We start from the raw sequence: 72,089 nt of genomic DNA on the forward strand, positions 1-72,089 counted from the left end.
ATCATTACCACACTTGTCACTTGCCACCCCCACTGCTTGTTATTTGTCACTTTCCATCACTTATCATCTCATTTATCTCATTTTTCTACTCATGACCTTGGTTATTAATATAAGATAAAGATGCATCACAACACGATAGTGACTTCTACAATAATTGATTGTTGCCAAGCTTCGATTCTAATAGACGCGTTGCTAAATAACAAGTTCTTTGTTTAGTAAGTTATTCTTCATTTAGTTGCCCATATGTTGTTGATGCCAACATTAGTTGGAGAAAAAGTCAAGATGCAACACATTTCCCTTATTAAACTGCCAAAAGTAGAATGTCTTCCCATGTCTTATGGACTTTGGTCTAGTTCAAATGCTAATCCATGGAAATGACCTCCCATTTCCACTTTGGAATCGAAATAATTGGAGTGTTTGGGCAAAGGATCACTATTTATTTGACACGTACACAACGCCCCAGGCTCCATAGTAAAAGGACCTGACGATTCTTTTTTGATTTATCCGAATCTGTCCACTTTTTTTTTCAGAGAGAATCTCTCACATTTTTGGCTTCTGCATAATTTCATAGACAAGTACGCAAAGTGATCAAACATCTTCCTTCATTCGTTTCCTCCAACTTTGTCGGATTATTGGGAAATATTCAAACTTTATAATTATTATTTAAATAAAGTATCCGACTTGGTCAGATTACTGATAAAGTATCTAATTTTATCAGATTATCGGGAAATTTTTAAGCATTTTCATGGTTTAAATAATGTATCATTTCACAGCATCGTTTCTCGGAAGTTACAAGGGTTTGAACTGTTTTAAATAATGTATCATTTCACAGCATCATTTTTCGGAAGTTACAAGCGTTTGAATTGTTTATTTAAACAAGGCCGTATAGCTAGCGTTCCCTGCTGCTTAATTTAATTATTGAATTTTGAAATGTATGAATTAACTATTGTATTTGAACAAGGGATATTTTGTAGATATTCTTGCTTAGTTTAAGTATCATTAAATTAGAGTAAGAAACAAATAAGGCATACATGAATGAATGACTAAAGAATTTTTTAATAGCCATAAAACATTGCTAATGCCCTGAGACTTAGTACTTGAACGTTGAAACCAAAATTATAGAACCATACTTCCAAACAAAAGAATGTTTCTACCAAAAGTGGTAAAAAAAATATTGATATCTAATGTTGAAACCAAAATTCTAGAACCATACTTCGAAACCAAAAAATGTTTGTACCAAAAGTAGTAAAAAAAATATTGTTATCTTACATTGGAAATATGCTAACTAAAACTGCTAACATATACATATATATAATCTCTCATCAAATTCTATTTTTACACAATATTACATTTGTACAAATACATATGAATATGCTCAAGATAAACATCACAAATATATATGAATATACTAAACATGAACAAAAAGTATATGTTCTACACAAGTTTCTCAAAATGAAATGTATTATTTATTCTTTGATAGCTTATTTTTTATATGTTGTAATTTGTTATTTTATATGATGTAATATGTTATTTGATAGTATATATGACAATTTTATAATTATATCATTCTAGAAATTGAAATTTAATATAAATTCTAAAACGCAAAACAATTAAATAAAAACTCAAAGATACAAAATAATTAAAAAAAACTAAAACTAAAAATATAAGGCATTTTAAAATTTTGATTTAAAAAAAATAATTTCCAATTTAATTATGAATGGTTAATGTTTACCATTTTGTATTATTGGCCAAAAAATTTTCCAAAAAAAACCAAAACTTATGATTCAAAAATACTTGTGTGCAATTTGTAATTTTATATTTTAAATTTTAACTATCGGAGTAATTAATACCTTACCAATCCAACATGTCGAAATGACTTGGACGGGGCAATTTGATAAAAGTTATATTGCCCACTCTAATTTATGAAAGGCACAAGATGCATTTAAATGTCAATGTGACGGGTTTGGAATTTTACTATAAAAATAAAACCCAAATCTAATAGAGGATTTTCTTGTAAGTAGAGTTGTTGTGATAGGTGTCGAATCATGTGAAATATGTAATGCTTTCATCCCAAAACTTTATACATGTCATTACACTTCACTGTAGAAATGCAAATGCAAGCATTGTGTCACATTGTTCAGCCTGTTAGGTGCGAAAACATGCATAGGGGCTCCTGGAGTTTCAATTTAACTTTCCATCAAAATCCCACCCCAAAATCCCGGTACTCCATACATCTCATTATCTGGTGCGTTTGGGATTTTGAATTTCTGAAGGCTATTACTGTTTGCATTATTTTCTTCTGAACTCCATGGCAGTTTGAACTAGGGAATGCCGAAGTTATTAGTAGAACAAATTGGCCTTGTTTTGGCTTTCTCCATGCTCAGAATCATTTTAGTTTCTTTGTACAGAGGGTGAAGGCAAAGGTGTTGGATAATGGATTTTTCCACAAAATTATTTTAGTTTTTCTATATGGATGGTGGAGGTAAAGCTGTGGATATTGATGCAGTGCAGAGTCTTCTCGAGCGAGCATGTTTCTTTGGGATTGTCATAACAAGGTGGATTTGATAGAGAACGAGCATGTTGCTTTGGGATTGTCATAATAGGGTGGATTTGATAAAGCCCGTGGATTTGATTCAGCTTGTTTTGGAAATTATGGCGACCGTATTTGAAAAAAAAAAATTATCGCTCTGAACATTTTCCTTATGTTAATCTGTCTGGTGCAAAGATTGCCCAGCTTGACCTGCATTTAGCATGGTGATGCATTTTTCACAACAAGAAGGATATGGAAGATGAGGCCTTGCCTTGCTAAAGCCAAATTTTCCCGCTATCTTGCTGCATTTTGCCTTGTTAATAGATCGTACTCCCTCTATCAAATTCCTCTATCAAATTGTGTCAGTTGATCTTAATAATAGATTAATAAAACAAACATTGTGTTGAGGATAATGCTTAAAATAAAGTTATGTAATTGCTGACAAATTATCTAGTAAATTTTGTGTTCTGAGTTATCAGAATTAGGGTAGCAAAGGCAACAAATTTATAGATATGGTCAGTGAGCATTCAACAAATTATTAGGGACAATAGATTAGTCAGATAATGGATAATGAAATTAGAAATATGTGGGATATATAATAATGTATTCATTTCTCCTATGAAGATATGAGATTCCAATGAGAGTTCAGTGCATGGATTGAGAATCAGACTTCACTTTTTTTTTGTTCATTAGTTTTGTGTATGTTTTCATATGCATGCTCTTGTTAGATTTAACATGGTATCAAAGCCAGGTTAAGAGAGTTGATTTATATGTAAAGTGTGTGTTGTTGGCAGGAGGTTTCAAAAGTTTGTGAAAGCCATTTGCAAGAGTTTTCATAATTTCGTGAGGCGTGTGCAGATTCAAGTTATTGGTGGGAGTACTCAGCAGTTAGCAGTAATGGCCAACAATATGAATATTTCTCAGCCACAAATACCAATGTTTAAAGGTGAGAACTTTGGTTTTTGGAGCATTAAGATGAAAACATTGTTTCTCTCACAAGATTTGTGGGATTTCGTAGAGAATGGATATACAGAACCAGATGCTCACACACTTGCCTGCTGGACTCAAGACCAAAGAAACCAGCTAAAGGAAAATCGTAAGAAAGATTCAAAGGCTCTCTTCCTAATCCAGCAAGCAGTGCATGATTCTATTTTTCCAAGACTAGTTGGAGTAACAAAATCAAAGGAGGCATGGGATGCTTTGCAGCAAGCATATCAAGGAAGTGATAAGGTAAAAATTGTTAAGTTGCAGTCATTAAGAAGAGAATTTGAAACCTTGTGCATGCAAAACTCTGAATTTATTCAAGATTTTCTCACTAGAGTTATGGGTATAGTGAATGAAATTAGGTCTTATGGAGAAGATTTAAAAGATCAAAAAATTGTTGAGAAGATTTTAAGAAGTTTGCCTGCAAAATTTGATGGGGTTGTTGTTGCTATTGAGGAGTCTAAAGATCTAACTCAGTTGTTTGTGAATGAGCTAATGGGGTCTCTTCAATCTCATGAGCAAAGAATCAATAGATCTTGTGAAAAATCTATTGGGCAAGCTTTTCAAGCAAGAGGAAATTTTTTCAAAAACAAAAGTGGTTCCTCTTATGAGGAAAGCCAAAACACTTTTGGAAGAGAAACAGGAAGAGGACAAACATATAGAAGAGGCAGAGGTCGAGGAAGATTCTTTTCTGCATACAACAAAGGAAGAGGTAATGATGATAGTGATGGAGGTAAAAGATTTAATAAATCCCAAGTTCAGTGTTTTTATTGTAAAAGATTTGGCCATTGTGAAAGAAATTGTTGGAAAAAACAAACACAACAAGTTAATTTTTTTAAAGAAAAAAAAGAGGTTGGCACTTTATTCTTGGCTTCTAATTCAACTAATAATGTTTCCAAAGAGGTGTGGCTTATGGATAGTGGTTGCAACAATCACATGACAGGAAACAAAGATGGCTTTGTAGAAATAGATGAATCTACAAAATCTGATGTACTACTGGGAGATGACAAGCCAGTTGAAGCTAAAGGTAAGGGAACAATTGCTGTGAAGACAAAACAAGGAAAACCAAAGCACATTAATGATGTTTTATATGTTCCTGGTCTAGCACATAATTTGTTGAGTGTGGGGCAGCTCCTTGAAAAGGGATATTTAATTGTTTTCAAGGACAAGCAATTCATAATCTATGATAAAAATAATCACAGTAAAATTATTGCTAAGACTAATATGCTGCAAAACAGAATTTTTGCTTTCAATCTCCCTTTTGAAGCAAGTACAACATTAAATGTTTCTTATGATGATAGTTCCTGGCTATGGGACATAAGGTATGGACATTTGAATATGAAAGGCTTGAAATTGTTATATAACAAGCAAATGGTCAAAGGGTTACCACTTATTGGATCTACTAATAAAGTCTGTGAAGGGTGTATTCTTTGTAAGCAACATACAGATTCATTTCCAGTAGGAAAATCATGGAGAGCAAGTAAACCATTGGAACTAGTGCATGCAGATATATGTGGTCCTATGCAAACCTTGTCTCTCAACAAAAATAAGTATTTCATTATTTTTGTGGAGCAGATTATATTGCAGCAGCAACAACAACATGTGAATGTTAAATCTAGCAAGAGCATGCATATGAAAACATACAAAAAACTAATGAACAAAAAAAGAAGAGAAGTTTGATTCTCAATCCATGAGCTGAACTCTCATTGGAATCTCATATCTTCATAGGAGCAATGAATACATTATTATATAGCCCACATATTTCTAATTTCATTATCCATTATCTGACTAATCTACTGTCCCTAATAATTTGCTAAATGCTCACTGACTACATCGGTATATTTCATTAAAGAAAAATTTGATGCATTTGTCATATTTCAACAATTTAAAGCTCTTGCGGAAAATCAAAGTGGTTATTGTCTAAAAACATTACGCACAGATAGAGGGGGAGAATTCACTTCTAATAAGTTTGATTCTTATTGTAAAATGAATGGCATTCAAAGGCAATTGATAGCTAGTTATACTCCACAATAGAATGGCATTGCTGAATGTAAGAATAGAACAATTGTTGAGATGGCTAGGAGCATGATGAAAGAAAAAAACCTTCCAAATATTTTTTGGGCTGAAGCTGTAGCTACATATGTTTATCTCCTTAATAGATGCCCAACAAGAAGTGTGCAAAATATTACCCCTTATGAAGCATGGTGTGGAAGAAAACCCAATATTTCTCATTTAAGAGTCTTTGGTTGCATTGCATATGCTCATGTTCCTGCTGAAAAGAGAAGAAAGCTTGATGATAAAAGTGCGAAATGCATTTTATTGGATATTGTGAGGAAACCAAAGGTTATAGATTGTACAATCCAGAAACTGAAAAATTAATGATTAGTCGTGATGTCTTATTTGATGAGAAAGAAGAATGGCAGTGGAATCGTGATGTGCAACAACACACTCCAAGTATTGTTGTACAAGAAGATGAATCTTTTGTTTCTACAAATCCATCCAGTAATCAAAATAATTCAGAGGCCACATCCACTCCATCATCTTCTACTACTTCAATCCCTGCATCAAGTCCAAATCCTCCTCCAAAAAGGACAAAATCTTTAAATGAAATTTATGGTTATACTAATTTTGCTTTGATGTCTCATATTGAAGCAGAACCAAGATGTTTTGAAGATGAAATAAAAGAGTTAGTTTGGTGCAAAGCAATGGATGAAGAGATGGCAGCAATTAAAAAGAATGCAACATGGGAGCTTGTGGATCCTCCTACTGAAAAGAAGTCATTGGGGTGAAATGGTTGTATAAAACCAAGTATGCAGCTGATGGATCAATACAAAGGCACAAAGCAAGGTTAGTAGCAAGGGGATATGCTCACCAACCAGGTTTAACATGAGCGATATGAAGAAGCAGAAAATGAACACAAAGTCTACAAACTGAAAAAGGCTCTTTATGGGCTTAAACAAGCTCCAAGAGCATGGTACAACAGAATTGACACTTATTTTTTGAAAAAGGGGTTTAATAGAAGTGAAAATGAACACACATTATATATCAAGTCAAATGGTAATGATATAATAATTGTTGTTAGTGGAAGAGTTCAGGGAGGCTATGATGACTTAATTTGAAATCACTGATTTGGGTTTGCTCCATTATTTTCTTGGCATAGAAGTGACATAAATGAATGATGGAATTTTTATTTCACAAGAAAATATGTTTCAAATCTTCTTAAAAAATGGAAAATGGGAAATTGTAAACCCATGAGCACACCCATGAATAAAAAATTTTGTGGTCTCTTCGACTATAACGCCACTATTACATAAAAGTTGTTAATGTACACAGAATTTTTTAAAGATTATTTTAAGATTTTGCTAACATTTCCTTTGCTGTTAGAATGGTACAATGATTGAGAATCTTTTGATCATTCATGTCTTCTTCTGAATATTAGGCTGAGGGTTACAGATTCTAAGACCAGTTGTCAGCAATGGATTGGATAGCTTTGATAAAATTCTGAAATCAGAAAGGAGATAAGTATGTCTAAAGCGATTAATTTATTGTCGATGGATGAATTTTCCTGATTTTCCTTTCGTCCAACTTGGGATGATGAAGGGCCTGGAATTTAATTTACTGTAGCACATTTTTTTTCTTCAAAACCGTATTTGTCAGGTCAACAGGATGGCGAACACTATTCATCCATCATCCAGCTGTATGGCACAGTAAGTGGTGTGTATCTGCCCATTATTCAAATTTTGTGGCCTATACACCATGTACCACAGAATTCAATTATAACCTATTTTTTCTTCCACTCACATCTCTGCCAAAAGCACCATGGCTAGGGCCTTCGCCAACTCACTTCCCGCTTTCTTCCATCTATCACATTTTTAACCTTTAAATGAATTTTAAATATGTCTCTTTGTAATTGGCTGATCATTATCCGATAAGCAGATAGTTTTCCAAAAAAATTATCTACATAATCTAATTTTACAACCAGCCATCAAGTTAGCTTCAACTTCTATCCAATAAATACATTCTAAGAGAAAAACTAACATAACATGAATCAAGAAAGAAAAAAAATGATGAAGATATTTAATAGACATAATAAGATGTTTACTAAACAAAGATAAACATAAATCTTTAGTAAAAGCGGTCCAAATTATTTAAATGGTGAAATAATGGAGCAACCGGCCATGTTACAATGAATCAACCATGTGCTCGTTATGAATGTCATTTTCCCCCTTTAATAAATGTGTAAGTGTATGACTGCTATATCCTATTTATAAGTTCACATCAAATTTTGATCTCTTTTCTTGATCTTGGATTTCAGCGCATTTTTAATTCGGGGTTATATCACTTTTTTTGCATCCGTGCATTTGTTGTTTCATTCTCAGTGGGTTGTTTTCGAAATTTCAAATTAGTCAGTCATTCTCCACCTCCCTCCTTGCGCTGCAGAAAGAAGAAGTGTAATATCCCTATCGTAAATACTCAATGTAAAATCAAAGAGTTATGAATTACTAATTTTAAAAGTTACGAATCAGTTACAAAAACTATTTCTTGATATTCGTAAAACGGAACGAGGGTGAAAGGAAGAGGGGAATGCAATTTGTGGGCACGCTGGGGGCCGGGGGGGTTCATGTTGGCCTGTCGCATGAGTAAAGTGTAATGAGAGGAGACCGAACTGTGCTATACATGAGCGAGCTTGACATCGGTTTGAAGTTTTTCCAAGGGTTTCATGGCTGTCAAACGGAGCAAGCTCATGCACAGACCCTAAGGAATGTGGTGTTGGGCACCTGCAAGTTTAGTGCTCAGATGGCTTCGGAAGGCGGGATTGTGGATTCTATTTACACGGACTCGCCTCAGACGTTGGAGTCTGCCATTAAAGAAGCTCAGAAATTGGCCGGAAGGGGTTGAAAGAAGGAGATTTACAGTGAACTCAGTTGTGCATGTAGTGTCAGAGGTTCGAATCTCACATTAACCATGGGGTCTGAGTTTGATGGAGTGTTTCTATTCACAATGCCTTTGGATTTCTCATTGGTCTGTCTGCATTTTGGATAGCTTGTTGGTAGTACAACTAGAAAAGATAAGTTAATCTCTTGCATAGAAAGATAAGGCCAATAATGTTCATGTTCTTTACAGTAAATTCCTTATTTTTGTGCACAAAATATTGCAAGGTATTGCAAAGTTCTTATGCATTAAAATATTGCAGAGATATAAGATATTTGTTGCTTAGTTTATGCACAGCAAAAGCTAAGTAGTTTTGAGATTTTCTTGAGTGTTAAAAGCTAAGTAGCTTTATTATTTCTTTGAGATAAATTACACAAGATTCTTGCTAAGTACCCAGGATATCCTCTTGAGAAGAGATGTAGGAGACATCTAAAGTTCTTGAGGAGATTTTATTTTATATTTTCTTAGTAAAGAAAATATAATAGTACATGTAGATAAAGATTATATATCCCTCTTGGTAAAGAAAATAGGGTTTTTACTTGAATAACCTAAAGAGGGTTTTTACTTAAATAGCCTTAGTATGGGTAATTTAATATATTACTACATGTAGATTAAGGTTATATATATTCCTCTTGTAAAGAAAACATATTACCGCATGTAGGTAAATATTGATTACTATATATATATATTTTCTCGATAGAGGAAAATATATTACTACATGTAGTTAAAGGTTGTTATTACTATATATAGGAAAAGATGGTTATTATATATATTTGCAACATTAAAAGATAAGTAACATTTATTGTCTTTATATAACATGCATATGTGTTTATGTAAGAAAAGATAGGATGAATTCTCTTTTCTTAAAAAGGGATTTCGTAGTCATTTTCCTGGAAGTGAATATAGATTAAAGAGGGTAATTTGTGAAATATTCTCATGGGTAGAGAGTTCTCTTGAAAAACAATACTTAGTTATGAGAAAATATAATAACCTATGCATAGATAAAATGCACAGAGATAAGTCATAGGAACCTTCTTTGGAAAGAATATATCTTTTTATGCATGAAAGATAAGTTAATGGTGTTAATCCCTCTGTAAGAGTTTGTAAAAGTTACATGTTTTGGTGAGTAAAAAGGTAAAGGATTTGTGTGTTGCATATTGGATAGTTTGATTTAATTGCATGGTTAATGCATAAAGGGTTACCATTATTGTTATCTTAGTTCTTATGCCCTAAGGAAAGGTTGAATATGATACTTTCTTGAGAACAAATGCACAAGAACTTTTTTATGATACTTTCATGGAAACAAATGCATAATAACTTTGTACATAAATGATAGAGAACAATGTTGGGTTCTTGAAAAAATTAAAGAACACATATGCAAAAGCATACAAACATTAGTTTATTACATGTATGAAGATATAACTATTGTGTTATATATTTTAAAGAGAAACATGGATTTGTAGAACTATTGGGTTAGATCTTTTAAAGAGAAATATGCATTAGTGTGAATAAGAATTGTGGAAAGTAAAACAAGTATTTACTTGAATATATGTACTAGTTAATTATTATGACATGCTTGATAATTATTTGTGCACAACGTTGTTAGAAGAAGCATGTTGTGATATTATATTTACAACTCATGCATAGGGGTAGATGTTAAAAGGTCACCTTTAGAGACTGATTATTAATTGATTAATATTGTATCTAATCTTGTTGCCAAAGCTTGTTGACGACAACAATGACAAGAAACGATGGCGGTTTGTGCCAAAGAAAAATGATGTTTAACATTGTGGTAGGTAAAGAACTAATGGTCCATGCTCATGAGTACGAGTTGCGGGATCGTACATTGATAGAACAATCATGCCACAAGGATGTAGAGAGTGGTGATATGTAGGTAAAGGGTTTCATGGAAAATGTAATAGCTTTTAGCTAGTTATGTGACATTTTAATGATATTTCATTGTAATATTTTATAACAATGGATAAGGGATGGAATCCCTTATAAGCCATTGAGTGGGGTGAAAACCCTCATGAGCGTCTAATAATAAAATTTAATGTTTGTTGGTTTTTACCCTACGGGGTTTCCAGGGTATATCGATGTTCAATGATGTGATTGCTTATTGTGTCAGATTGATGGTGTTGAATCCTTGATGATGTTGATTCCTTATTTGATGTGATAATCATAATGTCAAGTATGTGATTAATTAATATGGTTAAGGAAATCATGAAATGGATGCAAGGTTCATGAGACAATTTATGTTAATATACTACAACAGTGGTTGTCAATGGTTATGCAACTTACTGTCCTCTATTGCAATTTACTTTATGTACTAATGAACATTATATCTAATGGTTAATGAGGAATGTGGAGTAGTGATTTTGAATAATTACTTGTGGGTAATTTGTGTAAAAAATTCTAACTCCCTGCTTTTACATGTGAGGTTACTGGGGTACGTTACAAGTGGTATCAGAGCTAAAGGTTGCAGCACTGGTGCCTTTGGGAATTGGTAAGCAGAAAAGAAATTGAGGTATGCCACCAGTGGGCATTAACTCAGGTATGAGTTTAACAATCTACATATTGATTTATGTAGTACACTACTTTTGACATGATATGTGTGATTCATGTTTATAACTGCTTTGAGTAGTAAGTAATAAAGTTTGCTGCAAAACTATGTTCATGACATTGGATTCTTGATGAGGATAAAAGACAATAAAACTTTTGTCACACTTAAGAACAATATTGAACACTCATTACACTTATGAACAATATTGAACACTCATTAAGGAAAGTGACAATCAACTACCAACTTTTGCTTTGCAAATATGGCAATAATAATGATACATTTAATGAACATGATTGAAGTTACAATGAACTAATTTTAATGAGTCAATGCATGAATGTAAAATACGGGGAATTTCCTTGAATATGATGATATAGTGTTTTAAAAGACATTGTAAGAACCCCTTTAGACTTTGAAAATAAACAATGAGTCGAGTAATGAGACTTGACTGTAATAACTAATTTTTTATTAAGTCTTGTCATGGATGCATTAAGATGGTTGGTAGTTGTGATTGGTTAGTGTTGTATGACTAACTAATAGAACTTATATGCATTAATTGAATTTGATTTAAGATTATTACAATTCGTAAACAAGTGATTATGGTAGTTACTTCATGTATCAGTCTGTTGATGACAATACACTATGGGAAATTGGAAATGTTTAGATTGTTAACTCAACTATTGTTGACATTTACACATTAATGAATATTTGCATATACTTTTATGCATGACAATATTGTATGCATGAAAACTAAAATGATTTGGAAAGTGAATACTTGTTAAATGATGCATATTTATAACTAACGTTGTTGATGGGATTAAGTCGTGGTAGCTTAATGGCAATAAGAAAACTCATCACGTAAAATGTTGCAATGAGAATTGCAATCATAAATGAGAAATTATAATGTTATATGATATGCATGATTGTGTTACTTGGAAAATCAAAATGAATATGACATGTATGTTTCTTATCAATCTAGATATTGTGGACCCATGTTAAGTGTAAATGCATGGTGTACATGGATGTTTCTTTTGTTAATCGTAATGTGCATATGTTTTACTATGTAAATTACTGTGGGTAAGAGTGATAAAAGAGAAATTTAACATGTCAAACAGTCGTGGATAGATGTGAAAGGCTAGAATGCCTTGGGTTGATGGCTGTTACCTGCCCGGAGGGGTTGATGGTACTTGCCTGCCTGGATTTCCTCTCCCTAGAGATAAATGATCTCAGTAAGGGAAAAGAGTTTGCCAAGATGGTGAAGAGGGTAAAAAGCCTGAGGCAACTTTATTGATTTGGAGCCTGTTGGAGGAGGCCCAAAATTCCTCATAGACAGGACGCTGTCAGAGGAATAGGCAGGATGCTGCCAAGAGGAATCTTATATTGGACCCTATGTGGTCATTGGAATTCTTGAGCTGGTTGGCCAGTGGAATTCCATACTAGACTTGGTATTGCCTTTGTCAAATAACTGTCTGGATGTGAAAATGACTCGATCTGGTTGTGGAAACCAGTTCCCATGGGTTGGGAGGAGCATTATTTTTCCACTATGGTTTTTGTAGGAGGACAAATTAATTAATTAGTTATGTGTTGTGTCAAAAAAAATGAATTTTATATATAATTGTGAAAAAAAAAATGTCATGCACATTTTAACACAAAAGGATTTTAGTGCTCAGTAAGGAGTTATTGGAATTTTAGTTCCTTTATTGTATTACCAATCTTGTAAACATCTTAGTAGGGGCTAAGACAATTTTCACTTGATGCAGTGATTGACTGTTTTGATGATTAGAGAGCTAGGTGCTCTTTTGGTACTTTTAGAAGTACTTTGTGGATGTCTTTAGTGAGAGTTAATACAGTGTGCTTGTGGAGCAGTGATTTATCATTTTGATGATTAGTGTTAGTGCTCTTTAAGTACTTGTAAAAGTACTGTGATTTAAATATCATCTAACATTGCACAATTGATTGATAGTTAAAAGTATTTCATTTGACTCAGAATATTGTGACTAATGCGATTGAATTTGTTAGTCATACATTACAGGTTACTTACCATGGAGGGTTGATGGGTTGTCCAACCACTATTAAAATGCTTACGTGAAAGTGCTCATGATTTTCAAGAGTAGATGGTAAGTAATGGTAAGTTGACATAGAGATTTGTTTTTGTATATTATGAATTTGAATAAGGGCTAAGCGATGGAAATTAGAACTTGCATATTTTTGCAGTTATAAATGCTTATGACTATTGATTTTTTCTTATGTTATAACATTACAATTTTTGTTTATTGTCATTCCTTGGAATGAAATCTTTGATTTTAAAGAGGAAGGGTCACTTTTTGTGTAGTTTAGATGGTTATATCATGAGTAAAATATAAAGTTCCAACGAGAAATGAACACCGAGGATGGTGTTCTTGTTAAGGGGGGGAGTATGTAATATCCCTATCATAAATACTCAATGTAAAATCAAACAGTTATGAATTAGTAATTTTAAAAGCTATGAATCAGTTACAAAAACTAATTCCTGATATTCGTAAAACGGAATGAGGATGAAAGGAAGAGGGGAACGCAATCTGTGGACACGCTGGGGGCCGGGGGGTTTCATGTTGGCCTGGTGCACAAGTACAGTTTGATGAGAGAAGACCGAACTATGCTATACATGAGTGAGCTTGACATCAGTTTGAAGTTTTTCCAAGGGTTTCATGGTTGTCAAACGGAGCAAGCTCATGCACGGACCCTAAGGGATGTGGTGTTGGGCGCCTACAAGTTTAGTGCTCAGATGGCTCTGGAAGGCAGGATCATGGATTCTATTTACGCAGACTCACCTCAGACGTTGGAGGCCGCCATTAAAGAAGCTTAGAAATTGGTCGGAAGGGGTTGAAAGAAGGAGATTTACAGTGAACTCAGTTGTGCATGTAGCATCAGAGGTTCAAATCCCACAGTAACCATGGGGTCTAAGTTTGATGGAGTGTTTCCGTTCACAATGCCTTTGGATTTCTCGTTGGTCTGTCTGCATTTTGGATAGCTTGTTGGTGGTACAACTGAAAAAGATAAGTTAATCTCTTGCATAGAAAGATATGGCCAATAATGTTCATGTTCTTTAAAGTAAATTCCTTATTTTTGTGCACAAAGTATTGCAAGGTATTGCAAAGTTCTTATGCATTAAAATATTGCAGAGATATAAGTCCTCTTGAAAATATTTGTTGCTTAGTTTATGCACAGTAAAAGCTAAGTAGTTTTGTGATTTTCTTGAGAGTGTTAAAAGCTAAGTAGCTTTATTATTTCTTTGGGATAAATTACACAAGATTCTTGCTAAGTACCCAAGATATCCTCTTGAGAAGAGATGTATGAGACATCTAAAGTTCTTGAGGAGATTGTTGTTTTATATTTTCTTGGCAAAGAAAATATATTAGTACATGTAGATAAAGATTATATATTCCTCTTGGTAAAGAAAATAGGGTTTTTACTTGAATAACCTAAAGAGGGTTTTTACTTAAATAACCTTAGTATGGGTAATTTAATATATTACTACATGTAGATTAAGGTTATATATTCCTCTTGTAAAGAAAATATATTACCACATGTAGGTAAATATTGATTATTATATATATATTTTCTTAGTACAAGAAAATATATTACTACAAGTAGTTAAAGGTTGTTATTATTATATATAGGAAAAGATGGTTACTATATATATTTGCAACATTAAAAGATAAGTAACATTTATTGTCTTTATATAACATGCATATGTGTTTATGTAAGAAAATATAGGATGAATTCTCTTTTCTTAGAAAGGGATTTCGTAGTCATTTTCCTGGAAGTGAATATAGATTAAAGAGGGTAATTGTGAAATATTCTCATGGGTAGAGAGTTCTCTTGAAAAACAATACTTAGTTATGAGAAAATATAATAACCTATGCATAGATAAAATGCACAGAGATAAGTCATAGGAACCTTCTTGGAAAGATTATATCTTTTTATGCATGAAAGATAAGTTAATGGTGTTAATCCCTTTGTAAGATTTTTCAAAAGTTACATGTTTTGGTGAGTAAAAAGGTAAAGGATTTGTGTGTTGCATATTGGATAGTTTGATTTAATTGCATGGTTAATGCATAAAGGGTTACCATTATTATTATCTTAGTTCTTATGCCCTAAGGAAAGGTTGAATATGATACTTTCTTGAAAACAAATGCATGAGAACTTTTTTATGATACTTTCATGGAAACAAATGCATAATAACTTTGTACATAAATGATAGAGAACAATGTTGGGTTCTTGAAAAAATAAAAGAACACATATGCAAAATCATACAAACATTAGTTTATTACATGTATGAAGATATAACTATTGTGTTATATATTTTAAAGAGAAACATGGATATGTAGAACTATTGGGTTAGATATTTTAAAGAGAAATATGCATTGGTGTGAATAAGAATTTTGAAAAGTAAAACAAGTATTTACTTGAATATATGTACTAGTTAATTATTATGACATGTTTGATAATTATTTGTGCACAACGTGTTAGAAGAAGCATGTTGTCATATTATATTTACAACTCATGCACAGAAGTAGATGTTAAAAGGTCACCTTTAGAGACTGATTATTGATTGATTAATATTGTATCTAATCTTGTTGCCAAAGCTTGATGACGACAACAATGACAGGAAACGATGGTGGTTTGTGCCAAAGAAAAATGATGTTTAACATTGTGGTAGGTAAAGAACTAATGGTCCATGCTCATGAGTATGAGTTGCGGGATTGTACATTGATAGAACAATCATGCCACAAGGATGTAGAGAGTGGTGATATGTAGGTAAAGGGTTTCATGGAAAATGTAATAGCTTTTAGCTAGTTATGTGACATTTTAATGATATTTCATTGTAATATTTTATAACAATGGATAAGGGATGGAATCCCTTATAAGCCATTGAGTGAGGGGTGAAAACCCTCACGAGCATTTAATAATAAAATTAAACGTTTGCTAGTTTTCACCCTACGGGGTTTCCAAGGTATATCGGTGTTCAATGATGTGATTGCTTATTGTGTCAGTTTGATGGTGTTGAATCCTTGATGATGTTGATTCCTTATTTGATGTGATAATCATAATGTCAAGTATGTGATTAATTAATATGGTTAAGGAAATCATGAAATGGATGCAAGGTTCATGAGACAATTTATGTTAATATACTACAATAGTGGTTGTCAATGGTTATGCAACTTACTGTCCTCTATTGCAATTTACTTGATGTACTAATGAACATTATATCTATGGTTAATGAGGAATGTGGAGTAGTGATTTTGAATAATTACTTGTGGATAATTTGGGTAAAAAAATTTAACTCCCTACTTTTACATGTGAAGTTACCGGGGTACGTTACAAGAAGTTTGAAATTTTTTTTGAATATAGGGCACATCGCAATGAACGTCAGAGACAGTTGCATAAATTATGATTTTTTATAAGCGTAGTCTAACAAGGTGGAGGAGTTGCCCGGAAAGTTATGGAAATTCCAATTGCATAAATTATGATTTTTATAGGCATAGTCTAACGAGGCGGAGGAGTTGCCTGAAAAGTTATGGAAATTCCTCTCATATTTAGAGAAAATCCGGTAAAGATTTTTGTAAATCCAAATTAGGTGTCCTAGACGTTTTTGATGGTGCTAAATCCATTTCCACCATCAAAAACATGTTTCAAACACTACCTCTTGTCTACAAGATTTTTTGAATTTTTTTTGTCCAATGTTTCAAACACTACCTCTACAAGATTTTTTGAATTTTTTTTATCTAGATTCCGACCAGAAATGGCCGTCTGGGAAATTCCTCTGCCTCGTTAAACGACTCCATTTTTATAAGGCTGCCCAAATGGTGTATCAACATTTTTTAATACAAGTCACATCACAATGAACGTTAAATTATGATTTTTATATGGCTACCCAAATAGTGTATCACTATGGGTGTGCCAGTATGAAATCATTACAAAATAAGAAATTAACCAATAAAATGAGAAATTAACCAATAGATAGACACAAATATATATATATATATATATATATATATATATATATATATATATAGATTTTTTATAAAGTTAATTTTAAACCAAAAAAAAAATATTTTTTAGTAAAAAATTACTAATTGAGCAGTCAATATTTTTTTGAATATGTTATAGAGTCGTTTCTCAAACATTATATGTTATATAAGACGAATAATTAGGGTTTGTGATTCGACATTGATAGATACAACGATTATGTCATGTTACCATCATAGTTATGCCAAAAATCATAGTTATGCCAAAAACATTCCAAGGGTAAAAAATAAAAATATTTCAAAAAATTAAAAAAAAAATTATTTTATAAAATTAATTTAAAAAAAAAAATTAATTTTTAGTAAAACTAGCATTTGCACCAGATGTTGCAAAGGAGACGCCGTAAGGCATAAATTGAAGAACACAAATACAACAAAAGAATACTTTGATAAAGAATAAAAATATATTGAACGCTCAAATCAATGCCCCATTAACTAGAACCACTTAGTAGACATATTTATCAACATTAGGATTATACACAATGATCAAGAAATTTCCCATATACAAACAGCACCTTCCACAACAACCTTTTGTCACATCCACATTTTAAAAAATGCCTTGGAACGTGATTGGAATCTCCCATATTGCCTTTTTCATTATGCAAATAAATCTTCCACGGACAAAAATTTACAGCTAATTTGTTATAAGCGGGATTATGTTTTATTTATTTCCTTTACAATCTATCACTTTTAAATTTTAAACATGGTTCTCTGGTTTTAGGTCGCAAATTATGTGATAAAAATGTGCTCATCATTTTCATTATACCTATATTTTTTTCCATTTTGTAAGTATTTAGCACTAGCAAGCAATTGAATTTGCAACAAAAACGATCAAGAATAGCGGTTTTGTGAAAATTATTTATTATTTTTATTAGATTATTTTACAGAAAGTATGACCAACAATTAGGTTACAGAAAGTATTCCCAACAATTATTTTCTCTCTCATAAAGTGAAATTTAATGCAATCATCATCTCCATCAAATGAATTGTCCGAAGGTGGAATTTGGCCCTAGTTGCCAATTTTAACACTTTTGATCTTTCAATGGTCTTAAGTTCCAAATTTCACTCCACTAAAACCTGAACCCTTAGTAATGATGAGAAAGTTTTAAGTGGGGGAGAAAGCATAGTATGAATTCTATAGAAAGTTTGGAATGATCCCTCATCACATTTTAATTGGCATGGAAAGAACATTAAACTAAGGAGATAACTCCCTGTACTTTCATGGAATTGTTTTCAAAGTTTCAATTTTAATTTGAGAGCCACTCTTATAATCAATCACGTGCATTCTAAACTTTTCATTTAAACAAGACACAACTTTTCATTTAAACAAGACAATTTATACTTTTCATTTAAAGAAGACACTTTATTGTTTTCAAAGTTTCAATTTTAATTTGAGAGCCACTCTTATAATCAATCACATGCATTCTAAACTTTTCATTTAAAAAAGACACAACTTTTCATTTAAAGAAGACAATTTATACTTTTCATTTAAAAAAGACACTTTATACTTTTGTCAGTGAGTGTTGAACTTTTATCATAGTGAATTTAAAACATTTAATGGAGTATGAAACTTTTTAAAAGAACATATTTAATTTTTGTGCCAAAAAAAATGTGTGCAAGTTCCTCCCATAGCTAAAGTGAAGTTTTAACTCTGATAAAAATGAAAATTTACCTCAACTAGGTGAATTAGAAGATTTTTTGAAGTTGATGTAGAATATCTTTTTTTATATTGAAAATTTTAATTAAAAAAAAAAAAAAAAAAAAAAAAAAAAAAAAAAAAAAAACAAAACAAAACTTGTTAAACTGAATATTAGTTAAAACAACCACTCAAACCAATATTTTCATCATTATTCAAAAGAAAAGATTACACAAAAAAAAAAAAAAAATATTGAAAAAAATAATTAAATAAAAAATAAATTGCTTTTAAAGAACAAAAAGCCTATGTCTATTTTGTACATCTCTCATTTTTTCTTATATTTTTTTCCCTCTTTTGGGCATATTTGATGGTTAGATAGTAGAATTCTCAAATTCTTACTCATTGAAATATTAGGTAACTTTAAAAGTTTATAACTGCAAAATATTATGAATAAAATTGAGTTGGTTCACTGCATGAAGGAAAAAAACACATTAACAATTAGCCATCACTTATTATTAAGACCTATAAATAACAAGACCTATGAACCTTGACAAGTATAACATAGCTTGTTTGGTAGAAATGAGAATAAAATGTTGATGTGAATTGGCATAGTATTACTACATATAGAGGTCAGAACTAAAATAGAAACAAAAAAATGCAGATGTGAAACTCAAAATAATAGAATCAAAGCAGAGAAAAAAAAAAAAAAAAAAAAGTTAGAGGCACCTTACATCCAACTGCACTGCCTCTACAAATCCAAGTTGTCTTGAGTTCTCCAATATTACCTTGATTACCTTGTTGAAGTGATAAAAGTTACACAGGAAAAAGGGTAAACTCTGTTTGTATATAACAAGTGAAAAATCATAACTGTCAAAGTCAGTCAAAGTCACTGATAAGAGTTATTGAACTCTTCTTAAGGACCTAAATATAGAATATTATCAAAAAATAATGAGCTTACATGGTAGCTCATAGACTACTATATTGTATCTCTATATTCTACATTTATCCAGCTTGAGTTTTAGGGAAATGAAGATTTTTCTCCATTCTATTGTAAACCCAATATGACCAATGTCCAAAGCTCTAGTTAAGATATCTATTGGATGGAGTACTCTGAAACAAGTTTTGCAAATGCAAAAAATTTGTTGCTGAGTAGTTTGGATGGAGTGTCATACTCAGCAATTTGTCCTGATTCAAAACAAATACAAAGTAAGTAAAAAATGAAATGTGTCCAAAAAAATAGTAACTGTAACAAAACACTAGAAAATAAACAACTTATAAATGTTATACCATCCTTTAATAGGAGAACCATATCACTCTCAATAACAGATGGAATCCGATGTGCTATAGTAATGACTGTGCAGGTAGAAAATTGGTGGCGAATTATTTGCTGAATAAACCCATCAGTTGCAGTGTCAACTGAGGCAGTTGCCTCGTCAAGGACCAGTATCCGACTTTGTTTTAGTAGTGCCCGTCCCAAACAGACAAGCTGGCATTGACCCACACTCCAGTTTCCTCCATTCTCAGACACTGTACAAGAGATCATTCCATTAAATTCGATTCTCAATTTTCATTCTAAAAAAAAGGGGTCCTAGAGACCAGGTAGGTCTCAAGGACACCAAAAAATAAACAAAACATGAGCACTAAGATGGAAAGCAAATAGCAGAAATAGCTACTGTAAAAGGTTTTATTTTTCTCCTTCAGGACTTCCATTGAATGTGATAAAGACACACAGACCTGAGGAATCAAGTTTCTTTTCTTTTGCTCGTACAATCTCACCAAGTTGGCACTTGTCCAAAGCCTGAAAGCACAAGCAAAATCGAAGTAGATTCATAAACAATAAACTTACAGCAAGATCCTCAGGGAAATATCTATATTCTTCAAGGCAAGAATAATTGGCGCTAAAATTGATACTAATGCTTATAGAATATGAAGCAGAACTAACCTCCCAAATCTCATCATCCAAGCAATCTTCGAGAGGATCCAAATTATTTCTTATAATGCCTTTAAACATTGTTCGTTCTTGGGGAATAATGCTTAATTTGGATCTTAGGTCATGGAGGCCTATGGATGAGATGTCGACTCCATCAATGACAATTCTACCCGTTGTTGGTTCCATAATGCAAAAAATGGATTGAATAAGAGTAGATTTGCCACTTCCCGTCTGCCCCACAACTCCCACCTTCGTGCCTCCAAGGAAAGTGCATGTAAGGCCTTTCAAGACAAGCGAAAGATGTGGTCCATAACGCACCTGATTGTATGGATCAAATCTATAGATGAATTGACATGCAAATTACTAGCATGGAATGCGTGAAAAAGAGTCTATTTGTATTGAGTTCTGACCTGCAAATCAGTTAGATCTATCGTTCCTCTAGATGGCCAGTTGGAGTTTGGTCTACAATTCTCTATAATCACTGGTGACTCACTGGGAATTCGTGAATACTGCATTATTCTCTCCGATGAGATCATGTTGGTCTCCACATAACAAAGGCACCATATTACCTAGGCTTGTACCATGTTCAGACTTAGACTATATGTTATTGCCAACCCTGCAGTGCCTATTAAGGTGCCATTTCATTTACTTTGATATTTAATTATAAAGAATATGTCTAGTCTGCTGAGATCAGTTTAGGAAAAATAATTGTAAGCCAAGATAATGCTTTTGTACCTACTTGGGCTAATTACATCTTGAGGCAAGCGAATGAGGAACACCAAAAAGAATGCAAACACAAGATTTGACAGAAAATCCATCCGAATGCCAAGCCACTCATTGGCTCCAACATTATGGAGACTAGGTCTCATATATATATCAATCAACTCGAGATTTCTTTCCATGAATCGAAATTCCTGGTCAAAACTTCTAATGGTGGCTGCTCCAGAGATTGATTCTCCAAAATGTTGTACGATTGGAGCTCTACAAACTGATGCCAGCCGAGCCAGTTCCCTAGCTGATGTTATGTAGTATTGCTGCTTGCAAGGAAGGTTAGAGGAGTTACAAGAATTCTCTTATTACTATAAAAACCCAAAAGCATGGAAACAAAGAAATACAGATAAACTGTTGTCATGATAGAATCCTGATGCAACTTAATCTATTTGATAACATCCTTTTCAATCAGATTATGGGATCTACCTATAGCAAACCTTGAAGTAGAAATCAAACTCTCTTATCGCCAATTTATGTTCCTCTGAGAAAATTAAAATTTGCAAGTTCATATTTATTATTATTGAGAAATACAGAGAATACTTGATACCATATACAACTTGCACCCACTAGTATAAACACAATGAAGACCTGCCAAGCAATATGAGACATGACTGCAATGATCCCCAGAAGTTGTATAAATGCAAAAGCCAATTCTCCTAGTTGAGAAGGAATCAATGTGTCGACTGCACTCTAATCAGTTGATGCCTGCCAAGAAACAAAGAGCTTGTTACTGACCCACTAGAATCAAATGATTTCCTTCTCTCTCAGGAAAGGTATTAGCCTATTAAAACAATAAATTTCAACTGACCCGATTCAGTATTCGTCCAGATGGAGTTGCATCAAAGAAGGACATTGGTGCACGAAATATACACCTGTGCAGAGTGCTGAAACGTTGATTAGCAGTTTTAAGTCCAACCAATGAAAGAAGCATAGACCTCACAAGAACGCACAGGGAGCTGCTTAATGTCAAAGCAACATAAACCAGAATGAAAAGGGACTTTCTCATAGGGGAACTCTCATTTTCTTTTGTAGAGGCTTCCGATGTCATCCAGAGGTTACTACATATTTGAAGTAGTTGACTTATTATTTGGGCCAGTAGTATTATAGGTATCAAAGTACCATTGTATGCAGCAGTAATGTAAGACCAGTATACCGACATGCTTACCCTGCCTCTCTCTCTTTCTTCTTCTTGTACAAGCTGTGAATTTTTATTCTCTTTATCCAATTTTTCTTTGTGGTTTTCTGGTTCAACCTCTTCCTCTACATATATTGATTTCTGAACACCGCACTGCTCCAGTGTGTCACTGGCAGTAACATTTTTCACTGCAGCTGTATTGCCAGGACATGAGCTTTCAACAAATCTCTCTGATGTGTACACTTCAGATTTCTCCATAGCAGAAATAGTTTTCAAAGCTTTCTGATGTGCACCAACTAATTCCACAAAATCTGTGCCTGATTGTAAGATGTCATCATATCTGCCAACCTGAGTAATTTCACCATCTCGCATTACCTATGAAGAATATCATTTACATCAACAAAATATGGATCACTTATCTCCTCCTCTCAATAAATGATCAATAAACCCACTGTCCCTTTACCAATTACATTGAAAATTTTAATATCACTAGAACAGGATGAAAGAAATTCAAACCTACCAGAATGATGTCAGCAGAGGGTAAAAACTCCACTTGATGAGTTACATAGACTATAGTCTTTGAACCCAGAATACCAAGTATGCATTCCTATAACAAGCAAGTCCAATTTCTTAGATGTTTATGGATATGAATTTGCAGCGGCACAACCAGCAATGTAAATTATCCAGACTGAACAATGAATTGCAGAGTGCTACTGTAGAGCTTCATCATTCCATCAAAACATTAAAACTAATTAATTCAGCAAACCTACAGTATGTAAAGGATAAGAGAAACATACTTGGAAAATATGTTTTCCGGTATGTGCATCCACAGCACTAAAAGGGTCATCAAAAATATAAATGTCTACATCTTGATATAAAGCACGGGCAATCTATATTCTTTGTTTTTGTCCACCACTCAAATTTAACCCTCTTTCTCCAATGTTTATCTCGTCCCCATAAGGAAAAAGTTCAAGATCTTTCTTCAATGCACAAGAATCAAGTACACTATTGTATCTAATAGTATCCATCTGCTTTCCAAAGAGAATAGCGTCTTTAATTTTCCCACTTTGTATCCAAGGAGACTGAGGGACATATGCATTGGTACCACTTAAGCTAACAAAGCCTGATATTTTTGGTATTTCACCTAATATGCAGGATAAAAGGCTTGATTTTCCTGAACCAATAGTTCCACATACTGCAACCCTCATGCCTCTCTCTAGTTGGACATCTAAACCTCTTATAGTTGGACTAGAGGAATCGGGATTCCAAGAAAATATCCCTCCTTGGATTTGAATCACGAAGTCTATTGACTCCTTTGATACCTTTTCTACCCCATCGTGTTGCAGCTCTTCCTCCTGCAGAAAGGCCACAATGTGATCTATTGACACTTTAGTTTGAGCAATCTGAGGGATTAAGCGAAGAAGCATGCCCATAGCTCCCTGAAGTGTCCCATAGGTTGCGAGTGCAGAAAGAGTTCTCCCTGCTGTCAAAGGCACTCCTATAAGCATACACGTACCAAAAGTTGCAACAATGATAAATATTGGTCCAACAGAGGAAACAGATGTTGTGATAGCTGATGCGTAAACATATTTTTGTAGCCAACTATATTCTGCCTGCCTCAAAATTTCTAGTTTCCGAAGAAATCTTGTCTCCCAAGCCTGCAATTTTAAGATCCTCATAATTTTTAATGTCTCCGATGTGGCCTTGTACTCTGAAACAAGTTTTGCAAATGCAGAAAATTTGTTGCTGAGTAGTTTGGATGGAGTGTCATACTCAGCAATTTGTCCTGATTCAAAACAAATACAAAGTAAGTAAAAAATGAAATGTGTCCAAAAAAATAGTAACTGTAACAAAACACTAGAAAATAAACAACTTATAAATGTTATACCATCCTTTAATAGAAGAACCATATCACTCTCAATAACAGATGGAATCCGATGTGCTATAGTAATGACTGTGCAGGTAGAAAATTGGTGGCGAATTACTTGTTGAATAAACCCATCAGTTGTAGTGTCAACTGAGGCAGTTCCCTCGTCAAGGACCAGTATCCGACTTTGTTTTAGTAGTGCCCGTCCCAAACAGACAAGCTGGAATTGACCCACACTCCAGTTTCCTCCATTCTCAGACACTGTACAAGAGATCATTCCATTAAATTTGATTCTCAATTTTCATTATAAAAAAAAAGGGGTCCTAGAGACTAGGTAGGTCTCAAGGACACCAAAAAATAAACAAAACATGACCACTAAGATGGAAAGCAAATAGCAGAAATAGCTACTGTAAAAGGTTTTATTTTTCTCCTTCAGGACTTCCATTGAATGTGATAAAGACACACAGACCTGAGGAATCAAGTTTCTTTTCTTTTGCTCATACAATCTCACCAAGTTGGCACTTGTCCAAAGCCTGAAAGCACAAGCAAAATCGAAGTAGATTCATAAACAATAAACTTACAGCAAGATCCTCAGGGAAATATCTATATTCTTCAAGGCAAGAATAATTGGTGCTAAAATTGATAGTAATGCTTATAGAATATGAAGCAGAACAAACCTCCCAAATCTCATCATCCAAGCAATCTTCGAGAGGATAAAAATTATTTCTTATAGTGCCTTCAAACATTGTTGGTTCTTGGGGAATAATGCTTAATTTGGATCTTAGGTCATGGAGGCCTATGGATGAGATGTTGACTCCATCAATGAAAATTCTGCCCATTGTTGGTTCCACAATGCGAAAAATGGATTGAATAAGAGTAGATTTTCCACTTCCTGTCCGCCCCACAACTCCCACCTTCGTGCCTCCAGGGAAAGTGCATGTAAGGCCTTTCAAGACAAGTGAAAGATGTGGTCCATAATGCACCTGATTGTATGGATCAAATTTATAGATGAACTGACATGCAAATTACTAGCATGGAATGCGTGAAAAAGAGTCTATTTGTATTGAGTTCTCACCTGCAAATCAGTTAGATCTATCGTTCCTCTAGATGGCCAGTTGGAGTTTGGTCTACAATTCTCTATAATCACTGGCGACTCACTGGGAATTCGTGAATACTGCATTATTCTCTCCGATGAGATCATGTTGGTCTCCACATAACAAAGGCAACATATTACCGAGGCTTGTACCATGTTCAGACTTAGACTATATGTTACTGCCAACCCTGCAGTGCCTGTTAAGGTGCCATTTCATTTACTTTCATATTTCATTATAAAGAATATGTCTAGTCTGCTGAGATCAGTTTAGGAAAAATAATTGTAAGCCAAGATAGTGCTTCTGTACCTACTTGGGCTAATTACATCTTGAGGCAAGCGAATGAGGAACACCAAAAAGAATGCAAACACAAGATTTGACAGAAAATCCATCCGAATGCCAAGCCACTCATTGGCTCCAACATTGTGGAGACTAGGTCTCATATATATATCAATCAACTCGAGATTTCTTTCCATGAATCGAAATTCCTGGTCAAAACTTCTAATGGTGGCTACTCCAGAGATTGATTCTCCAAAATGTTGTATGATTGGAGCTCTACAAACTGATGCCAGCCGAGCCAGTTCCCTAGCTGATGTTATGTAGTATTGCTACATGCAAGGAAGGTCAGAGGAGTTACAAGAATTCTCTTATTACTATAAAAACCCAAAAGCATGGAAACAAAGAAATACAGATAAACTGTTGTCATGATAGAATCCTGATGCAACTTAATCTATTTGATAACATCCTTTTCAATCAGATTATTGGGTCTACCTATAGCAAACCTTGAAGTAGAAATCAAACTCTCTTATCGCCAATTTATGTTCCTCTGAGAAAATTAAAATTTGCAAGTTCGTATTTATTATTATTGAGAAATACAGAGAATACCTGATACCATATACAACTTGCACCCATTGGTATAAACACAATGAAGACCTGCCAAGAAATATGAGACATGACTGCAATGATCCCCAAAAGTTGTATAAATGCAAAAGCCAATTCTCCTAGTTGAGAAGGAATCAATGTGTCCACTGCACTCTGATCAGTTGATGCCTGCCAAGAAACAGAGAGCTTGTTACTAACCCACTAGAATCAAATGATTTCCTTCTCTCTAAGGAAAGGTATTAGCCTATTAAAACAATAAATGTCAACTGACCCGATTCAGTATTCGCCTAGATGGAGTTGCATCAAAGGAGGACATTGGTGCACAAAATATACAGCTATGCAGAGTGTTGAAAAGCTGATTAGCAGTTTTAAGTCCAACCAATGAAAGAAGCATAGACCTCACAAGAACACACAGGGAGCTGCTTAATGTCAAAGAAACATAAACCAGAATGAAAAGGGACTTTCTCATAGGGGAACTCTCATTTTCTTTTGTAGAGGCTTCTGATGTCATCCAGAGGTTACTACATATTTGAAGTAGCTGACTTATTATTTGGGCCAGTAGTATTATAGGTATCAAAGAACCATTGTATGCAGCAGTAATGTAAGACCAGTATTCCGACATGCTTACCCTGCCTCTCTCTCTTTCTTCTTCTTGTAAAAGCTGTGAATTTTTATTCTCTTTATCCAATTTTTTTTTGTGGTTTTCTGGTTCAACCTCTTCCTCTACATCTATTGAGTTCTGAACACCGCACTGCTCCAGTGTGTCACTGGCAGTAACATTTTTCACTGCAGCTGTATTGCCAGCACATGAGCTTTCAACAAATCTTTTTGATGTGTACACTTCAGATTTCTCCATAGCAGAAATAGTTTTCAAAGCTTTCTGATGTGCACCAACTAATTCCACAAAATCTGTGCCTGATTGTAAGATGTCATCATATCTGCCAACCTGAGTAATTTCACCATCTCGCATTACCTGTGAAGAATATCATTTACATCAACAAAATATGGATCACTTATCTCCTCCTCTCAATAAATGATCAATAAACCCACTGTCCCTTTACCAATTACATTGAAAATTTTAATATCACTAGAACAGGATGAAAGAAATTCAAACCTAACAGAATGATGTCAGCAGAGGGTAAAAACTCCACTTGATGAGTTACATAGACTACAGTCTTTGAACCCAGAATACCAAGTATGCATTCCTATAACAAGAAAGTCCAATTTCTTAGATGTTTATGGACATGAATTTGCAGCGGCACAACCAGCAATGTAAATTATCCAGACTGAACAATGAATTGCAGAGTGCTACTGTAGAGCTTCATCATTCCATCAAAACATTAAAACTAATAAATTCAGCAAACCTACAGTATGTACAAGCACAAGCATCAAGTACACTATTGTATCTAATAGTATCCATCTGCTTTCCAAAGAGAATAGCGTCTTTAATTTTCCCACTTTGTATCCAAGGAGACTGAGGGACATATGCTTTGGTACCACTTAAGCTAACAGAGCCTGATATTTTTGGTATTTCACCTAATATGCAGGATAAAAGGCTTGATTTTCCTGAACCAATAGTTCCACATACTGCAACCCTCATGCCTCTCTCTAGTTGGACATCTAAACCTCTTATAGTTGGACTAGAGGAATCAGGATTCCAAGAAAATATCCCTCCTTGGATTTGAATCGCGAATTCTATTGACTCCTTTGATACCTTTTCTACCCCATCGTGTTGCAGCTCTTCCTCCTGCAGAAAGGCCACAATGCGATCTATTGACACTTTAGTTTCAGAAATCTGAGGGATTAAGCCAAGAAGCATGCCCATAGCTCCCTAAAGTGTCCCATAGGTTGCGAGTGCAGAAAGAATTCTCCCTATTGTCAAAGGCACTCCTATAAGCATACACGTACCAAAAGTTGCAACAATGATAAATATTGGTCCAACAGAGGAAACATATGTTGTGATAGCTGATGCGTAAACATATTTTTGTAGCCAACTATATTCTGCCTGCCTCAAAATTTCTAGTTTCTGAAGAAATCTTGTCTCCCAAGCCTGCAATTTTAAGACCCTCATAATTTTTAATGTCTCCGATGTGGCCTTCATTCTTTTGTCTTTTTCTTCCATTATTCTCTCCTAAAATTTTTCTTGCAATTTTACAAGTGGGAAATTTGGCAACATAACTACAAATGAGGCTGCCATCCCTGAAAATGCTGCCAAGCCCAACGTCTGATATAGAATAATGAAGGCCAGAACAAATTGAAGAGGGAAAATCCAAATACTATGCATATAGTAACAGAAACATGAAACATTCTGAACATCTACACTCATGTAGTTGATAATCTCTCTGCTTGTATGCTTCTGTCTTGACTGACTGGAAAGCAACAAGCCCTTCCTGTATATAATAGCTGTCAATGTTGCTCTAACCCGTAAAGTTAACTGATGTTGTTTGAAAAACCCTTGTCACTGTGACAAAGACTCTAATACCTTTGCCACAAAAAAAGCACAAACTAGCACATAGCCTTGACTTTCAAACTGTTTCTTTCCACCTAGAAACTGAACAAAGGCATTTATAAAACATGTACCTACATATGATGCACAAGTCACCAGTGCTGCTAAGAATGCAGTTAAAAGTACTTACTTTCGAAAAGATAGGAGTAAGGATTTTGCTAATAAGCCTGTATCACCTTTGGCCTCTAGCTGAGCTCTGAATTTAGGGTATAATTGGCCTGTCCTGTCCGCCTCTGCAACTTGGGGTACATCATCAATATGCAAAGGGCTCTTATAACCAAGAGCAAGCAAAGGACTCATCCAAGAAAATGACAGCCGACTGAGAAGGTTGGTTGTTGCATAAGTAGAGACTGCCTTAATGTTTCCACATTTTTGGGGATTGTCTTTCAAGAGAGGTTCTAGAATGGTCTGTGAGGAGGACTCTACACCACTTCTGGCACATTCGTAGGCATCTTCAACAACACCCAACACGAATCTGAAGAAAAATTTCGAAAACGGCAATGGATTTCTCAACGGCTTTTCTTCCTCTGGGGCGGATTCGCCCTCGACTCCTGCAGATTCAATCACGAAAACCATTTGGACGTAGCAGTCATCATCAAACGATTCATCTCTGACCTTATTTGATCCGAATCTCATTTCTACATTCAGGAAAGCCATGGATGAAATCAAACGATTCATCTCTGACCTTATTTGATCCGAATCTCATTTCTACATTCAGGAAAGCCATGGATGAAATTTCCCCAGAGGTTCGATGGAGCCCGTTTCAGAGGTTTGTCACGGCAGCATGGGAAGCAAGAGCGGAGAAGACGAAAAGGGTACCCAGGAAAATCGTGAACAGTTGCAACCACTCAACTACCTTCCCTGGATCGAACGATTAACAATCCTCTAATCGTCTAACACATAATCTAATGGCACACAGGGATGACAAGTAGATTTTAGGAAAGTTCATTTCAGAGGGAAACGCCTTACGGCGTAAAAATTCACACTGGATAACGAAACATGACACTTGAAGATTTTCTTCAAGTCATCATTAAATTGACAAAGTGGCTGAGATGCACTAAATTGACAATAATGAGTTAGCCACATTGTGGCTCGCCGAGTGTGGCCACGACGAGACTGCAACAACAAACTGACAATGAATTGGCCATACAAAAAGAATGAATAAAATTTAACAAACTGACAATGAATGGGCCATATGGAAAGAATGAATAAAATTTCACAAGGAATAAAAATGAATACTAGCTAAAACTGCACCATCACAAAAACAATGGCAAAACAATTTTCCAAAAGAAACTTCCCACCTAAGCATTGCAACAACTTGCACTTTTGCAAACAGATTGCTCACAACTATTGCGCATTGCAAACTAATCTCTTCCCAAGTATTCAAAAACAAAATTTTCCGAACAAATTGATACAACCACTAAACATTCCATAATCACTCACTTCAGTCCGACAGATAAACAGTCAGGCAGATAAAATCCATGCAAATATTCAAGAACATATTTTTGCTAACACATCGCAAGACTATTGTAGATTCAGCCTTGCTGATAAAATCCATCCAAATATTTAATAACATAATTATAAATACTCATTGCTCACAACCGTAGTGGATTTGTAGAATAATCGCTTCAGCCTAGCAAATAAAATCCATCCAACTATTTGTAAACTTCAAAGTCAATTATTAAAAAACATATAAACAAGTTCCACTCTGAAGAATTTTGGCAAATGTACAGCCCTCTCTTGTAGAGAGGATAAATTATTGTTCAACAACTAGTTTTATACATGAAGACACATATAGCACTTTAACATTGATAAAAGACATCAATGTTTTGTATTATATGATATAACATGCTTGACACATTCACTATTCTGCTTGAATTCAAAAATGTAATTGACAGCACGCAGTTAAAAGGCTAAAATGTCCATACCAACTTTCTGTATTGCAGTGAAAAAAAGGGCTTTCAAAACAAAACCTGCTTGATTTTTATGTAGGAAACCAAAAAAACTTGACTAACACTGTCAATTCTTGCAGGCATTAACCTTTGCTACACCACATTAATGCACAGACTTATGCACAAAGGAAATGAATTATAAACAGAATTTAAACAAGCAAAAGACACAACATACCTACCCTGATAAGTGAACAAAAATGCAAAAGCCTATCATCCAAAAACTGCAATTAAGCTAAATAGTATCAATGCCGTCATGTCATATCATGTACATGAATGGATGATTGAGTTTAACTGAAAGATGAGAGTAGTAAACGATTAAGATTTTGTGGAGAGTCAATACCCCAACCAGTACCCTTGCATGGTGGTAAAGCTTGTGCAAACATCATGTTTGTTTGATAATTGCATTGCCAAGGAAAGAAGCTTTGTCTGGCTGGTTTCAGTTTTGTTTACCACTTAGCAAGGATATATGTGGTGCGTTCTTGACTACACTACGCATCCTTCATAAAAAAAATTCAGTTACATATATCATGTGATCTCAGTAATCCCATTGCTGTCCATCCCAAGACGAAGGTGAAAGCAGGCATGAGGAGGTCGCTGTGGCTATTACTGTGAGGGACAAATCAACACCCAGCTCAATGCGAGCAAATTGGTGTTGAGATCCCCTCATAACTGCCCAGTGCCAATGCCAACTCCCCTTACCTTGCACGTTAAACATTGATTGGCATGGACCAAACAAAAACAAAAAAGCTTATGGGGACACAAAAAAACTAGACAGTGAGGATTAAGAGGGAGAGATTTATGTCAAGCATCTTCACAGTGCAGAGCTACCTTGATTTTCTGCACGGTACAGGATATGAGGTTGTTCACTGTCTCCACTGATTCTACTGTAAGTTTGGTTGTTGGCAAGCTGTTGACTAATATCTGGAATGCAGCTGTTAAAAGTGATCCTCCCACACGCGGGTTGTTGACTCCAACACCCTTTCCAGTAGGGTTTAGTGCAAGGGGCCTGCATTCTGGTCCGTCTGGAAGAATGGCAAAGCAAGAGGGTAAGAGGGCAACATAAGCTGGATCACCCCCACTCATAACCACATGCATGGCTGGGATGTCCACTGGAGCATAAACTACAAGAGATCCCGATGCATCTGTGCAAGTCTCTTGTAGGATCAACATGCTGCTGCTTTCATTGGAATTCATGGCCTAAAATCGAAAACATTCACAGTTAAGGTTAGGGTTTCATGAGAGGAATTATTGTCCAAGAAGCATTTCGAAGAAAAAGAAAAGGAACATATGCTTGCTCTTAGAAGAGAAACATAGTTGCGAGGATCTTGTCCTTTCAGAATGTGAGCCATTTCTTGCATTGGACCTCCATTTGACAGTATATCCCACTGCTCCAGTTCTTTTTCTCTCAGTGGTCAGTAGAGAGTACCGGCTGTGGATGAAACGAAATAGAAAAAACAATGCCATGCTATGAATTATTGAGTCCAGTTATTCCTTACCTCGCTTCTGAGTCTCTCATCCCTCAAGAAATCAAATAATCTTTGCGGAGAAACAGGAAGCCACACTGATGTGGCCGCGCTCAGCACGACACCAGGTGGCTCTCCAGGGTCATCAACGCTCTTTCTTGGCATAACACGAACATCGTCATCAATGTTACCAGAGAGCTTATTCCAGGTGTGTACAGTCGACGCACTCACTCCAGCACAGAAACTGTCCGTCATGCGTTGCGCAAGTCTCAACATGCTGCGACGCCCATTGGGAGTCGGTATGGCTATGCAGATGAATGCATTCCTCATAATTAGTGTCGTAAGATGAATTTTAGGAAAACAATTGTGTTTTCAAATTTAGTAAAAACTTAGATTGGCCAAAATTGCTAAGAAACACTTCACTTATCATAAAAAAACATAAAAGCTTACTCCACTCATAAAAGCTTACTCCAACCATCATCAAGAACCTAAAAAAAATTTAGATAACCGCCCTGATATATTTTCTACATCTGGCTGTTCTCTGTGCGATAAAAAAGAAAAGAAAAGGGCATCACTGTGGCTCTCACCCGTGGGATCTCTTGCTGAAACGTTCGCTGTTGCTATGAGAATAGCAAGGCACTCACACTGACGTTTTAAAGTTGCCAGCCAGCGCTGTGCTCCAAAAGCCATCCCAGAATTTAACAGAGAACGGTAAAGCCTGTGCACTCCATGATCATCATACTCTGCATGCTCTACCCATGTCACCTGATATTTCATCAAACACATGTACATTACATCTGAGATTAATTGGTTACTGTACCCGCCTGATAATTCCTATTCCCCATTATCAACGATATAGGATTCGGGCACAACCTTGGAATACCCGTTGGGCATGTCCTGAATCAAACAACCAGAAGGCAACCTCCTGCATTTCATAAATCCCACAGGCGAATTATCTCGAAGGCCATCAATAGATACATCCACCACTGCCCATACGCCCTCAGCGTGCTGTTTGCAGAATCGAAGAAAGTAAACCTCTCGAGCAGGAACCAACAGTGAAAGCACTTGCAATTCTGCATACATCTGCAAGTCACGGAAAACTGCATCTTAGTAATCAGAACGTAAAACAAAATGGTAATTGAAAAAAAAATAAAAATAAAAAATACCCCACAATAATCCGAGAAACTTACCAGTTGCAGTGCACCATTCCTTGTCCCGTCCATTCCGCTCGATATTACATCGACTGTGGCTGCCCTGGATATCATGCAGGGTAACATTTCCTTATACCTATTCGCCATTAGAAACATGGGAATACAGGTAACCTGATGAGTGCATGCTTGCCAGATGTGATGCGCTGCGAGGATAATGAATCGGTAACATTACATAGTGGCATACAGGGATAACTAACTTCCAACATATAATGATCCAACTTACAATGTGCAACCGCCTATAATGATCCGACGGAAGAGATTTTTTTAATCGTCTAACACAATGGATCAACGGCTCAAGGCATTACACAATGGCATACAGGGAAGTTAATCTCAAAGGGAAACGCCTTACGGCGTAAAAATTACTAATTAAGTAGTCTATTTTTTTAATACGTTATACACCTGTATCGTTTCACAAGTCGTTTCTCAAACATTATATGTTATATAAGACGAATAATTAGGGTTTGTGGTTCGACATTGATAGATACAACCATTATGTTATGTTACCATCATAGATATGCCAAAAACATTCGAAGGGTCAAAAGTCACAATTATTACAAAGATTGAGGGTATCAAATTACGTGATAATGTTGTAAAAATAGTAAAATACTTTCAACACGTGATAATGTTGTAAAAATAGTAAAATACTTTCAACACCTTATAATTATGATATGAATATACATTCTATAGCGAAATTTTGTTTGGTTACTTTCAACACATAAATTATGATATGGATATACATTTTATAGCTAAATTTTATTGGGTTAAATTTTGATTTTTGTTATTTTAATTTTTTTATTGGATATAAAGATTCGGGATGATTGCCAACTTTATATGGGGATGTAAAAAAGACCAATTCAAATTCCTTCTATCCAAACTATTTGCGCTGACGCGCCCAAAACATATGGGAGGATGGGGCATTTAAATCTATCGCATTTTAGGAAGGCTATTCTTTGCAAATCCATGTGGAATGCAATTATGGGTGACTCGTTGTGGAGCTTGGCCATTTGCGCCAAATACATGGACAATAGGGACATGTCTTTCTGGATCAGGGCAAATCATATTGCGACCCCACATGGATCTGCTATTTGGAGGGGCTTCAGAAAATTGGAACCATTTTTCAGGCAAAACCTTATTTGGAAATTCTAGACAGGAGCAAAAATCATGATTGGATGGGATGAACTTGCTGGAGGGGCCGGAAAAAATTTATATATCCCCTCTTCTGCTAAAATCGCTCCACAATAGAGGTATTTTCTTTTGGGCCAGCACCATTCATAAATGGGAGGGAGCCATTCCCATTTGGAAAACAGTGAAAGATTTACAGCTCCGGGATGACTTAGAGGTTCAATGGAATGATGTTTTACTCTCGTTGCACGCCCATGGCTTTTATCGCTCTGCTGACAAAGACTTTCTCATATGGAAGGGCCTGGGTGGATCATTGACAGTCCAGGTAAAACAAATATATCAGCAAATTCTATCCTCGGAGGCAGGTAATATTGGAGACATCTTTCCTCCTACTTTCTGGAAATCGGGATGCCCCATGAAGATCATCATCTTTGCATGGCTGGTGTTCCACAATAGGAACCTCACTTGGGAAAATTTACAAAAAAGAAACTGGCATGGGCCTGCAATCTACCTCCTTTGTAGGAACAACTCTGAAAACAATATACATCTATTTCTCACATGCCCACAGGTGCAGCCTATCTGGCAAAATCTAGCGGCTCTCTATGGTTTTACTCAACCCTCCTTCCCTTCAATTCATGAAGCTTTCAATAGATGGAGCACCATGAACAAAGAATGGAGGCCCATCCCATTATTGACCATTTGGGCTATATGGAAATGGAGAAATGGTAGGCTCTTCAATTCAAAAGTGGAATCCAAATCCTCTGTTGTTACATCTATCCTATCCCTATACAACGCCCTTGATATGTCCAGACAGTTTAGGAACAAGAAAGGGAGAAATCAAATGATATTAGACAACAGGAACAGGATCGATAGAAGACACATGGCATTGGTGTCCATGGCTCCTCCATGTGCCTTCTTCGACAGTGTTGCACAACATGGGATGTGCGCATGTGGCGTTTACATCAGGACAGCAGACGAATAGGCATTTGAAATTCATTGGAATGCTGGTCCTGGATCCAACAACAGAGCTGAGGCGGTGGCATTAGCGGGTCTCCTTTCCTTTTGTTCTTTCCTTGACATTCCGAATTTACAAATCTATGGAGACTCGAAGTTAATAACTGATCATGTTTTGGCAAGGCATAACATAAAAAAACATTCATCTTGCTGGATGGCTGGACAGGATTGCAGCTTTATGGAACAACAAGAGGAACTATATTATTTCACACATTGCTAGAACAAAAAACAAGAAAGCTGATGCATTATCCAAAAAGGGCCTAACGTCTCCCCCAGGCGTATGGAGGATGCAGATCCAAACGGCAAGCAACTGTTTCCAGATCCAGGGCTTTTGCCTTCCGGGTATATAACTCTTTATCAATGGAATTATTCTGGTATGTTTTCTATACTTGGTCATACATTTAGCATAACACACAGCAAAGGTATGAACATATATAATTTCTGATATCATGGGAATTTCTTTGTTTTATATATCTACTGATCATATGTTTTCTATCTCCAACAAATACATTTTGTACATAAGCAGGACATCTCTCATACATCCTTGCCAATCTCAAGATGTGGAGAAGTCCACACAACAGTCTATGTATGGGCATTATCAAATCGAGTCATGTATGTTGATATCATCCAAAAACAATGCATATAATATAAATATATAGCTTTTTTTTCATGCTGAAAAAAGATTCAGTTTTTTGAAAAAAATTGGAATATAGATTGTGGAGTGTTAATAATTTATTTTTGTTAAATATCTTGAAAATATTTCAATAAATATTCGGAAAAAAACTTTAAAATATTTGATAAATAAAAAGCTTTTGATTTGATCCAATTTAGAAATTTGAAATATGAAACACCCATCAAATTTGACTTTTTTTTACAACTATAGTATGATGATCTTTGATCATTTTAACAAAAAAAAATTAGTAACACCGAAAAAAAATTAACTATATTTAAGAAACAAATCACGCCTGAAAGTACTTTGCCCATCAAATTCCATCACATCCCTCGTTTGATCTACTGTTTGTTTTCATTGTAATATTGTGCGGCCATCCCCAACTAGTCAAATCTTTTAAATTCACCAGACCGTACACAACAATTCGGTTTGCGTGAAATTGCAGACAGTGCATGATATTGCATGAATTTGACATTATCTGTATTATTATTCCTTGCGTATGTCCAATATATTATACCAATCCGACATACTTTTCGATGTAACAGCAAAAAGCCACTCTGATTGCAGAGAGCGTTCCGGCAGCGAAAGAAATTTATGTGTTCGCATGTAACGTTAACATCACAGAAAATTATCAGAAGCCCAAGCCTACTAAGCACATCAAGGATAAAGAAAAGCCCTTACCTCGACTGCCTGTTATCTTCTATTTATAATTTGGTATTTATGCTTCATTTGTATACTCCTACAAGCATCTGAGTATAGTGGGCATCTGCTAGTTTCAGTATTATAGTATGCAGGCTGAGATTGTGTTCAAATTAAGAAACCGATGAGATTGTATGGTGCCACGATCGCTGCAAATACAAATTTTCTTGGCAGTCACTGCAGGTGTTGCGTTGTAGACAACTACGAATTTTCGGGCACTCACCGCAGCTGTAGCATTGTATACACCTTCATATAATATATGGTTAATATCACAATATCTTTCTATGTGTAATATCATTTATAATATTAACAATTAGCAATTGCTTCAAAAGTAAGAATTTTTAAATTGAAAAATTTGTATTTTGGTTTTCATAACTAAGCAAATAATAATTGATACATTATTTTAGTATATTTTTTAATGTTTTTAAAATTTTATATATCTCTAAATCTCAATGTACATATTTATATTTATTTATGTAAATTTCTCAAGGGAACAAATATGGAGAATTATCTGATCTTTTTACTTAATCTACATATTATTTTTGCAACACATAAAGAGTGGTTGCACAAAATACTTTTTACTTAATTTACATATTATGTTTGCAAAACAGAAAGAGTGGTTGCACAAAATACTTTTTACTTAATTTACATATTATCTTTGCAAAACATAAATAGCTGCTTGAAAGTATTGTAAGAAGTAGGGTTTGGCGCTGCCCCGGTACAACAAGAACATATAATGCTGAACCTATGTTTCAATTCTTCAATTGGTGCCTAATTGAAGGAAATTTAGTAGCCTCAAAAAAATATTGTTAAGAGATGGATCATGCTTCTCTCAGTGTTTTTGTTGCCAGAGTACAACAAGAACATAAGGCTGAACCTATGTTTCAATTCTTCAATGGGTGCCTAATTGAAGGAAATTTAGGAGCCTCAAAAAATATTGTTAAGAGATGGATCATGCTTCTCCAAATCACTGGACCACAAATTTTACAATTTCTTAGGCATAATAACCTTATAAGCGGGAATTGAGAATTTTAACTTAATAGTAAAAAAATATTATAAGAAAATGATCCAAAGTCAAACACATATTAAAAGTATGATAGTAATTGTAAACAAACAAGAATATAGAGATCAATAATTACATGTGCCAACTCCACGCACCCAAGAATAACAGAGTGAGATATAGATTCTAGAAAGAATGAATAAAGAAAAGACTTGTTTCACCTTCTATTAACAATGTTGCTATGTTTCACCCTTCAGTAAACCGAAAATTGTGTGGAGTTACTTTCTGAATTATTCAATGCAATCTACTAGTTTGTTTTTCACACCTAAAAAGAGATCCTTAGTTGTGCATTCAACATTAACTGTTGCTCTGAAGATGATCCAATCTACCTTAGTGTCACTAGGTTTTTCAATAGAACACCATAAAAGCCCTTCATCTCCAGGTTCAACTTCCTTTATCCACATAAACTTTCCTTTTCCCTGCCACCCTTCTGGCTTTTGTCTCCCTTAGAAATTTGATGCAGTTTGAAAGCCTGCTCTCATGGATGGATGCAATTTCATCATAATGATCCAATCTACCCTAGTGTCACTAGGTTTTTCAATAGAACACCATAAAAGCCCTTCATCTCCAGGCTCAACTTCCTCTATCCACATAAACTTTCCTTTTCCCTGCCATCCTTCTGGCTTTTGTCTCCCTTAGAAAGTTGATGCAGTTTGAAAGCCTGCTCTCATGGATGGTTGCAATTTCATTATAATTGGCTTGCTTTGCTCCTGTGTTCTCTATTCAGGCAGGGGGGACCTCACCCTCCACTTATTTTCTTCCCACCCTTTGCTGACAGTTTTGTTGGTTCTTTCTTCCTCATTGCAATTTCTTTCTCTTATTTTGGCCTAACTTTTGTCACCTATAACAAACTGTCTTATCTGAGAACATATGGGAGTAAGACTAGCATAGATCTATCTTAACTCAAAATCTATTAAACACCAAAAGGGTCAAGATGGATGTATTTTATTTTCTTCCCTTTCTTCTTTTATTTGATTTTCCTTGACATTACATATTAGATTTTTATTTATTTTTACATGTTATTTTACACTCACACCTCTCTTCCCACTGAGTTATAAGATGGTCACCTAGCTTCTCTCAGTGCAATAAGAGGCTTCATTGCAACAACAAACAAACAAAATTAACACCAGCTTCTACCATTTGATGGGTATGAACTCAAGGTTACTTCTCTCAATCTCACATGCTATCCTCTACAATAATGGATAATGCCTACCTCGAATTATCATTTCTGACACCCAGGTTTGCCTGGCTTGATACACCATGATTTCTCCCTGTCTCACCTATAAAGCCAGCACTAATGATTTCATCTGACATTTTGATGTGCTTTCTTGCCATGTGCCTCCAAAGTCTACCGAAATAATGGACCTTAGTTCTCAGTTGTGTCATCATGTTTTTTTATTACTTAGTGCACCTATTGTTGTTTCTTTGATTAGGGATTGTGAATGCAATATCTCTCTCGTTATATTTTGGAAGTTTTTCTTTTTCTCTATTTTAATGGGGAGATGCCAAGATGATAATGTGTTTGTTCTTTGGTTGTTTCCTCTTTTTGATATTTTGATTTAAGAATCTGGATTGAGATATTGTTTTGAGGAAACTTCAAATTATTTGGTATTTTTTGGATTGATTGCTAGATAAACTTGCGTGCTTGTTGAGCTTCTTCCTATTCCTCTTTGGGACGTGTTAAGTAAGTGTAAATAATAAACAATTAAATAGGGGCATGTTTGGTGTTTTAGAATAGTTTTAATGACTTCAAATATCCTCCTTTACTTTTCTATCTAGATTTGGCATTGCATAGCACATCTCATAAACAGTTTGCTTTTGTCTGACCGGATATTCTGTATGAGGCAATGTTTACAAGGAAGATGAGAAAGAGGTATTTTTCTATAATCTTTGTCTCGTCTGGTTTTCATGCTTTATTTCTTAAGAGTAGAAAGATGCTTGTATATTTGTTAGCTTGGACAAAACTATCACTTTTTATGGATTCAAAACATTCCAATTGAAAACAAAGTGGATCACTTAGTCTACATTGTAATGAGGCATTTCTTAGACTTTGCTCCCATATTTTTGTCACGGGTTTAAATTTCTGTAATTTTCGTTCATAATCTAGTGTAGGTTCTAGCCCCATATGGTTCATGTGATCAACTTATAGCTTTGCATAATCTTACCCATCTCCATCTTCATTGTTGATCTGATTTAATCATTCAGGAAAATAAGAGTTCATTGATAGCTACTGGTCAGGCAAATAAGTGTCTTCATGCATTCTTGTGTTGACGGTGCTGGACCCGCCAACATGTCAGGGGATATCCCCGGTAAGAAGTCCCAATTAGACCTCAGACTTTTTGGTGTAGGAGTCCCAGCAGTGGGTCGTACGGTAATGCCTTGACCATGGTTTCACACAAAGGCAAGTAAGATGTCTCTGTTAGTAGCAAGGGTGTGACATATGCGATGAGTCAAGGAAGGTGCATGAGCGGTTCTAACACACAGAGGGTGAGGTGAGTGCGCCCCTTGGAAACCTGTGATAGCACGGAGTTAAGAAGGGAACACATGAGAAAAGATGCATCATAACATGGAAGGCAAGCTAGCTAGCAATCCAAAGTGATGGTTAAACCAACAACACATTTTAGAAAGATTCATACATACATATACAGAAATAGCTACACATGCATGGGTAAGAAAACCAATACATATATCATTTAGAGTACTCAAGGTAGCTGAAATACAATACAACATATGCATGAAACGTGTTGGCTTTGTTATATTAAGTAGTGTAAGTTCCAGTCATACAATACATCCATGTCCAACCACTAGTTCCGACAGCAAAATGTTACAACCACAACCACCTGCTCCTCCAAAGAGATATACTAGCTATGCGCAGTGGAGAAGCTAAGGCTCATTATAATATTGTCTAAGCTTTCTCTAAGATACTCCTATCAGAAGCTTGGCTGACCAAAAGCCTATACAATGAGTTATGAGGGACTATTTATAGCAAAGGGTGAGGTGGCCCTTGATATTCCACTTTGTGACAGTTCACCTAACCTCATGAATCTTCATCTACTCTATGACTGTTACATCCAACTATTGACACTTGAACTTACACTTGACAAGATGTTACATTACAATGAACATGTACCCATGTGAGACAAAATGGCTTGAGCAAGCCATGCAAGACATCACTATGACTCGGACAATTGTTGGAAGACCAACTCTTCGACATCCTCATGGTGATCGACAGTAGAGAACCGATGCCAAGCTCGGTAGTCCATGATGGTGTCCGTATACTCTAAGGTGACATCTTTCTGGAACCTAACTCTTGCTTCCATATCATCCAGGTACACTGTTCGGGCTCCTCTTTCCAACTCATCTTATAGCATGTGCATCATTGTATTGAGTGCGGCTAGACCAGCAACATACTTGTGCATGGTGTCTGCACTGATGGACAAGTCTGGGTTGGTGGCTATGCGCATCAAATCAGCAAAGTATGGGTTAAGCTCTAGTCAGACCTATGCCTTTGTCTTCTCCTCAGTGAGTGTCCCAATAGATGGGAGTGCATGTGTGCACACAACAACATCCATACTCTTAAATACACGTGCATGGGAAGCCTGTACACTAGTGATGAGGTGTGGGATCTCTTCATAGTTCTGGATATGACTCCAAATGCGTGCCTTCAGCTCGACCGCTCTAGGCTTCATCATCTTAGGCAAGTGAAGTGGGGCTCCCTTGTATCTCATTGTCCATGTTTGCATGTAATCAACAACAACATGCATGTTCGACAAGATACGTTCTCTCCTAGCACATCACTGCTGCCATGGACGACTGCCTTATGCATGGTACCAAACTTGGAATACAATGCCCGCATGACTGTGTCAAGAGACAATACTTCATCCAATATTGCCTTCTTCAATTCTGCTCAGGCAAATGCTGTAACCAATTCTCCTCCCTGCTTGGCCGTCTGTAGCTCCTTAGCCATTCACTCATTCTCAGCTATCAAGAAGCGAACACTCGAGCTAGTGGCTTCGGCATATGCTTTGGTAGCATCGGCTAATGTTGCTGGATGTTTGCGCACGTCAGACACGATCAATCGTTCCTCAAACTGCACAGGAGATGTATGATCATCCAGATTCGACACTCTACGAGATTTCACAACTCTATGTTGAGACTCGTCGATTGACATGTTGTGCATCTCTCCTTCCAGCTGGTCTCCAAGGATCTAAGTGTCTCCTTGGTAGCTTGGGACTTTCTCTTCTTCTGGATGTGATGACGATGGTGGGTCGACCTCTTGGTGATGAGGCATGTGGTTGATGTCTTTCTCTAACTGATGTGGCTCCATATCCGTATCCATTTATTCAAGTGCTTGCTCTATCTCCTGAGCGAAGTCCTGTTCCTGCAAGGGTTCACCTCATTTGCCTAATGCCAACTGTTGTGATGAGTCCACTACCTGTACGGGCGCATTTCATCTGTCTGCACAAGTTGCGCCCCCTGCTGTACATATTCCTGCTACGCTTCGTTCTCCTATCTACGTAGCTCCATTTCCTTCTGAAGTTTCTCCTTCAACTCATGCAACTCCTCCTTTGTTTCATTCATTCTCTGTTTCTCTCTCTGCCTTTGCGCGTTTCTCTTATTGTGTTGTTGACTGTTCGCCTCTATTGCCAAAGCTTCTTTCTGCACAAGTTGGTCTTCTCAGAACTTATAGCTTTTCTCTTCCTCCATGTTGTCGACAATCTTCCTCTTGCCCTTGTCACGCACTGGTATGTTTACCTCTGCTGTTGTTGCTGCTTCTGGTGCTCTCTAGGATGCTGCTTCATGCTGCTTTGCTATCCATTACACAACGAGGCCAACCAGTTCATTGAGTTTGGAGGAGTCGTAATAATATCTCCATGGGTCTTCCTTTGCCAATGACATGCCCCGTGGATCCAGTTGAACTATACTCTCGCACAGTGATCTTTCACAAGACAATGCGGGTCATACAGATTGTAACTTCGGAGGTCGAATGGATATCTCCTCATCTACTCTACTTCGACATTTTCATGCTTGAAACTCTGTATCTCGTATAACCCAATCCATAATAGAAGAATATAGATTTCACTTATAAATACCCTTGGGTCACACCTCGCATAAAAATTTAAAGAGTGGGAAGTGATGAAGAGTATAGATTTCACTTATAACCTCTATATGGGAGATGTATGTAGATGCATATTGGTTATTGAATGAGGTCATACCTACACTAAAGTATGCATGACCAACAAGGGGTAGAGGTATAAGTGTGGAATAATTGCTAAGAATTAACCAAATTGTTCTGATACCTATGATAGACTGAGTATCATAGTCAATAGTCTGCCTTATGGTACATTTCATTAAAAACTCGTACAAGTGACAAATTTAATCCCAAAACTAAAAGTTATGGGTATGATTGCGTTATATTATGCATGATGACTGTTATGATACTATTGTTACATGACATTTGGAATTGATTTACACATGACATGAAATTTTTTTATTTCATAGATGAACCATGATAAATGAATGTTGGTATGATACTAACATAGTGGAAAAATGTGTGGATAAAGTTTATGTCATGCAGGTAATACCATGAGGATGGTATTATAGGTTGTACCACAGTTGGACTATGTACAACAGTACATATGGGACCATATGATTACATATGCTACACGATTGTAAAATGAAATGTGTATTGGTGTGTATAACATACCTTGTATGCAGGGTATGCAGTAGTCATTGAATGGATGTCTGGCCAGGTAAACAAACCTGGAGATTACCCAAAAAAAGGAAAGTAAGTTTGGTATAAGTAACTATGGTTCATCACAGTTTGGCATACATACAATTACGATGAATATATGTATATGAAAATATATTGTGATATGAAATAATCTATTATGACCTTGCAGGCATATTAATGTGGAAAATATGCTAACTGATGTATTGTATGTAGAGATACTGCAAGAAGCAGGTGTTCGACAAGAACACAAAGGCTTGAAAGAATGCAAGAAGAGGACATGCATTCTTCAGATAAAATAAATGATAAGAAATAGTTGCTTTAATAGTAACAGATTATGATATTTATCATAGTTAAACTTTGCATTGATAAATTCTCACAAATGATTTGAAAAAAATGTGTGACAGGTAGCTATGGAAGGAGAGATGTTGGTAGCACTCCTTGAGACCGATGTAGCTATGGAAGGAGAGATGTTGGGAGCACTCCTTGTGGAAGATATACATCAGAAAATTTGCATCAGATGGCAGAGCCATGAAAGCTGTTGATTTGGAAACCAACTACTTATGAACGAGGATATGATGCAATGATACACCGAGGATGGTGTAAAATTTAAGGGGGGGAGTATGTAACACCCCTCCCTCATGTACTACATTATGTAAGCCTAAGCTAAGTTAAAGCTAGGTATGATATCCTCCATTGTGTGTTAAAGGTTGTAGACCTAAGCTAAGGAAAGCTAGGTTTGATACCCTCCTTTGTGGGTTAAACTATTCTACACCTAAGCTGAGGAAAGCTACATGATATGTAATGTGAAAAGCAAATGCATTAGTAAATAAATTAATAAAATAAATCACTTGGAGGGTGGAGCACCAAGAGAGAGGAGATGATTGCCAAATCCCATGAAGAATGGGATAGAGATGAATCTTTCATGATAAGCTTCTAGATGTGATTCTAGATAAGCTTGGATGGATAGGAGATAAAGATCCATTGGACATAAAAGCTTTGCAGGAGATAAAGGCAAGCTTTTATGTGGAAAAGCGTCATGGGAGATAAAGAGGAGTTTTTCCAGATAAGCCCTAGGCAAATGGAAAAATCCATAAAGAGGGACGCCGCTAATGGTAACTTAATCATGAAAGAGGGTATTAAATACCCAATGCGTCGATGAATTGAGGACAGTTGATCCTTGGCAAGATCTTCGGCTCGGGGGGGAATCAGAGGTGATTCATGGCTGGGTGGTGGTGCTCCTCCCTCTAAGTGAGATTTAGTTGGTGTCATTCACATGGAATGGTTGTATGTTGATTCTTACACTCTCTCTCTATTACTGTTCCAATTTCCTTATGAGTAGTTTTTCTTAGTTCTGAGAATATTCGAAGGAATTACCTATGCTTGGATATTAATAGATTTAATGATGTTCCCTCTATTCAGATGAGATTTACTTGCATGGTAGGTGATCATGTTTAAATCCTTACTTGATAGGATGTTAAATCATTATGGCTTGCTTAATTCCCTCTCTTATGAAAATGATGGTAGAGTAATGCATGTGACTCACATATGAATGCATATGCATGTCAAAGATATTATGATCATGTTTATATTTGAAGGTTTATGCATGTGAAAGAGTTATGCAGAAATGTCTCCCATAGAATTGTCGATGATTCTTGCATGCTGCTTAAAGAATTGACGATGTCATGTCTCCCACTCGTATTGGGATTTTTAATCATTGTTCTTAGCCTATTTAGCTACAAAAAAACTCAAACATTTATTCCAAATATGATGAGATAGGGATATCAAAGAGTTCTATTAATTGTATGCTATAAATTAACCCTTGTCCTAGTTGCGTCTTAATGACTAAGGGTTGATCTAAAAAGTACTGTAATCACTGTATCTGTAATGATTGATTTAATACACTCATGATGGCCACTAAAAACCCAATTGTAATGAAGAATTCATTAATTTAATGGAGCCTAAGGGTGATATTTCCGGGTAGGAAAAGAGGTTCGTTACAAGATTCTTGTCTTATGTTTTAGTATATCACATGAGTTGTTGAATCTATAGTAAAAATCTCCATAGTATCAAAGTTGAAGATAGTATAGAAGAAAAGAATTCGAAATCATCCTTGCATAATGATGGAGCTCTAGTTCAGGGCAAATCCAAAAGGCCCTATGTGTAGACTTCTTAATGGAGCTAGAAGGCTGCTAGTGGGCAGATTGAGGAGCACAAATTTTTTGGGCAGCTAGTTTGCAAAGCAGATCTGAAATGTTTTGTTAAAAAAAAATAAATTCAAAAACAGATAGAAGATTTGGATTCCTTGCAAAAAAATCCCAAATTCAAAAAAAAAGGTCTCAATCAGAGTTTGTATGAGGGAGATGTTTCCAATTTAAAATCAGCTTTTTTTTTAGAAAATTTTGTGACAGCAGGATAGATGAAACAAATTGGTGTGTGAGTCAAGAACATGTATTCACTTGAGATACAAGATGCATGAAAAGCCTTGAGGAGTAAGGAAAAGGTTAGAGACTTGGTGGATGAGAGGGAGCATAAATTACCTCTCAACATGCAGCCTCAGAAGCAGGCTTAGAAGCAGCCTCAACAAGTTGGAGCAGTCACAATTGTAGAAGCAAAGAGGAGACCGAGTGGAGACATCCACTTAAGCATAAACCTCCAGTAGGGGGAAATTTTGATCCAAGTGGGCATAGGGAGCACATGTAGGCATAGCTCCAGGTGAGAGGTGGGGCGATGTGAAGCAATAGTCCCAAGAAGGCAGAATTTTGGGCAAGGTCCATTGAGAGTTTTTGCCTCATGGACCATTACCTTGCTATGGGAGCCCACAATACATAGTGGTAGGATGGATCAGTGGCGATTGATGCAGTCAGATATCAAAGTGACAAAGGTAGAGGCTAGCAGCAATTAGATACTAGAGAGCGTAGAGCATAGTTGACAACAATGTAGATGGCACAGAGGAAGACTCAGCAAAAGTGCAAAGCTTTCAGTCAATAGAGCTAGAGCTAGTAGTAGTCAGAGACTCTGGTGACAAATGCATCATATTGATTCAATTTGGATGCTTTTCAGTTGCAAATGTTGTACTAGCAACAACAAAAGTGATAAGTGTTGCATGCAAAACATTCCAAAGGTACCGGATCGGGATAGAGTTGAATTCCTTTCTTGTTGTGATCCAAAATGGATCTAGTTTTGCCTCCAGATAAAAGTCTTCAAATGTAGATGAAAGTAGGATCAAGTCCAAGTTCTCGTCAATACGATTCCAATGGTGCAAACGATGTGTAAATCCGAGTCTGAATGAAGAAGTTAGAGCCAGTCAAAGTTTTTGGGAAAACTAGGGCAATAGTTAACAGTCAATGGTCAACCAAGTCAATAGGATGATGTCAGTAGGACATGTATCATCTCGGGAATACACCACTTGTCCAGGATGATGTCAGCAGGTTGATGACATGTCGCAGTATGATTGGCTAATATGGGCCAATCTGGGGCTGACACGTGGTAGCCCGGATTTTGCCCAATATTACCTATTTTCCAAAATTTTGGGGATCATGGAGGATCGAACACCTGACCTCCCGAAATGGCTAAGTTTTCACCGGAGTTAGTTCACCAGATGAGCTACCGTGGTTCTTTTTATCGGAGTTGATAAATTTGTATTTATTAATTGCAGGAAGGTGTCCATAAAAAGGCCAGACGATCGGGTCAACCCCACGACCGTTGGACCTTTGGATATATCAGTTATTATATAGTCCCGAAACCATATCACATATCACCGCCAATATATAATATAACCATATGTTCAACATTATATACTAATGCCTTCAGACCTTCGAGCTAACCAACATACCATATGTTCAGGCTTGAAACAGAGTCGAACCAAATTTTTATTAATCTGTTGCAGAGCCGAACCCGCCCAAACTAGGGCACACGGATCGAGGTGGTTTCCACAGCATAGAGGGTAGTTTTTGTCGGCGAAAAGTGGTTTTTCAGAAGGCAAAGGTGGTTTTTCACATTCCAAGGGGTCTGGAGGTCACAGTGGCCAAATATGGGCAAGTTTATACTCATTTGACTCAAAATATCGAGTTGAACGCAATGGTGAGATCCTTTTTCTCATTTGAGTCTCTGTTTTTGAGCTCATGTTTGTAAAAGCATTTTGAAGACTAATAGAGTTGTCACACTGGAAGCTAAGGACCCGAAGAGGTAGGCAGGAAGTTTGGTGAACTCTATTATCAAATTGTCATTGTGTTGATATGTTTGATTATGTTTCAATTTGCTTACGTGTTTATGTTATTTGCAATATTTTCGATCCATTGCAATAAGTAACATAAGTGAACTTCACATAAAGTCCATAATACCTTTTTCATTAACTGATCAAGTGGTATCAGAGAAGCAGGGTTTTTAAGGTCTGACAGGATTGTGTGAAGATTTGAATGCTTACTAGGTTAAGGCTCAAATGAGGTGAAGGTGAACTTGTTGAGGTGAATCCAGAGATTGGAAGGGTCTTTTCACAAAGAAGGATGGAGGATGAAACCCCACTTGGGTCAGAATATCAATTCCTGGATAGTTTCATGATGATACGTGCAATGGTGGAAGAGATGTGTCACGAGTTTAAGAAGAACAAAGATGAAGGCACTTCATCACCTAAAGACCAAGAAGATAAGGGAAAGGGAGAAATGCTTCCTCCACCATCTCCTCCATCATTACCATCATCTTCATCATCATCCTCTTCTTCTCATAAATCTAGTCCTTCTAAGAAGAAAAAGAAGAAATCCTCTTTGATAAAATTAGATGTAAAATTTGATTTTCCAATTTATGATGGAGAACTTAACACTGAAAAGCTTGATAATTGGATAAGACAAATTGAAGTGTATTGCAGGGTGCAGAAAGTTGTTTCAGAAAGGAAGAAGATCCAACTTGCTAGCCTTTGACTTGGAGGAACTGCACAAGACACAAGCAAATCTAAAAAAGAACGATAAAATCATTTCAACTTGGAGTGAATTTGTTTCTGCTATTAAAAAGAAATTTTATCCTTTGGCTTATATGCAACAAGCAATGATGAGTTGGAAAACACTACGTCAATTAAAAGATCAAAGTGTTCAAAGTTATACTTAGGAATTCCGTAAGAGAGCTTTAACGTTAGGCATATCATTGGACTCACCAAAGACATTGTTGAAATACATAGATGGTCTTCATAGTTATTTGAGGCATACTATACTTATGTTTAATCCAACTAGCTTAGATGATGTATCGATCCAAGCAACTCATTTAGAAGCTAGAGGCAAAAATGTAACCCAAGATGTTGGGAAGTCATCCAAACCTATTGAAAGCAAGAATAAAGGCAAGAAGAAACTTAAATGGAAGGAGAAGAAAACAAACACTGTGAAGAAATATAAACCTTCATGCACTCATTGTAAGATGGACGGCCATGATGAGGCACACTGCTAGTCATTGTATCCGGAATTGAAGCCTAAGAAGTTTGGGATTAAGCAGCGGAAGAATGTTGTTGCTATTCAAAAGGACTTGGGATCAGATTCAGGTGACGAGACAACGGTTACAGCTACAGGTATAAAAGGTTATCAACTCTAGAGAATGCATAGATAAAGAAGCAAGTACAGGAGTTGCTCGATCACGGGTTTATTTGACCAAGCACATCGCTGTGCGGATCACCTATTGTGTTAGTGTGAAGAAATACGGTTCGTGGAGAATGTGCATTGATTCTAGAGCATTAAATAAAATCACAATAAAGAATCCTTATCCTCTTACTCATATTGATGATTTTTTAGATCAGTTAAAAGATGTAGTTTACTTCTCGAGATTGGACTTGCGAAGCGGCTACCATCAGATCAGAGTTGCAGAATAGGATGTATGGAAGACTGCTTTCAAAACAAAGCAAGGACTCTATGAATGGATGGTTATGCCTTTTGGCTTAACTAACGCTCCAGCTACATTCATGCGAGTCATGAATGATGTATTCAGACCATTCATTGATGATTTTGTAATAGTCTATTTAGATGATATTCTTGTTTTCAGTAGAACATGGGATGAACATGTAAAGCAGGTTTTAGATGTTTTGAAAAGAGAAAATATCTATGTAAAACTATCAAAATGTGAATTTGGCAGAACATCTTTGAATTATTTGGGTTATATTGTAGGGGGTGGTGAATTGAAGATAGATCCCTCTAAGGTCAAAGTCATTGTAAATTGCCCTAAGCCCAATACTGCTACAAAAGTTAGAAGTTTCTTAGGGGCAGCACAATATTGGAGAAAGTTTATTGCTAACTTTTCTTTGATTGCAGCTCCTTTACATGCTTTGACAAGTGTGAAACAGGTGTTTCAGTGGGGAGGGAAACAGCAGAAAGCCTTTGACAAATTGAAATAAAGGATCAGTACAGCACCAGTACTAGCACTGCCAGAGCTTCATCATCCATTTGAGATTGAGACAAATGCGAGTGAAAATGCCATGGGGGCAGTGTTGATGTAGCACAGAAAGCCTATATGCTTTCATTATGAAACATTCACATCAACATTAGTTAACCATCCTACATGTGATAAGGAATTATATGCATTAGTTCAGAGTGTTAAAAAGTGGAAACATTACATAATGGGTAAAGAAATAATCGTACACACAAATCATCAACCACTACAATACTTACACTCACAAACTAAATTGCAACAATCAAGACACTATCGGTGGATGGGTTTTCTATAGCAATTTCATCTTGTTATCAGATATAAGAAGGGCATACATAATAAGGTTGCAGACATGTTATCAAGACCAATTATAAATGCATCCACAATACTTAAGCATAATTCAGTAATTCAAGAACGTTACATTGAACAATATGCTCAAGAAACAGATTTTAAGGATGTATATGCAACTTTAAGTCATGGCAAGCGGGTAGAAGAATTGGATTATTTCATAAAGGACAAACTCTTATATCATTTGGGAAAGTTATGCATTCCAAAAACTGAAAGGGTTAATATTATTCAAGAAGCACATACTTCTCTCATATCAAGTCATTTTGGTGTAAGTAAAACAGTTGCACAATTGCAAAGATTCTGCTATTGGCCATGAATGAATGAGACAATTTCTAGATATATTAAAGGATGTAATATGTGTGCAACAAGAAAGCCAAGTAATAGAAAATTAGGTTTGTATACTCCACTTCCAATTCCTTCTCGTCCTTGGGAAAGTGTTTCCATGGATTTTGTTGGGGGATTGCCAAAGTCTAGAAAGGGTCATGATTATTTGTATGTAGTTGTGGATAGGTTCAGTAAGATGTGTATTTTGACACCATGTAATAAACAGGTCACAGCTGAACAAACTGCAAAGTTTTTCTTTCAAAATGTATGGGTTCATTTTGGGTTACCCACTTCTATTGTATCCGATCGAGATTCTCGATTTGTCGGGAAATTTTGGTCAAGTCTATGGGAGTTAATGGACACAAAGTTAAAGAAGAGCACGACATTTCATACACAAATAGATGGTCAAATAGAAGTGGTCAACAGGACAGCGATATAGTTGCTTCGAGAATATTGCAGCAAGCATCCCAAACTTTGGGATGAGCATTTTTGTTATGTGCAGCATGCTTACAACCATGCAAAACATTCTTCTACTCAGAGATCTCCTTTTGAGACTTGTTTTTGTTTTATACCAAAGTCTCCCTTGTATTTTGTCTTTGGTAAAGACATAATAGTTGAAGGACACAATGATGTGGACAAAGCAACCAAGTTCATTGAACAAATCTAGGAAATTCACCAGGAAGTACACGAACAGCTAGAAAGAAGCCAAGCAAAGTATAAGGCGCGGCATGAAAAGCATCGAGTTGAGCATAGTTTTCAAGTTGGTGATCAAGTCTGGTTGTACATCAGCAAAGAAAAACTACAAGGGGAAGGTAAGAAGTTGAAACCAATTAGATATGGTCCTTTCAAAATACTTGACAAAATTGGCAAAAATGCTTTCCACCTAGATCTACCAACTTATATGCAAATCTATTCCATCGTAAATGTTGAAAACTTGTGATTGTATGAGCCTTCATTGATTGAATATCCTGAAGAGAAAGGTCAGCTACCTTCCATTGAAGATATTTTTCCCGAGTATCTCAATGAGCTACAAGAGGACACAATTCTTGACAGGAGGATAAGGACTTCGCGACGGGGAAATGTTGAGTATCTTCGAGTTGGACTCAAAGGTACAAATCCAAATAAAGCATGATGGATCAAGATTGGAAAAGTGAAGGAACTTTATCCTCACTTACTCGACAATTAAAACCAACTTTTGGTGGTCCAAAAGCTTCCAGTGGGGAGGAGTGATCCAAAATGGATCTAGTTTTGCCTCCATATCAAAGTATTCAAATGTGGATGAAAGTAGGATCAAGTCGAAGTGCTCATCAATACGATTCCAACGGTGTGAACGACGCATAAATCCAAGTCTGGATGAAGAAGTTAGAGCCAGTCAAAGTTTTTGGGAAAACTAGGGCAACAGTCAACAGTCAACCAGGTCAACAGGATGATGTCAGCAAGACATGTGTCATCCCAAGAATACACCACTTGTCTAGGATGATGTCAGCAGGTTAATGACATGTCGCAGTGTGATTGGTTAATATGGGCCAATCCAGGGCTGACATGTGGCATCCCAGATTTTGCCCAATATTACCTATTTTCCAAAATTTTGGGGATCAAGGAGGATCGAACACCTAAGCTCCCGGAATGGGTAAGTTTTCACCGGAATTAGGTCACCGGATGAGCTACCTTGGTTCTTGTTATCGGAGTTGATTAATTTGTATCTATTGATTGCGAGAAGGTGGCCGGAAAAAGGTCGGACGGTTGGGGTCAACCCCACGACCGCCGGACCTTTGGATATAACAATTATTATATAGTTCCGAAACAATATCACATATCACCGCTAATATATAATATAACCATATGTTTAACGTTATATACCAATGCCTTCACACCTTCAGGCTAACCAACATACCATCTGTTCGGGCTTGAAACAGAACTGAACCAAATTTTTATTAACCTGTTGCAGAGTCGAACCTGCCAAAACCAGGGTGCGCAGACCGAGGTGGTTTCCATAGCACAAAGTGCGGTTTTTGTCAACGAAAAGTGGTTTTGCAGAAGGCGGAGGTGGTTTTGTACATTCCAGGGGGTCTGGAGGTCACAGTGGCCAAATATGGGCAAGTTTATACTCGTTTGACTCGAAATTTCGAGCTGAATGCAATGGTGAGATCCTTTTTCTCATTTGAGTCTTTGTTTTTGAGCTCATGTCTGTAAAATCATTTTGAAGACTAATAAAGCGGTCACACTAGAAGCTAAGGACCCGGAGAGGTAGCTAGGAAGTCTGGTGAACTTCGTTATCAAATTGTCGTTGTGTTGATATGTTTGATTATGTTTCAATTTGCTTATGTGTTTATGTTATTTGCAATCTTTTGGATTCATTACACCAAGTAACATAAGCAAACTTCACATAAAGTCTATAATACCTGTTTCATTAACGAATCATGTTGAGAGGGAGTGTTGAAAATAGCAACAAGAAATGTTAAAAATAAAATCTAGAAATTCCAATTTTATTTGTCCTTGAATTAAATTGTGAATTAAATCAAAATTCTATTCTCATAACAACTTGTAATAGTTAATTATGTTAAATTGACTTAATTGACTTAGGAAATTCGAGTTGGAATTCTATATAGATTCATGTAGAGTGATCCCTAAAATTTAGGGGCTGGGGTTGAGTTCTTTTTAGTTGTAATTAGATAACTCAATCTAATTGAGTTGTAGTCAGTTAAACTAGTTCTAACTATTAGAGGAACTAGTAGAGGTCTAGTAGTGGAGTAATGCACTAGTGCATCCCGAGTACCACACCAACTAACTGAAGATTCACTCATAAATAACTCATGCATGTTAATTCAGAGGAAGACCCAGTTGATATTAGAGTGCAGGGACAGTCTACTATCAACTGTATGACTTTTCGAGTTGTAGAAATGCTGCATGCAATTAGTTGAGGACCTAAGTTTGGATTGCGTAGTTATGGAAGAAGGATTTCCCAATTAAATATGGGCTAATTCCTCTAGAAATTATGCAAGGAAGTAGGGGCTTGATAGTCACTAGATTTGGCTAAGTGTTAGCTAGAGAGGGCTTGTTAGGCAGAGAGTTAGATCATACTTAGGCTTGAATTGTTCTAGTGAGAACAAGCATTGTCTTTTCTTCTCAGATCTTCTGGTTAATGCAATATAGATAGTCGGGGTTTTGAGCAGTTGATTTCCCTAGAGAAATATTGTGTTATGTGAGATTGGTATTCTTCCTCTTTCTGCTTATTGTTTTCATCAATCATTTTTGGTTTCCGCTGAGAAGAGTAGAGTAGATTCTTGTCTTATGTTTTAGTATATCACATGAGTTGTTGAATCTATAGTAAAAATATACATTTATTTCCTTTTCCACATATGAATTCTTTTCCACACATGACTTATGTGATTCCACAACCGCTTACCACATGTTTATTCATTTACAAGATATCGCTAGAGTGCTAAGTTATTTCATCATGACTTTTCCCTACTTCTGAAGGCTTCCATCATGTTCTAGTTGATTTCTTACACTTATTTGAGAAACTTCCACATATTCACTTTATGTATCTATGTATTACTTTTTTATTTTCATCTCATCATTCTAGATTGGTCATGGTTATGCACACTGCAATAGTTTATCATCATTCATTTCTTTAAACCCTCATTTTTTATACTTACTTTTCTAACTTCTCATAGGTTTATTATCATTTAAGGGGTGAGTTTCTTCCAATTTTGATTTCATTCACATGTACTTTAGGGAATCACAAGACTATTTCTCATGATTTGGATTGGATCATTATTTTATTTTTCAACTATCTCAATGCTTTTAGAGTGGAGGAATCAAGGGAATCAACTTATAGGGTCATTTTTATCCATGGGTCCCAATTTGGAAATATGGGGTTTGAAACCATTCCAAAGCCATTTTGAGGCATTAAAGGATTTTTTAGGGTAAAAAAAATCTCACTTATGCAAGACCCTCTAGTGCTCGAAGTTCGTATCAAAAATTTATGCCTCATGCAAGTTGGCCTACTGTGTTGACCACCATGGTAAAAGTAGATATCATGTCAACCCCCATTGCTCATGCATATGTGGCTAGTCACGTGTGTGCTTTCAAAAAGACTCTAGAAGGTCTAAAATTGTAACTCTAGTTGAGGGTTGAGGGAGTCAAACCTTACCCCTAGATGGTTATCGAGTTATGTTAAATATTGGGCCACTAGGATGAGTAGGGGTTCCATTCAATGTTATTGTATTTTATTCCATATTTGAGCAAAGAAACTCAGAGTGGAAAGTTAGAGAGAAAAAACAAAGGGGGTTAATATTTTGTAGCAGCTTCACAAGCCACATGTATTAGGTAACTCCGTAGAGAGTGCCTCTTTCTTTGTATTTGCACTTTTTTCCATACTAGAGAATAGAGAGCAAAGCAACCACACCTTCTAGCTAGGTTTTCTCACGTAAGGGCTTCCCAGGGAAAAAAATGTGCCTATTTTGGTTGTAGTGCATATTTATTTTCATTCTATATTCCTCGCATTTTAGCTAACTTATTTTTAAGCATACAAAAAGTAAATAAAGAATCTGAGATCTAAAAGGAATTAACATTGATAATAAAAATTTCAATATTTTATCAAATCTATTGTGATGAACGGTTCCAATGGAATATCCAAGACAATTTATTGATCATCTCCACATCTTTCCTAAATGGCTATTGTCTTCTTTACTTCCACATATTATGTCAGTCAGTTTAGCATATTATGTGATTGTATGTTCTTCATGTCTAATGATCTTTTTTTAATGTCCGCAATTAGACTTTTATCACCATTCTTCCCATCTCCAAGATGCAACATCCTCAAAGCAAGGCAATACAATAACCATTAATTAGGAGTGAGGCTCAACAATCATCTTGATCCATTTTACATTTGAACCCATCATTCATATTAACTCAAATTGCATTTTCAAATTATGCCATTATCGTCAAGTTGTTACTTTCATTAACTGTATTAAAAGATTATATTACGAGGATAAATATAAAATTATATTATCAAGACATGTATAAAAGACAAATATACATAAAATAATGACGTAGATGAAATAACATTTTTCACCTGAATCTGGACACAATTTCAAGCAAGATTGTGATTTTTTATTGTTTAAAATACTTTTTTGGATGCATAAATGGATTCAACACCTTGAAACCCCCGAGGCACTAGAATTCTACAAATTAAACAACTTAAATGTTTTTAAATGGAATTTGGTTAAAATTAACCAGGAAAAATGCCATGAAAAAGGTTATTTCGTCTATAAGTTAGAGTATGCCTAAAATAATTAGTAACATGTCTTTTCCAACACATTGTACCTATTTATTGGTCATATCTATATTTCCTTGCCCTAATAAGTTTCAAATTCCTTTATCTTATCTTCCTTAATCATATAAATCTCATCATATCTAAAATGTAATAATAAACCTTTGTATTCACATAAAATTACTCAAATTAATAAAGTCATATAATTTCATAATTATGAAAAAAAAATTATTTAATTTTTTGAAAAATTATATAAATTTATCAATAACCAAACTATACTCACTATAATTTAATGTACAATATTCAAAATTATAAATCACACTAAAAAGAAGACTAAAAATGTTTCTAAAAATTTCATATGAAAACATTAACCTATTACACATCGTATTTTTTTAAAACTTATTATAAATATTCTAATTCATTTTAATCCCTATTCCAAATTGTGAAATGTGTAATACTCCTGCTTTAAAAGATAATCAAATTCCTACTCTAAAAGATAGTCAAAATTATTATACTAAATTATATGTAACTAAAACTCATACAAAAATATTAACCATTAATAAAAATTTCCACACCACACTCAAATATATCTTAACAGATTTCATAAAAATAACATTGTCAATTAAATAAAAATAAACATAAAACTTAAAAACATTATCCATTGTACTTTGCAAATATGGCATGAATACTTATAGATGATACTCGGAAATGTCATAACAACATCACTGAGTAAAATAAATAAAAGGTACTGTAATTTTATTTATCTTTTATTTATTTTTATATCATTTATATATATATATATATATATATATATATATATATATAATTATAATTTAAATTATTATAAATTATAAATGATTATTTTACTTATTTTTTATATTGTTATTATAATATTTTATAAATTTTAGTAGTTAAATTATTACCTTGAGATGGATTTCTTGTTCCACAAACAAGAAATTTTTATATAAAATTTGACTTGCTCATGAACTTAAAATTGGATTATTATTATTATTATTATTAATTCAAAAAAATATAATTAATTTATTATTTTTTAAATATTATATATATTTTAATTTATCTCTAAATTATTAATTTAATAATAATAATTATTAATCTAGAATAATTTTAATTAACTTTTAAATTCTAAACTTTCAAAAAATAAAAAAATTATAATTTAATTTTTTTTTACACAAAAATGAGTATATTTTTTTTAATCATGCGCCCGGTCGCAACAAGTACATGGGGTTACATCATCATTTTCAATACTAACCAGAGAAAAAAATTATTACAAACCCTTTACATATTAAGACCCAGAAGACTAATTGTAGACCTGATTACGTTCGATTACAAAAAGGAACACCAAGAGACTAACTGTAGACCTGAATACATTTGATTACAAAAAAGAGCAAAAGACCCCTGTAGAAAAAACCATGAAACTTAGTCATTCTTTGTCCCTGGTCAATTTAGATCAATGTCCCTCTTGCCAGATTCCTCCTAATTTTGGCCAGTGCTTGTAGGAGTTTCATTGCTCAGTTTAAGTTCCATAATTATATTCTAGAGTGCATCTACTTCATCAGTGAGGTGAGATATATAATTCTCTAGAACTAATACTTTCTCAGTTTATTCCACCTGAGTGTGATACATTTGGAAAAAATTCACCTGCAAATCATAATCTACCATGTGGAGGGCTTCATGTGCATACAGAAAGTGCATGTAGGGGCTGGCTACTGAGGAGTCTTCTGAGTTATAATCTGAGTTCATGATGGAACACTGACTAGAGTTTTGAAATAAACAAAGAGCAAAGGGAAACCACCCAATAATCCCCACTAGGACTTTAAAGCCTGTTTGAGAGAATTGTGAGCTTAAATGTTCCAATTCAACTTTTCCAGGATGTGAATTTTCAGACATCTCTGATGAGGAAATTAGGGTCAACTGCATGACAGGGAACAAAAATTTACATATCCTTCCTTGAACCAAAGACAAACACAAAGCTCTAAAGGACCACTGAGTTGTTGGGTTCTCATCTAATGAAGCCTTAGGAATTCTTAATTGTAATGAGTTACTACTCAGAACCCCAAGAGGCCAGCCTAGGCTTTTGGAATTACCATCCAAATTGAGAAGATTTCCGAAAATCAAAATGCAAACAAGAAACAATGATGTACCTTCTTGAATTAGACGTCAAGCCAAATTGATGTCGATTAGGAAAGGAATCTTAGGTGATGTCGAGGTGGCTTCTGAGCCACAGAGCCCCAACTTCCAGAATTCCCATGATTTGGAGTGATGAACCCACAAAAATAATATGAAACGGATCTCTTTGTAGAGCTGCTAGAAAATTAACCTCCTTACCACCACACTTGAAACCCAACACTGCACCAAAACCAAATTTACAGACTTCTGAGAAAATTGGGCAGACGAAGAAGCGCACACAGGCATGAATGCATCTAGATCAGGGCTCAATCGAGATTTAACATTAATTTTCCTGCCAAGTTGCATGATTCACACCATATTACTTCTATTAAAGAGATCCATCATTATGCTGAGAGGAGGGCGATTCAAAGTCCGGGGCAAAGGGATATTGTTAACCCAAGCATGCGAGAGGAAGATCATTGCTACTGCATGATGGTGGTTTGCAATATTTTCCACATCAAGGGTGATGTGAATGATAACATAAGGCCAAACCTTATTGTATTTTATATAATTCGGAAGGAACTAAGGAGCAATGCAGCAGAGGGAAGAGGGATTTCAGGGAAAGGGATAGGGATTAGAATTAATTCTAAGGTGAACCATATTCGTATAGTGAAAGGACCAAGGTGGCAACCAAACAAATGTGACCATAAAGAACTTAGGGGATTGGACAAAGTCTTTTAAAGTCATTGTGATCCATAAAATGTCGTGGATATTTCATTGGACAGTTTGTCACAATAGATATGATAATATTATATTAAAATTTTGAAATTCTACACTATTACAATTTTATTAAATTTCTAGATCTGTAGATTTTACTATAATTAGTGCATGCATACGAATGGAAATTATGCAGAAAATAGAGAACAACAAAATAAAATCACATACACACACACACACACAAGACACAAGATATGCTCTAGGAAACCCTTTTGGGAGAAAACATGAGAGAATTATCTTATACCAAGATAGCTTGTGTGAATCAGGTGGGCCTTCTAAATGCAAACTTCTAAGAATTCTATTATATTAAAGTTAATTTGATTGTTCTGTTCGTTGAATTAATTCCTTCATATGTTTTTTTTATGTGGGGCATTATTTTTGGATTTTCATTCCAATAAAAATAAGGAAATAAAAGTTTAAATTTCATCATAGGTGTAATTTTTTATCATGATATTTGACAATATCAATTATTTTTAAATTTGCTTTAAGTGCCAGTAACTTCAATTTAATTAACATTTCCCAAGATACTATAAAGGCTTGATTATCTTTGGCTATGGAAATATCACAACAATGACATTGTGGGATTACCATAATATCATCTTTTTCCATGGAATAAGATAACTTACTCATTTGATGTATTGGGTTTTAAAGAAAATTTTGAACTAGGAGTCCTGAAAGCTTCGCAATTTCTCTTACACGACTGTGGTTGCAACAACATTGAGTATATATATATATATATATATATATATATGATAACTAGTAATAAATTATGTATTAACAAATTCATATAATATATTATCATATTATAAGTCGAATGTTAATTGTCGAATGCTAAATGGGAAAATTATAATTGAAAATGAGTGTTGGAATTGATGAGTTTGTGTATACATGGATTGTATTTCTATTCATTGTTAAATTATGTTATAATATTTTATCTAAAACAATTGTGAATAATCTTTATCTGGCTAGAAACATTTTGATTAGAATGTTAATTTAGTTTGGTTTTACCCATTATAATAGTTTACACAAATTAGTAAATGGAGAAAGTATTATAATGTTTAGAAGATATTTTATTTTGGATAAGAATTAGTACATCATTAGAAGCATTATTCAATGGCTTGGCTGTTTAGTCTGAAATGAACTCAGAATTCTCCAGGAAGGATATATTGAGCGCTGTGCTTAGCGCTAGCAGTGTTGAATTATATTGATGGGTTCAGGGATCGATCCCGCGGCCGTGGAGATTATGACGAAAAAACACTCTATGGAATCATTTCAGCGTTAGCTTAGGCGTTCCCTAATCGGCCATGCGGCGGCACCAATGCCGACAGGGACAACTTTGAAGAATTCTTTGCTTCGCTGCAAAGGATCGAGGCCACCAAGAGGCACTGCTCGAGGAGTCGTGGCACTAATCGGAAAGCGACTGCTGCAAAATGCAGCGGGGGGAAGATCGATGATGCCAAAGACGTTACGTCTCAGGGATTGTGGTGACCTTCATTCGAGTGGGAGGAATTTTTACCCCGAGGGAATGGAACCCGCGAGGTCGATTGCCAGGCCGGCGCGCGGGGCTTGAAAGGGAGAGAGAATGAGCGAGAGCGAGTCTCGGCGGAGGCGAGTGTGGAGGGAGATAAAGGGTTGGATCTGAATTTTCCGTTGGAGTTAACACCCCTGTGAGGTATTCGGGGATAAATTAAAAAGTAGATTTAAGTAATTGTAGCATGTAATCTTTCAAAAACTATATCATTAAGATTTAGTAAGAGTGAATCTTGGTTTTAATGTGTCGTGAAGATTCAGAAAAATTATGTTTTGGGTTTGATGTGTCATCAAGATTCAGTAAAAATACATTTTGGTTTTAATGTGTGATTAAGGTTTAATTAAATTTATGGCTCTGGATTTACTAGAAAGCCCAACGAATTTATTGTTCCAACCTCTTCTTATTTCACTATAAGGAAAAGCAAGTCTGATTGATTTCTATTTGGTCCGTCGGTAAAGCCCAACGAATTTATTGTTCCAACCTCTTCTTATTTCACTATAAGGAAAAGCAAGTCTGATTGATTTCTATTTGGTCCGTTGGTAAAAAGAAATTGACGATCAAATCTACATTTAAGTTTACATTTACGTTTGATATTTAAATTGTATAATCACATGGTTAATAATAGATATAGCTTTGTAATAATATTTATTTTATAAATGAATGGTTTCATATATTTAAAATAGAATTTTTGTTTTTTTGAAATGTAAGAAAATCTATAGTAATTTAATTGTCAAACAAATAATAAAGATAAGTATTTCTGGTTGTTATGAGAGAATGTAAATTGGCTCATCACTGTTATTTAAGGAAAACCATGTCACCTTGAATAATTCGTTGGTGGTTTTTAAAAAGGCAGGCTTTCACTCTTGCCAAATATGTTTGGGTATCATTCCTACCAGATAGGTCTAGGTCTTAGATGGTTAAACTGTTTCCTTAAGTCCAAAAAAAATAGCTCTTAAAATTTTTGTTTATACAATATTAATATTTATAAGTAGAACTTCGGCGTAAATCACATAAAGAGAGATTTGTCGACGCGTTTCGAACCAACCAGTGTGGCTCATCGTCAGGACAAGTTGAAGAAACAGATCCAGCTATGCATGCTAAATAGTCTGAGCACAGCCTCCAACGGCTAATTTTGACTTAAGGATTGTAGTTAAAAAGTCAAAATGATAATTTAATAGGAGTTATTTAGATTATATAAAAGAAATAATTATAGATGTTGATTCTGTTATTAGTTTAATAAGAATTGTGACTTATAAGGGAAATAGTTATATTAAGGACATGACTTATATATATATATATATATTTGTATATATAAAAAATATAAAATATAAATATATGTGAGGCAATTTTAGCATGATAGTTAGTTATAATACCTATATATTATTAGAAAGTTAATTTTATATATATATAAAAGTTAGTTGAAAGGTATAATGTAAAATGTAAATTAAGGGGAAAGGGTCAATATATAAAAATATATAAGGTAGGCTAGTTAGTTATAATAACTGGAAACCTTTAAAAGAAATAATTTTAAATGGTGATAACTTCTTGGTCGGTTAAAAATTTTCTTATTTATATAAATTTAATGGTAATTAATTAGATAAAGGACCTTACTTTCATAAAAATATTTATAAGGTAATTTAAGGTGATAGTTAGTTATAGTAATTATATAGTACTAATCCTAAAAAATAAAAATGAATAAAAAAGAACGTGAAAAAAATAAAAATAAATAAATAAATAAAAATAATAAATAATAAATAAATAAATAATAATAATAATAATAAATAAATACATAAATAAATTAATAATAATAATAATAATAATAATAATAATAATAAAAATAAAAATATATTAATTAATTAATTAATAATAATAATAATAATATATAATAGCTACGATCATATTAATATAATAATAGTTATGATCATATCCATTAATATCTATCAAGAAGAAGTAAATAGAAAGAGCGTCTAACATAAAAAAGAAGGAGAAGGACCGGAAAAGGCCTAAAACAAGAAGGACAAACCCAAACGAAAGCAAAGAAGATGAGAAAGCTAGGGGTTCTCATCTTCTTTGCTTTCGTTTGGGTTTGTCCTTCTTGTTTTAGGCCTTTTCTGGTCCTTCTCCTTCTTTTTTATGTTAGGCGCTCTTTCTATTTACTTCTTCCTGATAGATATTAATGGATATGATCATAACTATTATTATATTAATATGATCTTAGCTATTATATATTATTATTATTAATTTATTTATTTATTTTTTTTATTTTTTTTATAAGTATTATTATTATTATTTCTCTCTTTTTTTTTAATAATTTATTTATGTATTTATTTATTTATTATTATTATTATTTATTTTAATTCTTTTTCACGTTCTTTTTTATTCAGTTTTATTTTTTAGGATTAGTACTATATAATTACTATAACTAACTATCACCTTAAATTACCTTATAAATATTTTTATGAAAGTAAGGTCTTTTATCTAATTAATTACCATTAAATTTATATAAATAAGAAAATTTTGGATATGATCATAACTATTATTATATTAATATGATCGTAGCTATTATATATTATTATTATTATTAATTAATTAATTAATTTATTTATTTATTTATTAGTATTATTATTATTATTTCTTTTTTTTTTAATAATTTATTTATGTATTTATTTATTTATTTATTATTATTATTATTTATTTATTTATTTTTTTCACGTTCTTTTTTATTCAGTTTTATTTTTTAGGATTAGTACTATATAATTACTATAACTAACTATCACCTTAAATTACCTTATAAATATTTTTATGAAAGTAAGGTCCTTTATCTAATTAATTACCATTAAATTTATATAAATAAGAAAAATTTTAACCGACCAAGAAGTTATCACCATTTAAAATTATTTCTTTCCAATTATTATAACTAACTAGCTTACCTTATATATTTTTATATATTGACCCTTTCCCCTTAATTTACATTTTACATTATACCTTTCAACTAACTTTTATTATATATATATATATGTATATATATATATTTATATATTTATTATTAACTTTCTAATAATATATAGGTATTATAACTAACTATCATGCTAAAATTGCCTCACATATATTTATATTTTATATTTTTATATATTATATATATATATATATATATATATATATATATATATATATATATAAGTCATGTCCTTAATATAACTATTTCCCATATAAGTCACAATTCTTATTAAACCAATAACAGAATCAACATCTATAATTATTTCTTTTATATAATCTAAATAACTCCCATTAAATTATCATTTTGACTTTTTGACTACAGTCCTTAAGTCAAAATTAGCCGTTGATCATGATAGCCTTTGGAGGCTTTGCTCAGACTATTTAGCATGCATAGCTGGATCTGTTTCTTCAACTTGTCCTGACGATGAGTCACACTGGTTGGTTCGAAACGCGTCAACAAATCTCTCTTTATGTGATTTACGCAGAAGTTCTACTTATAAATAATATGGATCACAGAAGCCTCAATTCAACAATATTAATATAATTTTAAATTTTAATTTACTCTTACACTTTTAATAAATTATAAAATTTATTTTTAATAAATTAAAGAATGTAATATGTATGTGATAAAAATGCATGAATGTAATATATATGTGGTAAAAATGTATCAATTTCCCTGGTAAGACATGCACCATGTTCAGCTGAATAAACCATCACAACCCTAACCCAATTCGAACATTATTTAGACATATCAGTAATGTAATTTTGAAATCAATGTTCTCACCATTTCATATTAAAAATATCAGAGAACGCGACTTTTATCCACAGCAGCGGTAAAGCTAGATTCGAGAGTGCCTGAGGAGTGTTCTTTGGTTTGTATATTTGAATTAGTTCATTTGGAAACCATGGAAGCAAAAAATTAAAACATTTTGAAAAATTTTGTATATTTGAATTAGTTTATTTGGAAAATCAAAATAGGTATACAGAATCTTTTTGAATCGTAATATGATAGAAACTAAATAACTCCATTCTTATTTTTAAATGAAATATAATATTTTAAAATGAAATGTGTTATTTTTTTTTTTTAATATCACTAATATTATTGTATTATATTATTTGAAGAATATTATTTTGAAATCAAATTTTGTTTATTTATTTATTTAAAAATCAGTTTTTTTAAATCTAATTTGAATATAAACTATAAATTAAAACATTAAAACATCTTAAAATTAAACTATTTTACAAATTTTGTATATTTAATTTAATTTATTTGGAAACAATGGAAAAAGAAAATCAAAACATGTATACAAAATCTTTTTGAATTGTAATATGATAGGGAAACCAAATTATTCCATTTTAATGCGTTTAACCAGCAAAATATATTATTTTTAAATGAAATAAATAATTTTTTTTTGGTTTATAATAGCATTATATTTTATTATTTGAAAAATATTATCTTGAAATTAATTTTTATTTATTTATTTATTTTAAAATATAATTCTTCAAATCCAATTCCAATATAAATTATAAATACATAAAAAAATCATTTGACTTAAAATTCCAATAAAACTTCAAAATTCATTTTTTGATTACTTGTCAATTTCAATTTCATACTTCTTGAAATGCATAATATATCATGACATCAGATTACTGGATACTTCTTGAAATGCATAATATATCATGACATCAGATTAGGGTTGGTCGATTAGTTTGGGCAGATTGTTAACATTTTTAGTTATAAATGTTCGCACTTGCAAAAATGAGTAAATTAATCGTTCTTGTGGAGATTTATCGAATCTTCAAACCCACCTTATGGAATTGTTTAAGATTAATCAAATTACCTTGATCTAGCTTCTATTCTTGATCTTGATCTAGATCTAGGTTCTAGTCTTTTAAAAAGTTAATCAAATTACCTTGATCTAGCTTCTATTCTTGACCTAGGTTCTAGTCTTTTAAAAAGTCTTAGGCTAGAGTTTCCATTTTTTAGGTTAGGAATATGTGAGGTAAGTCCAATAAGGATCATAAGTAAAGAACATTAAAAATTGAGTTAATTATATGGTAATATTGTAATTTGTTTCTACTTTTTATTTTATGGTGTGAGATATTTAATTTTTAATAAGATTAAAAGTGTTTTTTTAATATTTAAATATGTTTTTTAAATGTTTAAATGGATTTAATATTAATATACCTGTCATAGGTATGGTATAACTCATTCAGTTTTGTTTTGATTGGGTATTAGTTTGTCTTTGACCAAAAATTTATGTCGCTTATACATAGTTTAATATTAGGAATTCATTTTTTGTTATTTTTATTATTATTTAAATTTATTTATTTGGAAGGTGGTTGGTTGAGGTCTTATTATGGGTTGTTTAGTAACTTCCATTTCTATTCTATTAGTTACTAATTTTTTGTTTTTAGTTTTATTTATTTTTTATTTAACTTTTTTATTTCTTTCTATTATTTCTATTTTCATGAATTATAATTTTTTCACAATATTTTCAATTTAAAATGACTTATTATTATATTAAAAACATATTTTAATAGATTTAACTATAAACAACTATATATATATATATATATATATAAAACACACACACAGAGATATGTATGTTAATATAAACAATATTAGTTAATCATATTTCTTAATTTTTGGTGATGGAATTCAACAATACAATATTTTATTGTTAGTAATCAAATTAAAATTTTTAAAACTTTATTAAAAAATAAACATCCATATATATATGGATTTCAAATACAAAATATAAAATGGATTGTTTAAATTTCAAGAATATATCTATTATTCTAGTAAAATGGCAACATACTACGTAAAAAAAAGGAAAAAAAAAATCATTTTTTTTTCATAATTATATTCATTGTTAAATCAAGATGCCTTCTAAATATTTTTATAAATAGGTATTATTATTTTAATTAATACTAGATTCAAATATTATATAGAGAAGAAGAAGAAAAAAAAAAAAAAAAAACCAAACAAACAAACAACCTATTTTTTTGTCACCATTGATTGAGTTGTTGATGGAGATCTATTTTTTCCTACTACCTTCCAAAGTTCTTTTTAATTTATTGGAATCCTTTCTATTATTGCCTTTTCTAAATTGCTTTGATTTAATGGTTTTCCTTTTCCTTTTTATTTTTCTGTCTAATTTGCTAATTTTCTAACTTGTGAATGGCCATGGATTTAACTATTTTTTTTGGATCCATACTTAGAATCAAGGGAGATGGATTTATCTTTCTTTGAGTTTTGAGTCACTATTTCTTGTTGCACTCTTGAGATATCAGATTTGGATGTATCAAAAATTCATCTTGTGATGGTGTTCCACTGGATTGCAATGCAAATTTAGTTGATGATCTAACTAAGAGTTGACCCATTAAGATAATTTGCATTAGCGCTTCATGTTCTTGCTAGGCCCTTTGTTGCATTGTCTTGCAATGTGTTTTGTTTTAAATCAAGATCTACATCATAGAGATACACTCTCATAATCCATCTTTTTAGACCAAGAATCATTTTTTGCCTGTATAGTTAATTTCAACTATAAACTCTTTTGTTGAAGTCCATTCCATGCATATTTGGGCATATGTAAATATGCTTTATTTTGAAAACTTGACTAGATCATAGTATCCAAGTTGTTTAGTCTACATTCATGGTATTCAAGCACATGGTTTTAGTAACATGTGATATTGAACCCATGGATTACATGTAATGAAGATTTTAAAAGGCATGGAATCCTCCATTGTAAGGTGCCAAATGTGAAAAGGTGTTGGACTCACTTGTTTAGTTGACCAAATGGAAATCAAACTTATTTTCATGGCTAGTTTTTCTCACAAGGGTTTTCTAAGGTAAAAATTGGTGTTGTTGTTATGTTGTTATTATATTTTTTCTTTCTTGCAGCAATGATATTATAGCTAGGGTTAATCAAATAGACTCTTAGAGGGAAGTGGTTTGATGTTGTTGTTGAAGAAAGATGAAGGGCCTTGCGATTAGGAATCCTAGATTTAGGGATAAATTGACTTGGTGTGTTACACCATGGACGTGGCTGTGAAATCTAGACTAATGATGATGGAAGCAGTGTCATTTTAGGCATGAAGAGTGGGAAGCTTGTTAATCTATTCAAGGAATTTGAACAATAAGAAACCAAGACATTGAGGAGCATTTTGCAGATTATCGAGCAAGGAAGCATGGATGAAATAGGGATTTGTTGCCTAATTAAGGAATATTTTCAACCTTTTGGGGATTAGTAGGAAATGATATTGGCACATCAATGGCATATTCCTAAATTGAAAGATAATAATTGAGCCATGGTTTTCATGGTATAAGATATAAACCCAAACATGAGTGATAATCCTAAGGCCTTGGAAGGTGATAGGGTCAAACCTCTCCTTGAGGATTTTGATATAGTTGAGATATGCACACCCTTGGCCATCACTAGAACCATAAATGTGGATAAAAATGGTGAAAAGAAAGAAATTATGCTCAAAATGAATATTCATTTGAGATACCTTGCGATCACAAAGCCAGATGCTAACGATGAAATCACAGGTGAAAGACAAAGATATATGGCCAAGATTCTCACTAAGTATCAATAAAGTCTCATGGGAAGAACAAAGGATTGTCTCGGTTATCCTTACATTTTAGATTTTAATTATGGTGCACTAACACAACTGCAACATTTTTCCATTAATAACCTTGGTGACCCTTTTATTAAGGTAAGTGGATATAATGAGAGCCAATCATACGGTGGTAGATGTAGTCAAGGTTGGGGCTATGAATAGGAGACTACAATCCAATGTTTGATTAAAGGAGCTAAGGTCACGATTATGTGAGAATGACATTAGTAAGAGTTCTAGTGGGCATGTGGAAGGTGAGGTTGATGTGAGATTAAGCAAATGAAAGCATGCATGGAGATTGCAGTGAAATCATCCTAAAAGGGAATAGAGGTCCAACAAGGTTAGATGCAACCATAGAGGTTGAATTTGGAGAGGTCATTAGGTGTACCAAGGTGAGAGGATGATAGCAAGTGTCAATATAATAAGAAAAAAAGAAGAAAGAAATATTACTTTAGACATGGTAATTTTTTTTTAAGTACATATAAATGGGCATATAAATAGACCTGGTTAGGCATGTGTACCCTAGATAAAGTGTAGAGTGACAAGCAAACATGTGGATTTCAATCTAGATTATAGAAATAGCTCGAAATTTTCAATTTCTAATGAATTCACATTGAAAACAATAGACATAAACACTACAAGGAAAAAAAACTTCTAGCAGAGGTTATAATGGAGGTTTTTAGTGTTATAAAATTGGCAAATTTTAAAAAAAAACAACTGTTAAAAAAATTTTTTGTGATAGAAGATGTTTTAGCGGATGTTTTTTTTTTGCGGTACGCTTCATGGAACAAGTAACACCGATGTGCTACATATATAAACACACTGGCCTCATACATAACTAAAATCACTGAGACATTGAATGCAAAGAACATCGGTGCGTAATATACACTGCATCAATGCTAATACATAAAAAGGCCCTAGAACATTCTTGTAAGGAACGACACAGAAGCACGCAAAAAATAATTGCAATCGTGGTGCTTTTGTTTAAACTCGCAGCATCGATGCGTATTGTTTGTATAAATGCATGCATCGATATGTTAGTTATATAAAAGGGCTAGTGTTGTTAATTTTCATAATGCATCGGGGCTAGAAATAATATTTTGTAGGACTAGGGTGTTAGTTCTATGAAGTCACTAATGCATTGAGAATTATAATGCACCAAGGCGTTAATTACAAAAAATAGTAGTGCTTGAATAAATAAACATTTCAGTGTTGTCAATTTCCCAAAAGCCACCAGTCATGCAAAAAGATGTCGTCATGATGCTTTTATATAACATAATGCACCATTAGTTTTTATGTTATGGACACACGAGTTTTTTGTATGATATTTTCTCTTTTTGTAAACATTGACCTGTGACAGTGCAATTATTGTAATTTTTTAAATCTGTTATTCATCGAAAAATCGACATATATCTTATAACAATATTCATATGAATTAAAATTTGATTAGTGTATTTGTTTATGATGTTTGGATTAATTTGTTATATTATCAAATTTCGCATCTCTTCATTATAATATTGAATCAGTGGTGTAACATTTCGCAGTGACATTAGATAACACAATAGTATAAATTAAAATGTATTTTATTATATATCAATAAAAGGTCCTTTGTCATACAAAATGTGATTTTTATTGGTAACCCCTTATCTTTCAATTGGAACACTATGTCCATTACATTGAACAAAATGTCTCATTTTTACATTCAATTATTTAAAAAAATGCAATAGCTTGCATTGATATCCAAATAGATCATCATTATTTGTTGGTATTGTTGTCAGTGCTCAAGCTACTTCCATGACTTGGGTTATTTGGAGGAATGTTTTATTGGTTGCATCGATTGTTTTCGTCTTCTTGATCTTGTTTCATATGCAAACATAAAAATAAAGTATAATGAGTGTATCTACATTAATGAGAATAATGAAAATTCAAATAAATAATATACATCAATGTAAATAAAATAGCAATGTACCATAACAAGAATTGATTCATAAATTGTACACATGCTTTCAAAACCAAGTCTTATGCCTTGTTGCAGCAAGTCGTCAACTAACGTAGTTCCCTACTTTGTTTCCTACGTGTTTTAAACGCCATTATAAATCATAGATTTAATATAAAGAGTATTTTTGTTCTATTAATTATAAACTCAGAGAAGTAAAACAATATAGATACTTACAAATTCAACATTTACTTTTTTGTAAGCCAATATATACTCACAATCCATATTTAACCCAATGTCAATCAATTCTTCAGATGACTCTTCTTTGTGTGTTAGCATCTAATATTTGAAGCCATTCAAGGATGGTTGTTGTAAAACAACCTAAAATATACAAAAATTAAACCTTGAGTTGTTATAAGGAAATATTAACAATTACTCACAAACTATGAAATCAACCATTTTTTTCCTTGTTGTCTTGTTTTATGTGCTAAATGAGTTCCATTTTGTTTTCTTTTCTGCAAGAAACTACTTGAAAATTAATATTTAATGTTAATTTTTTCTTTTTTTTGGTTATGTACCAAGTCAATCATAATTACATACATTTGAAGCACGTTGTTGTTGAAATAACTCCTTCTATGAAACAATTATGTCCATTTCTCTGACAATTTCCTTGTACATTTTTTGGACATTTCTACTAGCATGTTTTGCATTTCAGCTCGTTGATCATTTGAGATTTTCGTATTCTTCCTGAAAAAATAATAAAATATTTTTATATTAATATATGAAAACTAAATACGACAAAACTGATATTAATAAATGTTCATTGTTTGTAGTAATATATACATATAATTCTAGAAAATTATTTTAATTAGGAATATTACCTTTTGAATGATTCTTTTGTTGTTGTTGTATATTTTCATTATTGCAAGTTTCACATATCTCATTGACCATTGCTTTGGAAACACTTCATGTAGTTTAGATATAATTTGGTTCTTAAAATTATTGGATTGATTTTTGTATTGTAAGTAGAAAGTACATTTATATGTTCGTTCCACTAGATCCTTCATAGTTTTGTAAAAAGTATCACCCCCCTTGCATTAACCTCCAACACCACTCTAGATGATCTAAGGACTAATTCATCATCATTTACATGTCTATAATTTTTTTCCTTAGAATGACATTGATTTTTTCCTTCGTTGTTGCTCCTTGTATAACATTAAACATATATGAATTAATAGATTATTTGAAACATATTATCTAATATTATTAAGTATATTATTAATGAAAATTAAAAAAAAAAAACTCATATTGAATAGTATCTTTTCATTCACATGATTCATCTTTCTGCAATTTTTCAATCAAGCTTTTACACTTTCTGCACTTAGATTAGAAATAATCTTATCGATCTTCATTATTTTTTGGCTCTGTGTGACACACACTAATCAATACAAATTAGTTAAACTTATATATTTCAAACATATTAATTTTGTAAAGAATTTACAAAGAACTTGTATTCTCTACTTTTTTCAATGTGTTATCATTTGTTAGGAAACCAGCTCACAAAAGATAGAAAAGATAGATCAACGCCTTAGAATTTAGCCTCTTCGAGGGGGAAACCTCCTTTACATTACACAAATGAGCAATTCTTGGATGATACAAATGACTAAACCTCCCTTCTATATATAGGAGTCTAAGGGGTCACAATATAATCAAGCTGACATAACAGTAATAACATAAGGGCACAAAAATAACAATAGTAGGTTTTTATGGGCATACTAATAAAAATATGGGGACAATAGGGGCACAATAATAATGATAAGCGATATAATGACACTAGTGAATCACTAGTATTATAGGGGCCTAACATGCCCCTCTCCTTCCGAAAAGCATTGTCCTCAATGCTTGGGTAGTTATGGGTGCTTCTGTATAAAATTC

General features: G+C 34.1%; 2 protein-coding genes and 1 pseudogene across 2 annotated transcripts; all 3 read right to left on the reverse strand.

The window, feature by feature from the left end:
- Nucleotides 1-19,689: 19,689 nt before the first annotated feature.
- On the reverse strand, nt 19,690-27,356 carry LOC149253710 (putative ABC transporter C family member 15). The gene is given in 17 exon segments (XM_089454575.1): nt 19,690-19,895; nt 19,998-20,237; nt 20,445-20,508; nt 20,653-20,958; nt 21,051-21,265; nt 21,380-21,674; nt 21,952-22,116; nt 22,220-22,921; nt 23,067-23,153; nt 23,344-24,390; nt 24,454-24,674; nt 24,883-24,946; nt 25,091-25,396; nt 25,489-25,703; nt 25,818-26,112; nt 26,390-26,554; nt 26,658-27,356. Coding segments are annotated over 17 exon segments (5,178 nt in total). The 3' UTR covers nt 19,690-19,803.
- A 354-nt stretch (nt 27,357-27,710) lies between these two features.
- LOC149253711 (ABC transporter C family member 3 pseudogene) lies at nt 27,711-29,549 on the reverse strand (annotated as a pseudogene).
- A 1,904-nt stretch (nt 29,550-31,453) lies between these two features.
- Nucleotides 31,454-33,605, reverse strand: LOC149253712 (homeobox-leucine zipper protein ANTHOCYANINLESS 2-like). The gene is made up of 6 exons (XM_089454577.1): nt 33,498-33,605; nt 33,181-33,390; nt 32,895-33,072; nt 32,341-32,612; nt 32,134-32,229; nt 31,454-32,041 (listed from the first exon to the last, which is right to left on the reverse strand). Exons 1-6 carry the CDS (start codon nt 33,603-33,605, stop codon nt 31,646-31,648), a joined length of 1,260 nt encoding a protein of 419 aa, XP_089310703.1. The 3' UTR covers nt 31,454-31,645.
- Between the last annotated feature and the right edge of the window lie 38,484 nt (nt 33,606-72,089).

This window comes from Pinus tabuliformis, chromosome 7, assembly GCF_031772625.1.
Source record: "Pinus tabuliformis cultivar Carrire ecotype Pingquan chromosome 7, CPIR1, whole genome shotgun sequence".
NCBI classification, from domain to species: domain Eukaryota; kingdom Viridiplantae; phylum Streptophyta; class Pinopsida; order Pinales; family Pinaceae; genus Pinus; species Pinus tabuliformis.

What these genes read in the sequence shown, in the direction of transcription:
- LOC149253712 (XM_089454577.1), bottom strand. Translation starts at nt 33,605, where the DNA reads ATGGCGAATAGGTATAAGGAAATGTTACCCTGCATGATATCCAGGGCA. An exon ending in TTCAGCAAGAGATCCCACGG is followed by an intron (nt 32,613 to 32,894) that starts GTGAGAGCCACA and finishes TCATCTGCATAG; the next exon opens with CCATACCGACTCCCAATGGG. An exon ending in TTTCTCTTCTAAGAGCAAGC is followed by an intron (nt 32,042 to 32,133) that starts ATATGTTCCTTT and finishes TTTCGATTTTAG; the next exon opens with GCCATGAATTCCAATGAAAG.